Here is a 60,948-nt window from a genome sequence, read left to right on the forward strand (position 1 = left end):
CATGATAAACATGTTATTTTATTTTAGGATTCTTTAGAAAATAACACCACAAAAAAATCATAATTTGAATTATAACACCACAAAAAAAAAAAAAACTTTTATTGTAACACCACAAAAAAAAAAAATTTCTCCACGGATTCTTAGATGAAATCCGTTAAGTGGGGTCTACATTGCCACATCTCATATATTATTGGTTTTAAAAAAAAGAAATAAAAATCCCAAATTTAACTTCAGCCACCCCATCCTCAACACCGGTTCAACCCCTTCCCCACCGGAACTTCATTATTTCCGATTCTGACACACCCACAACCCTCGGAATCGAAAATTATGGATCGATTTAGGGTTGAATTTGATCACCCACGCACTACACCGACAAATTTCAAACGTTATTGGCCGTTTTGGTGGTGGTTAGGGTTTTGTGAGTTGTGGAATGTAGAGATCTAAATGGCGCGGCTGGTGGATCGAATTCATCGGGGCTGATTATGGAGGCTGGTGCACGGTCAAATTTGGTGGTTCAAATGGGCTAGGTGCGATTTGATTGTGTGTGGAGTGGTGGAGGTGGTTGTGTGGGCTAGTTTGGTGTTGTTATTTTGTTGGAGATGTGACTTTGTGAGGCTGGTAGTTTTTGGGGAGAGGAGATTATGGAGTCGTTGGTACTGGCTTTTTTGGCGGGAGATCAGATGGTTCCGGCGGGAGGTAAGGGGTTTTAATTTTAATTAATTTTTTTTAAAAACAAATCGCTGAGTGACATGTGTTTACAGTGAGCCCCACTAACGGATTCCATCCAAGAATTTGTTAGATGGTGGTGAAATCAATTTTTGATTTTTTTTGTGGTGTTATAATTAAAGTTTGAGATTTTGTAGTGTTATAATCCATTTGTTGTGAAATTTGTGGTGTTATTTTCTAATTTTTCCTTTATTTGGTTTAAGGATCCTTTTAATTGAACTTGGGCTTTTCGATATTGGGCCTAAAGCGATCATCTCACCTCACCTACCTCCTACCCTGCCCAACTACGGGCCCGTGTGAGCATCATGCCCAGATAATTGAAATAAACCATAACACCAAAGCAGCTTGTAGGCTGAATATGTCATAATTGTGAGGAGTGTTAAAGCTACTGTACGACCATGAGATAGACAAACTCTCGAGCAGTATTATGATGGAATTAGTAAATCAAACACAAAACTTCTATGCTACTCTAAAAATCCATCTTCAGCATAAAAATGCCAAATATAACTACAATTGATAATTTGGTATTAAATAAATAAATCTACAAGTATAAACATGTCAAAGTGTTGGGTTTGTGTCCCTAATTTCTTAAACCCATTTCGTAATGTTGGTGCTTCTTAGGCCCTTTCTTTTGGATCGAAGTGAACTGATTTAAAAGTAATCGCAAATTACTCTTTTTATTTTTTTAAGTGTCCTATTCAGTTTTTTGGCACTATTCATATTTTGATAGATGTTTGTGAACCATACATAAGAAAAAAATATATATAGTTTTGTGGATACTTGGAATGTTCACAATGAATAAATTATTAATATCAATTGTAAAAAAAATTATAATTATTGATAATTAAAGATATTATTGCTCAAAATTTTGCACGCGTCGTTATAAAGCAAAGGGAGTATGTTGGCAAATTGACGCGAGCCTGCGTCACGCATCTTGTTGGGTTGCATGCACACTCTACTTCACATTAGTTTTTTAGCATCTTCCAAAAAATCTCATACTAATAGAAATGTGCTTCTACTTATAACAATTTCTTCACTTTAAGGGCATGTTCTGATTTACTGAACTGATTGGTAGTAAACTGAACTGAACTGGACTGAATATTTTATAAAAGAAGAAAATTAGAAATTGAAATGAACTGAACTGAAATTAAGTTGACAGACCCTTATTCTTTTCAGGTGTGCCGGGATAGGGTTGCATATCCCAATAAATAAAACGTAATGATTTTGGGGAAATTAAGAATACAGTATAAGTGGATCACGTGGTATTGTATAGAATGATAGAATAGAGTCGTCAACTGAATAGAGCAAAACTAAGAAACAAACCAATTGCTATTATTTTTGCAAGGCATTTGTATTTTGTAATTTTGAATAAAATAGTGTGTATGTAGTTATGTACTAACCGTGTTGGGGTGGCATAAAGTAGTGCCTTAGCACTCTTTTTGCACACAAATATACAAACCCAATTATTATTATTAGAAAAGTAGACTTTGTAACATATCCAACAACATATTACATAATTATACAAAGTATATGACAATGTCGATTTAGAAAGAGGTGTCAAAAAATTGATCTGAATAACCAAAATAAAATAAAATATATATAAAGGGGAGTTTTTTTTCGAGTTTTTAGGAAGTCACGTGGGATCAAATTTTCTTAATGCGCCATATAGGATTATAACTTTAGTTATAAGCAATCAAAAATGATATTTGTAAATTCTTTTAGAATTAAATAATTCATATGCCACATAAATAAATTTGTTTAGAAAAACCTTTTAAACTGACCAATCTGTTCAGAAAAACCTTTTAAATTTTTTTTTGGCCCGGAGAAACCAATGTTTAAATTTTTTTTTGTTCAAGACAGCCAAGTCCCACTTTCCGACATTGACTAATGTTTTTTGGCATTGACCACCTGTTTTCCTACATGTGCATGTCACTGATTTCTAATTTTCTAATTACACCCCCCTTTTCTTCTTAAATCAACTCTCTTTTCCCTCCAATTAAACCTCCTATTAACCACTCTCTGTCCTAATCTCTCTCTCCTTCTCTTAAAGAAACGTGTCAACTAAAAAACGGAGGAAATATTAGATAAATACAAAAAATAAAAATTTATTTTAAAAAATAAAAATAAATCGTGCATCACACGATTTCATCTACTTTTTTACAAAATTGAAACAATATTGATATGAATAGAGTATTATCCAAAATCAATCTGTAGAAGAAATTTTGAGTGTTTAAGTTATATTCATCTAGAACCATCTTCACCAAAGCTATATGCTCTTTTAAACAAAAAAAAATGTAATGAAGTGGAGTACTAATACCACTAAACTCAAAATTAAGTTGCACGCGGATCGCCTTGTCAAAGATATGAAGCAATTTACGATAGAACTGGTCTGCCACCAACTCCCAAGATTCATTTCAAATCTCTCTCGAAAATTCCTTCAATGTCACTCACCAAACTAGGTGGATATTTTTGTAAAGATTTGCCTTTACTTTCTCACTTTGATTTGTTACTTAGTTTGATAACTTAACTCCACTTTAACATCCCACAAAATGGACAACTCAATGGACAACAAGTAAAAACTAAAAAGCTTCTTTTATACCAATAAAAAGTGAATATAAGCTGATATTCCACTATCATCTTATTTCCACTTATTAATGTAGTATATAACAAGTGTATTTAATTCGAACAAATTATTAAAATTAACACGTGAATTGACATTAATTATAGTTAAAAAAACATGAAAATGGAATAATCATTGTAATAGCAGAGCTACCATAGATTTCATTTGAAAAGGAGAGGGACTACAAAATGAAGCTATACGTACTTAAAATAACAAGATCCCAACAAGATGGCCAATGATATGAATTTAGCATATAACAAGAGCTACCATAGATTTCATTTGATGATCCAAGTCTATTTTTTTTTTTAAAACCTTAGGTGATACATATAATAACAACAACATTTCATTTCATTTCATATCTCCAAAAACATTATAAATCCCTAATGTTTATACCAAATTCATGCATGACCAAAAATACCTCAAACTCGGAGCAAATAAACACTCAACTCAGGACCCCCATTTCCATCAGGGTTCATCATATAGAATGCCTCAGAATCCTTAGACCCAACAATCCTCTCAAACTTAGCCCTCATATACATAAGCTCCCCTTCCGCCTTTGCACGGCCGTGTTGACCACCTCCTCCTCCACTACCATCACTACTATCCCCATCATCCTCGCTACCGCCTTCCCTAGGCAAAACACCAGCCCCCATCGTTATCGGCCCAACGGACCTCAACACGCGCCACTCGTGCGGTCCACACTCCCTCCTCATAGCATAACCACACTTTTTCCCATTACAATAAGCCCTCCAAAGTGGCTCCTCTAACAACTTCACCCCTTTTTTATCAACCTTCTTGTCACATTCCAATGCTACCCTCACCAACCCTGAAGCCATCTCCCTCACTAGAACGCTAGTCGGAGTCGAAAGCTCGATGAGAAAAGCCGGTGTCGTCTTCGGATCTTCTTGAAACGCAATGTGAACATGACCACGTCTAAACCCAAACAACGTACCAACAACCTTCGACCCAAGAGTCGTGGCAGAACGATGATTACTATTACTATTACTATTACTATTACTATTATCTCCGGACTTATTACTACTTAACGTCCTAGTAAAAAAAGACGTAAACTTAGAAACGAAAATCTTGTTCTTGTTCTTAGTCTTCTTAGGGACTAAGACACAAGACTTAATCGTCGTCTCAACCTCGTTATCATTTGTATCACTCGATAACATGTTTAAAGTAGCACCTTCAGAAGGAAGACTCGAAAAAGAACGAAGAATTCCTTCTTCATCATTACAATCTTCTTCATTAAGAAGATCTTCGGGCTTCTTCCGCCAATTGAAGTATCTTCTAGAGAAGGAGAAGGATGCTTCTCCAGGAGCTTTCGACGACATAATCGTCCTCATCTTTGTAAATTTCCTTAGATTTGAATAACAAGACGAAAATATTACACTATTATGAGAAAATACAATGGAAGTGGAGAATTTGTAGGTGTTACTTAGGTAGTTTATAAGGAAAATAAAAATGTAAGTGAAAAAAAAGGAGTGAATGAAGGTGAGCAACCACCACCTAACAGAAGAGAGAAGAGCAGACAATTAGAAAAAAGAGGACATTTTTTTAGAAAAACAGTGGACTTTTATAGAAGAGAGAGAAAACGAATAAAAAGAAAGAAAAGAGTTGAAATTCAGGAAATAGTAAGATTGAAGGAGACAAAGGAAGTGTCGCATTTGGGTTATGATTTCGGTTAAAGGGACCCAACAAAGGAAAAAAGTCTAATGTTTCTACTACACTACTGTTGTATACTTGGTATCATAGTATTAGCTGTTATATGTAGCTTTTTTTAAAAAAATATATATATATTGATAGATCTAACAAAAATAAAAGTCGTAAAAAGAAACATGTTTAAGCTTTTGTCTATGAGAAGATCTATTATGTCAGTCTGACTAGGTATTGAAGAAATGAAAAATGTTTAGTGGTTTATTTTGTTTTTATCTAAAATGTCAGTATGATTCTTTTTATTTCGGGATTTTTTTTTTTTTTTTTTTTTGTTGGGATTGGGTAAGGAGAAGGGTCTATTAGGCTTTAGGCATAATCTGTAACATGTCGTGGTTAGTGGACTAGATATTTTGAGTGTGGGGAAGAAAAGGTTAGGGGAATTTTCATCCTAAATTATCTCTAATGGGGTTTGATCTAACTAGAACAACTTAAGATAGATACTTGTGAAGGCAATCATACACACCAAAACTTATTATAGAGTATTCGTATGCCTTTAGCATTGTTTATTAGAACTTATTTTCAATTAGTACGAAATAGTTTACCGTATGAGAAATATGTTACACTTTAACACAAGGGAAATTATTTTCAATTAGCACGAAAAAGTCTTGTTTATTTATTTTTTTCAAAAAAAAAATAGTCTTGTTTTTTTAGAAAAGTAACGTATCATGTAATGGCGTCGAGTTAAATCAATTGAACTAATTAACATTTCGATTCAAGTTCAAGCTAGGGTAATTTCATTCGAATTCAATATAGAGTTCAAGCAACTTACAAGTTGTAGAATATTTTATATACACCCAGGTATACAGTACACCCAACTAATACAAGGTTAATTTTTACTCTTCATTTGATAGTTAAAAGAAAAATAATCATCAGAGAACAAAATACTCATGGGTGTACTGTGTATAACAATCTCTCGACAAGTTGATTTTTATTTGCCTCACTTCACCATCACTCCCACAATCCTACTCAATCAAGTTTGAAAAATTAGCACCCTATGCCAGCCACAACTCACAAGCAAAATTTTGATGAAGAAAAAGATAATAAAAGACAGAAAAATAAAATTGACTAAAGATACTTGACTTACATTGGAAAGGGCTAAAACCTACAAAAAGAGCAGGTAAAAACACACCAAAACCATACCCACCATCAATAACAGAACCCAAAGACTAGCTACTTAGCTAGCTTAGGACTCCCGAATTTTGATCATCCCAAAATTAATCCCAACATTAATTATTAATTAGCAGTAATATTACAGTATAATTAACCTCTAATAATACCCAAAAAAAAAGGTCCACAAACAAGAAACATGAAGCACTAATGCACGTATATCAATAATGACTAACCCACTTAATTGTTGTCTCCTCTTTTCCTTGTTTTCCTCTATCTTTTTTCTTCTTGTGTTATTATTAACTTGATGCAACTTAATCATGCACTAGGAGTATATGCTATTCTTTGAGCCACAAGCTATGTCTTTTTCTCTCTCCTAGGTCGGCGTTTCATGAAGCTTTTTACTAAAGGATCATAGCTTTTCGAACACCAAATCAGAATTTACCCATTTTATAATTATACATTTTGGAACTTTATCAATAAATTTATCATTCATCTTCAACATGTTTTCACTATTTGAAAATAGATTTAAGTCATTACTGTACTTTTCATTAAGGATAATTTTTTTTATTGTTACAATGTACTTCTTCCAATTTATTTTAAATAAAAAATAATAATAAATAAATAAATAAACTTTAACACTTGAGCTAAAAAATTGAGAGCTTTTTGATTTAAGTGTAGCAATATTTTGAAATAAAGAAAATATACAATGGTGAGAGGTATATCAGAAACTTCCTGTATATCCTAAAACAATACTTCGTATAATGTAGAAAATTGGACAAATCCATGCATCAATCAGTATTATTAATTAATACTTAATAAATCTTCATTTTCTTATTAAGCTTCTTATATTTTGTACTCCGTATATAAATAACCCTATCATCATCAAACATTTATTACGCAAGATCAACCAAAAGTCGCTCATTAGACTCTCCCATGACAAATTATAACAAAAACTTGCATAGCCAAGATTAATAACACCTAATTTGGCAAACTTATAATACACTGGTAAATCAAATGGTCCAGTAGAGAGTTTACTAAACGAAATTTACAAAATACATTATGCACATTTTGAAAGGAGTTTTATACAAAAACACTAACAAAAAGAATACTATAAATGAGTAAAAAAAAAGTTGTTTACCCACAAACAATTGAATAAAGTAAGCTCTTAATAAAACATGAAATATATATAATAAATTACGAATGAAGGATCCAAGGTGATCATATGGCGGTGACGACCATCAAATGCACCCCACATGTGCTAGATACACATACGTAACAACGGTCAATTTTCGTTGATTTTAATGGTCATAATAATAATATTATAATTGTGAATAGTTTGATGACCATATAATACAATAAACTAACACTAAAAACAAGTACAAAATTTTTAAAAAATTGAAAATGAGAAACTAAGAAAACAGCGGTCATGCGTAAGATACACAAAATTATGGGGCCAGAACAAGTTCACAGATGACCAAACTGTAGATCAAAAGAACCAACCACCATAAGAGCAGTTACTTCTAAGCACTTCTGGGTGAACCCACTTACCGTTGAGCATACATGACCATACCAAACCAAGTTGTACCGTAAAATTAGTTAAAATATTTGATGACATAACATGAATGAACCAACAAAGGTTTAACTACATTCATAATTTCATATCATACACAACAGGTAAAATGGGATATCCTACTTTGGGTAGAATTGACGATGGATCGGAACTTACTCAGAAAAATTGCATCACTTGATAATTGATGGATCTGTTCTGTCGGTCTCAGTGATGACAATGATGACTACATCTATCTAAGATGAATTAAATCACTTTTGCAGACCACTTGATTCCTTCTTCCATCTAACTAAGCTACCATAACTAAGCAGGATATGTGAGAATGAGGTCAGATACTACCGTAGTTATAATGCAGAAAAGGCCTCGGTGCATCACCTGGACTCTCATAACGTGGGCCTCCAGGAACTGAGAGACCTCTCGGGCTGAATGGTTCTCTAGGAAAATAATGATGTGGATTATGAGGTAGTGGTGGACTTAATCCGAGACCAAAGTGAGAATATGGGGGCTCTATGTGATTCCGCAGCCCTGCCTGCCCATACCCACCACGGAAAACCCCATTATTCAGAGAATCTCGAGCACGATTCCATCTGTTGTTTGATTGGTTCCAGGCATGCTCAGGTGCTGGAATTACAGGTGCTGCCCACTTCATTTGATCTGCATTCTCTGGTATAACGGCATTAATACCAGGAAAATCTACAATAAATTTCTTTTGGGATTTTCCAACATCTAATTGAAGGTCATTTTTCCCATCAAGATTCTGCGTTTCTTCATCACCAAAGATTGAAATTCCTGAAGGCTGGTCCTCTTCATCTTCATCTGATGAAAAATAGTTGCAAAAGGATCTTTAAAATAAAATTAAATACAGTAGTCTTCGGGTGAATTGGCATGGACCAAGTTTGATATAATCTTTTACTTTATTTAATCTGAGTGGTCATTAAGTCGCATGTAGAAAGTTAAACATCCCATAAATTTGCTATTCCTAAGGAGTTTCGCTTCCTAAGAAGTGAGCAATATAAATTGCTAGACAGTTAAAATTCCCATGAAAAGTTCTATGTACCTTTGGCCTGTGGGACTAGGTAAACTACATCCACAATTAAGTGGGAGATGGAACTTCCTATACTCATGCTAACTAAAAAAAACTCCTCGAACTTTTACTTCCTAGGAAGATGTTCTTCCCAAGTATTTGGATGTCAACCAAACAAACACAAACATAAAAAGTATATAATCTAATCCTAGCATATGGAAATCAATAAAAATATCTAATTCAAATAGGCATAAATAACTGTTTACCTATGTACCCTGGCGGATATCCAATTTCACGCATCCTATTAAGCCATGGAGGTGGATCAAGCTCCTGTAACACATCAAAAAATTACAGAGTAGCTTATTGACCTGAAGCATACTTAATCAGCAAAAGAATATCGCAAAAGGCCTTATACAAACATTCCATAGTTCAGTAATAGAAAGAGTGAGCTCTCACCCCTAAACCCAGCAACTTCTTTGTTTCAGCTGAAAGAGCACCTGGTTTAAGCCCCTCAAACTTGCCACCAGCAGATTCCTGGTAATACCGAGTTTGGACACGGGGACGACCATTCTGGTTCTTTTTGCTTAAAAATTGCTTGCGGGCACTGTTTACAGCAGCATTATCACGAGGCTTTTTACACTCAGTGAGAGGATGATTATATGAACCACAATTGAAGCAGCGAGGAGCTTCACGCATATCTACGATGCTGAAACCACAGGGACAAACATTATTTTCCTTATTTAAATCATATATATCACAAGCCATAGCCATCAAATAATATTCTAAAATATGTGTAGCTTTTCACTAACACACATTGAGTACTGCAATGAGTCCAATCTGCTAAACAAACTGGTTTCCTAGTCAGATATTACAAGTCAAACAATCTTAATCATACATTTTATTTCCCAAACTTGTGAAAAGGAATGCTGTCAACAGTAAGCACAATATTCAGCTGTTTTGCCTCCAGAGGTTCACAGAAGACGACTGAATAAATAGTCTAAACTCAACAACGCAATCCAATGTACTACGTATCACGTCACTAAGAGTACATACCAATAGCCACCTTTAAATAGGATATGACTTCAGATATAAAAAAATTCTATCATAACATATATACTTCATGACTTCATGTATTCAAGGGTTGCCAACAGCAGGCTTGTTAAGCACCAAGCTTGTCTACAGAACTATTTTCACATTCAATTTTAGCTCAAATCTTTAGTCCTTAATTCCCTTCGCTTACCACACTAGACACAGGAAAAAAGTAGAGCATTTATCATAAGATCCTAGTTCAGACACACATAACATATAATCCAAGGGTATGCCATACTTCAGCAGCAACACCAAGCATAAAGCATATCTATAGAACCAAATCCAAATCGAATTTTTAGATCAATTTTTTTTCTCACTTTTCTACTCACAAAAAGCAAGAATAAGTAAAGTATTTGTCATAACATCCTACTTTGGACATAAAGGCCTCACTGAATTCTTACCTATCTTCAACATTCCCCCCATCAGATGCCAAACCAACAGCATATCCTCGATCATACAATGGCGAGCAATCATTATTCACAGATAATGACTCTTTCCGTTGCCTTTTCTGGACCTGGCCATCCATCGTAAATGACTAGCATCCAAAAGAAAATATGTGTTAGGTGAAACCTTATATAAACAGTAAATTTTAGTGAGTGGGGATGCCACTAATTCCTGTGTAAGATTGGATTTGTAAGTGTCTGCCTAATAAAGGCTGAAACTCCAGCAAGACGCTTTTACAGAACATAAAGTTCTTTGAACATACATGACATGGAAGTTTCTAGATTACATACAAAGTAATTGATTTAAATGTCATATTGATAATGAATAAGTTTACCAATGGTTGTCACTCAATCTTTAACTAGCAAGTAATAATCACCAGAAAAACAGCCAAAAAGACAATCCACTAAGACCTCTTCACCTTTACATAAATTGGGGGGGGGGGGGGGGGGGGGGGTCATCATATGCATCCAGCTAAATGATTGTTCAAGCATTTTATAGTAACTGAAATAAGAAATAAGTCTTTTCCTTAAACGTAAATGGCAAGACTTTAGAAGTCCTACACCAAAGCACCTAGGTTTAAGGTTTTAAACTACTTGGATGAGAGAAAGAGAACATACCAATGCCAAAGGCTTCTCCGAACCAACACGTAATGCAGGAAAGTAAGTTTCCTCACCAGACTCTACACAGTAAGCTGGATCCTGAAATGGTCATACATTCAAGAGCCTGGTGTCAGATCTCAGATGACAAGTGAAAGTAAACCCCCAAGTAAATAAATTAGTTTGATTTCATCATACAGGTCTGATAGTTTGAAGAAAAAAGCTCACCTCAGCTGACATTAAATGTTGAGTGTGCCACTCAGACCACTGATGTAAGAATTCCTCAAGCTTTCTTTTGCTGTGGCTGCAAGATAATAGATCAAAGTTTAAAGGAAAAAGTATATCAGAAGTAAGAAATATTGTTCCAACAAAATCATAGGCATTTATACCAACCTTGGTAAGGAACTATAAACTACACGAACTGAGGACTCTTTGTTATTGCATTCATCTTCAGGTGTTTTAGAACCTATTAATGGTGACAAACCCGCATTAAAGAAATATTATGATATAAGACTACTTTAAAACAATATAAGTCATACTAATGAATATCATGGGTCAACAGCAAAATAATATACTACAAAATAACAAAGATTTCACATAATCTAAAAACCATTAATAAAGAAAATTGGTCAAAACACATTGCCAAGCATGAACCTCTTACTTTGATTTAATGTGCTGAAAATATGAAGCAATGTAATAAGAAATAATGATTACAAAAAAAAAAAAGAGCAAAGATTTCATATAATCAAAAAACCATTAATAAAGAAATGTCAAAACACATTGCCGAGCATGAACCTAAGATTTATACAAGCTGACTTTGATTTAATGTGCTGAAAATATGAAGCAATGTAATAAGAAATAATGATTGCCAAAAAAATATGAAGCAATGTGAAAAATAAAAATGATTACCAAAAAATGGATTTTTTTTACTAAGAACAACTTGGTGAAAAAAAAATGCAAAAAGAACATAGACCCAACATTCACGTGAGAATCTACGAATATCATATCAGCTTCCCTCAATAATGTCTCAGCAACAGCCAGAAATCAATAACACCTAAGGGTCATGGCTTGATATATTAACAGTAAAACAAAGTGAGATTAATCCAGGAGGCAAGAAGACCTTGCTGTATCATAACATTTCAAACAGATCCAATTGTTTCAAGCTATAATACTGGATGTTCTAAATGTACTTACCATTGATTTTGTCAGTTCCAAGTTCCTCATTCTGACCAACTAAGGAACCAATTCCACCATTATTGCTGGGTTGAATAACATTCACCTTTGAAAACTGACCAACTGACAATGTTTCAACCACTTCAGACCTCTTTATTGGTGGCTGCAAAGTTCGATCTTTGTTGAAGCCTTCAGCCATGGTTTGAGTGCCCTGAATTTCTTCCTTTGCCAGTCCTAAATCGTCAATGCTAAAGACGCCGTTTTCAACATTATTGACAGTTGTCGGAGATCCATCAGCATTATTTTTGATGATGGAAATAGAATCCAAACTTTTCATATCATCTGATTCACTTGAGGTACAGCGTCGTAGGACGTCCTCCCCAACCATGCTTTGTGGACCAACCCTTGTTCTCAGAATGTAGCTATATTTCAGAGCTTTAGCGAAAGCAGTAATTACTTAAACTAATCTGCACATACATCACCTCTATGAGTGCTATCAGTGAGCATTTAAAGCCCATGAATTGTCAATTGACGACGATAAAAATAATTTATTAAAAAAAAAAAAAAACACCATTCATCAGGAACAGTGTACGATATGAACTACTCCCTTTGCCCCAAATAAAAGAAACACCTAGCTTTTTTGTACATTTCAAAATGCTTGAAACAAATTCTTCCAAATTTTGTGTACGTTCATTCATCGGGTATTCATACTCCGTAATACTTCATTCCCTTCCCCTGTATAAGGATGCCTAGTCAAAGTGTTTTAGCTCATTTGGGACAAAGGGAGTGATATTATTCTACTCAAGGACCTAATAATTTATACAATAAGTTGAATATCTCTACATAAGTTTAATATTGGAACCCTCATAAAATCAGTTTCTCTTGAATTTTTAAACTAAACTAGGAAGTGATGCCATGACTGTCATCCACTTAGTATAGTTTTGCAAATTAAACAAGAGGGAATGACCTATTGCAGTCTATCATCTACTTCAGTTTAAAAAGGTAAAAATAAAAGATTTGAACTGGATCAATTACAGGGTGCCTTATAGTTGGATTCCTGATTCCAGGAAACGAGGCACGTGAAGAGACAAATCGTCTAGCTAGACCCAATATTTTACAGAATGTACACCATCCTGGGTAAAAAAATCTTGTCACAAACTAAGATAATTTTCCTTCTTATACTAAAATTCACATTATCAAGCTTACAGGTAAACAAATAATTTACTGTACAAGTATTGCGTTAAACCATAAGAAACCTTGAACAAATATAAAGTATATACCTTCGCCCCGTAATTCTATATTTCAGCTTGATAGTATTTATATCCTTACTTTCTACACAAATTTCAAGCTTTTCAAGTCCAACACTTCCATCACACAAGGGTCCTAGCAAATACAACCCTAAAATCAAGTCTTCTACTTCTACTCCTTATAAACACCGACATTCAACACTACTAATATAAACACCGCACCCTACATAACCCTCTTTCCATATACTCAAAACATAGATCTGCTCCTAAACACCATAAAGTTTATTTTTCACTATCAACTGGAACCCCTAAATGCAGATTAATTGGTACCCTCCGCCGTCTTCCGGGACATACCACATGCATCAATTTAAACTACCCTATATTAACAAAACCCTAGTCATCAATTGTTCTTCTGGTATTGATCTTCAATTCCCTATTGCATAACATCAATACTTAATAAAACAAATCAACCAAAAAAAAAAAATTGCGGGTTAAGCCCTAATTGATCAACTTCAGGCCTAAATTTTCACTTACTAAAGCATTGCCCTTTTTCCTAAATTCTAAAACCCAATGGCACAAAGACAATATTCCTTACTTCACCACATAATTCTTCAAAAATTGCAATCAATTTTCTCGAAAATTAGAAAATTAGAGCAATATACGCGCAAAACCTCTCAATTGATCTGATAAAAATCATTAACAACATACAAAAAAATAAATGCAAGACAAAGCATATCGAAGCATAAATTTTCAAAAAAAAAAACAACAACAAATTCGGTGAAATTAATCCTTTTTAATGGAGATAAATAAAATTAAAATTAAGAAAAATTAGAAGCAATTGAAACCAGAAGCATTGAAAGGAAGAGAGAGTAAGTAAAAAATTAACCTGAGAGTGAAGGGAGTTGAGTAGCAGAGGAGGAGAGAGAAAGTGGTGCAAAGGTTCGGCTTCGCCCGCCTTTAATAAATTTTCAGAAATCTGTTTTTGAGGAAGACGAACTGATTCGATATTTTTATGGGTAGACTTGGGGTCATGTCACGTGCTCCTTATGCTTCTGATACGGATTAGAATCCCATTATTTCCAAATTTACCATCTCTCTTTATGTCCTTTTTTTTTTTTTTTTTGAAGGGGGGAGATTAAAGTTCATTAATAATAAGTCATACGGCACTTACATAAGAAATCGTAATCGAACAATACAAAGACAAAAGAACCAATTACAAGTTCGAAATAAAGGAAACTACAATTGCACGCGCAAAATGACTTTCTGAAATACCCTTGGCTCATATAACGCCGTCCTATGCCGCCTCTTGCAAGGGGGTCGGACAATATGTTGTAGTTTCTGACGAGAACCTTCATTGGCTCAGAATCCTGTACTCCTCGACCTGAAATCAAAATTGGTGTCGTACACTTCACCATTAACAAGACAATCTCCGATTTAAACACGGATATCGGCATGGAAGCATAACCCTTTAGCCCAAACCAACAGAAGATCAAACCAAAGCCCCATAGCCAACAAACCCGGCTCAAATCCTGCACCAGAAGATCGGTACACCGATCTGCACACCTCATAGCACACCAACACACCACACAAAAAGAAAAAATAACAAACCCAAATAGCACACAAAGACTGAAACAGGATACCCAAACACTACACACACCACTAATAGAAAAAACAGGAAGAAACTTAAAAACAAGAACTACGAACAGAACCCTAACAACCCACCCCGCCGCCACTCCGAGCACAACCACCAAAGCTCCGAGGTTCACCAACCCAACCCACATGTCGCCTGACAGTAAAACCCGGACCGCCAATACCCGCCCGAGAAACCCAAACCCCCACACACCCCTGAACCGCGACAACGACGGCTGGAGACACCAGATTAAGAACGGCCCTACGCGAGGGACTCAGAGGGAGATAACTCACCCTTCTCGTTCTCGAACACAACGTCGCGACGACGGACAAAACGGAGGGGCCTAGACACGGCGGGGAAGCGGAGACGAAAACCGGCGGCAAGCCGCCAGCAAGGCCGGTGAGGAACTGACACGGCCGAAGAGGGGAGGCGGTGCACGTTGCAAGGCTGAAAATACAAAAAACCAAAACCGATCATTTAAATTAGGATATCACTAAGCTAAAAACCGATCATTTTCTCTTTATTTTTTTTCTCTCTAAAATTCTTCAAAAAAAAAAGTGTTTCATAGATAGGAAATAATCAAATTTCTCCGGAAATTTGGCTATTTCTGAACATTTTCCTTTAGTTTATTTATGCTTTTGTTATTGAATTCAATAAATTTACATTCTTTAAAGGTAGTATGTTGTACCCCTATCGAGGGTTTGAGTGTAATAAATGTCTCTATGGTGGGTTTTGTTCTAGTTTTTTGAGTTTAGTATAGTACAAGTTGTTTCATGGGTAAAGATTTGTGCGGGATCGAGAAAAGGGGTTAATCCTTCAATTACAATATGTTAAATATAACTTGTAGATATTTTTGTAATATATATCTTATAGTCAAAAGCTAGCAATTAGTTCCTTGTAATTAGGCTACTGTTATGCCTAATTGAAGGCCTTAGCTTATATATATTCTGACTTTGCATATTGTTAATATTCAAGAAAAATAATCTCTCATGGCCTCATCTATCATGGTATCAGACGCTTAGGGTTTAATTCTCGTTTCCGCCTGCCCTTTGCTTTCGCTTTCTGCCCACTGTTTCTCTGTTCTTTTCTCTGTTATTTTTTTGCTGCAAACCATGTCATATAACAAATCATCGTTTCACCCTGCGTTTATCGTCACCAACATCAAAAACAGTGTTCCCATTGTTCTTGAGATGGAGAACGTCTCTTATTCTTCGTGGGCAGAGCTATTTAAAATTCACGCAAAATCTCACAAGGTCCTGGATCATATAATCCCTCCTAAAACCAAGGCTCATCCTCCTTCTACTGATGAAGAGAAAGGACTTTGGTCAACCTTGGACGCCATGGTTATATCATGGATTTATTCTACAATCTCTCGTGACTTATTGCAGACCATAATCGAGCCCGATGCCACGGCCATGGAAGCTTGGGATAGATTGCATGATATATTCCAAGACAACCAACATTCCCGTGTTGTTGCTCTAGAACATGAATTCTCTTCTACTGCTATGGAGGATTTTCCAAATGCTTTGGCATATTGCCAACGTATCAAGTCCCTTGCGGATTAATTAAAAAAAACGTTGGGGCTCCAGTTACTGACAATCGTATGGTATTGCAAATGGTTGGGGGACTCACCAAGCCTTACCGAGGAGTAGGCACGTTAATTTGGCAGAGTAATCCTCTTACTCCTTTTTATAAGGCTCGGTCGATGTTGACTCAAGAGGAGGCTTTGACGACTTTAGGGATAGTCTCAGTGTTCGTAGACCTCCCGCTTCGATTGAGAGGGTGTGTTAAATATATATCTTGTAGATATTTTTGTAATGTATATCTTATACTCAAAGGCTATCAATTAGTTCCTTGTAATTAGGCTACTATTACGCCTTATTAAAGGCCTTAGCTTGTATATATTCTGAGCATTTTGTTAATATTCAAGAAAAATATTCCCTCATCTATATCACAATCAGATGAAGAATTAGACGAAAATTTTCTTTACGGCTACAAACAAATTGATAGACCTCCTCGTCAAAGAAGGTTGTAAATCACAACGATATGAAAGAGGTAGGGTATGAAGAATGTACAATTTGAAAAAAACAATCGTAACTCTGTTGAAAGGATGTGCTTATTTGATTCAATTGTCATGTATTTATTATATTTAGGATTTTTTGATAATTACCTTCTATAATTGTTGTTGTTTTAGAAATTACTACCTACAATTTTTTTTTTAATTGAAATTTACCACATACATTTTATGAAAACACTAAAACTTCCCACCATTTTAACCAACACCTCAAAGATGATGCCATCCTTGCTATTTCCCTCCGTTTTCTTTCTTCTTCACTCGATTCTCAGTTCCCTCTTCTTCCACTTTCATCTAAGGCATAACTTGAAATCAAATTGCTAGAAACCCTAACTTTATATTTGAAGCAAGAAAAATGAATTTTGAAACCCTAATTTTTTTAATTTAGCAATTTAATTTTAGTATTTGTGCAAAATTAGAATGGAGATGAAGAAGAAAGATAGAGTAACGAAAGAGGAAGGAAAGAAATGTAGGGAAAATGAGGGGAAGACCGGGTTTGTAGGCCCCACCTGACGTCATCTTTCAAATGGTGGGAAGTTTTATCATTTTCATAAAATGTAGATGGTGAATTTCAATGAAAAAAAAACGTGCGGTAATTCCTAAAACAACAACAACTGTAGGTGGTAATTGTCAAAAAATCCTTATATTTAAAGGGTAATGATATATGTAGCATTTAGGGCTTAAGGGCTACATATAAGCATTTAATACACTTCCTAAAAATGGAATTAAGTTGGGAATTCATTACAAAATCACGCGTAGATCGGTGTAATTAATGTTATTTTTTCCTCAATATTTCCCTTTTTAGCTTCTTAAACATAGCCTATGATTATCATTTTGCAAAATCACTTTATTGATGTCGTATGATTTTTTATTTATGAATCAATCCTTTTTCAAAAAAAAAAAACACTATAAATTTTGTCTTTTGTGTTAAACATATGATTATCAATAAGTCTTTTGTGATGCGAGTGTACATTAACTTTATTGTAAGACGGTTGCTTGAGGGTAACTTTAACCCATTTAAGGATAAATTTTAATTTTTTGTTGGTTTTAATCACTATTAGAAAACAGGGAAATAGCGACGGACTGCTTCCGACGGACCCATTATTCCATCAGAAATGTCAAAATTTCCGATGGATTTTTATTTCGTCGGATATTCCGATGAATTCAACAATTCCGTCGGAAAAATCCGACGGAAAATAAATGTATTCTGACGAAAAATTACATATATTCCGACGGATTTATGAATATTATTTTTTTAAAATAAAAGCTTTTAAAAAACCCTTATACCTTGCCTTTTTTTTCCGCCTCTTCTTTTTCTCTTTCCCCCTTCTCTTTCTCTTTTTACTTCTTTTTATCTTTGTGCGTTTATCTTCTCCTTCTCTCTCCTCTTCTCTTTCCTCCTCTTCTTCTCATTCTCCTTCAATCTCCTCCTCTTTTTCCTCATTTTCTTCTTCTCGTTCTCCTTCAATCTCCTTCTTCTCGCCTTTCTCTCCTATCATCTTTCTTAATTATCTACTTTTCCCCCTCTTTCTATTTACCACCGCCATCCACTACCACTGCCAACACTAACCACCCGCTGCCACAACACTGACGTGAACAACAACACCAAAACAGACATCAACGTCAACATCAACGGTGCTAAACGAAGGTTTTATGGTCAAATTCGACCATGAAAACTCTAGATTTAGAGTTTTCATGGTCGAATTTGGCCTAATAGACTTAATTTCGAGGTTTTGTGTGGTCAAATTCAGGTATGTATCTTTTTTTTTTTCTGAATTTTTTTATTTTAGTTGTCCTTTTTTGGTTTTTTTTTTTTTAAATCTATGGTGGTGACTGTTGAAGTTTAGATTTTAGGGTTTTTTTTTTGATAATTTATGGGGACTTTTTTTTTTGATTTTTTTTTTAGAAATTTGTGGTTTTTGGTTAGGGTTCGGTCAAGTTTTGGTTTATTTGGGTTAGCTAGCTAGGTGGGTGGATTTGGGTTAGGTTGGTAAATCTGGGTTGGGGTTTGGGTTAGGTGGGTGGATCTGGATTGGTTATGGGTTGTGGTGGTGGGTCTTTGTAAGTAAGGGGTTGTGGGGAATTGTGGTGGTTGGTGGTGTAAATTACGGTGGTGTATCGGTGGTGGGTGGGGTGAATTGCGGTGGTGTTAAGGTGATTTTAGAAGGTGGCTTAAGAGGGAAGGGGATACAGGTGGTGGCGGGGCAGGTTTTTTTTTTTATTATTTATTTTCCGATTGAATTTCCGTCGAAAATATCCGGCGGAATTTTCGACGGACTTTTCCGGGCCTGAAAATCACTTCAGATGGACTGATTTTCGTCAAAAATTACGTTAAAAGAGTGTTTCCGATGGAAATCCCATCGAAAAAGGCCGTTTTTCCTACAAAAGGTTTTCCGACGACCGATTTCGACGGAAAACAGGGTGTTTCCTTTCCGACGAAAAAAATTCCGTAGTTATTTGCCTGTTTTCTAGTCGTGAATTTTATTTTAATGTGTAATTTATTATAGATTCATGATTACATACTCCCTTTGTTTTTAAATATTTGCTCCATTTCTCCATACGTAGTGGGGTAGGTGGAAGAATAAAAAATAGTAAAAAAAAAAACAAAAGTAGTGGAGAGAATTAGAAGAAAGAGAATATGAAAATAATAAAATATATTGTAAAATAAAGGGAATAAGAGAAGAATTGAGGAGAGAATAAATATGTGTATCTTATTCCATATGATAAGGTGTATATATACATACAATATATTAGGGTTTGATTGGATAACCCTAGATCTAGATTATTTCGGAATGATACAAAGGAGGATAATGGATATGCACAAATATTTCATAACACTCCCCCTTGGATGTCCATTATCGAAAATTGTGCCTCATTAAAACCTTACTAAGAAAAACCCTGTGGGATAAAAACATAGTGAAGGAAAAAGAGTACATCATTCTTCGTAATACGCTCGAGATGCCGCCTCATTAAAAACCTTACCAGGAAAACCCAATTTGGGACAAAACCATGGTCAAGGGAAAAAGAGTGCAGCGCGTATTTTCTCCCCCTGTTGAATACATAACTGTACTTGATATCTTCTAGTACCGCAACGATGAATCCAATATGTTTGGATATCTTCTAATATGTAGTAAGTAAAGTATCATCCGTTGATCTTCGACTCTCCTAAGTTGAAGTTGCATCTTCAATTCTTCGGGTCTTCACGTGAACATGTGAAGTGTCTTCATTTCACCATACTTGTGTTTATCTCTAAAAATTAAACTTATGCAGTTATGACTTCTTCTGGAAGTCGTTAATAATAGAAATTGATAATTATTATTTGATCAAACATTCATTAATAGACAAAACTTGACATTATTAATGTCGTTCTTCAATCTCATATGAATTATAATACAACATATGCAATTATATACATTAATCATGGTTCTTCTAGACCATAAGAAACAGTCTCACGCATAAGTATCCCGTTTCTTTAGAAGTTTCATAATTAACTACACGATAATTTTTCTACGTATAGAAATAGTAAATCTCACTAACTCTTATATACCCAAACTTCAGGTTGAGATGTCAATGATGTAGTCACATAAATTTTTCAAGAGTTTGATAATTGTAATATTCAAAAATTTGTAGGGCTGATTATTTAAAAACGTCGTATATAAGTTCTTCAAGAACTCTTCTTACATGATTCACAACATGTTATTAAATCGACGTTTTCAATATTTTCATCACAAGTATAAGCCCATAGTAACATAAGTATTTCTTTCTAATTTTCCATCAAAGTTGTAAATATGCCTTACTATACTTTGAATGAACGTTGACATACACCATAATTATTATATAGAAAATAAAGCATGCAATATGATATATAAAAATATGATAAACAACTTATACAATGAGTAATGCATTTACAACTTCGAACATATGCATTGAATAATCCAAAAACCTAAGACTCACACATGCATATGAACATAAATAAGACTCGAAATAATGCAAGACACTGTACAGTGTGGATTTTAACAATCCATATTTCTTTGGACTTCTAGTCCATGATAAACTTTTATTATTATCATCATGTCAACATTAAAATGGACATATATTCCAGATCCCTTATTCACTAGTCCATTATATCATGCATATGCATTATTTATCGGTTCCATCATATACCGGTATCATCATATAATTCCTCAAGGTACAATTTTAATTTGCATGCTATTTTGACAATGATATCTGAATACATTTTTCATTGGTACCATCATAATTTTTCTTACATCATAGGCCATCTATAATAATAATTCAGATATCTATACCACTTTTAGGGTATTTCATTCACTTTGGTATTTATATACTATTACACTATTAGTGTTAACTGCACTATCTTGCCAAATATCATATCTATTAAACATATCTTTATTTTGGAACCGATCATATACAACCTACACTTCAGGTGTAGTGATTCAAGTACAATTGACAAGATTTTATCTCAATGTATACACATAATTAATATGACCAAAATGTATCTTCAACGCTATGCAACATGAGTCATAACTGAATACAAAATCAAATCATAAATGTGCAACATATCTTGATAGCATATGGACGAAAGTTGGCTAGAAAATATTTCAAATTACCATTATTTATATAGGGATCATTAGTTTAATTAATTTTTGCCAACTTACTCCAATTCTCCCCCTAAGTTGGTAAAATATCTCATATATAGGGGCATCACAGTTCTTCACCAACTTAGTATACAAATTTACAATAAAATTCATTTCATGGGAGGATCATAATCAACAAAATTTATCTCTCAGAATAATTATATTAAAACAATCTTTTATCTCTTCTAGAGAGTAATTTTAAATTATTTCTTCATTAACTATACATTGCATAATACGTATGTATTTATCATTAAATCTTTCACAATTTGTTCTCTTCAGGAGATCAATAATTCAACATCAATGGGGAGACATATGTTGTGCAGTTGAATTTCCTTCTTTTCTATTTCTTATGTGCTGACATACAATAGCCCCAATCAAGAGAATTGTTATACAAATATAAACCTTTTTTTTTTTTTGTAATTTCACTAGGTGGTGATCTTCGGGATCAGTAGAAACATTGATAGTAACACTAGTTACTTAAAATTTTCACATATAATTTGTACGTGGTGAGCTTTTGGTCACCTAATATTTGTCAACATATAAATTATTCTAGTGAACTTCTGGTCACCAATTATTCAGATTGACCAATATATTATCTCTTGAACTTTTCTTTTTACACAAACTATTAAAAATTACAATCTAAATATAGCTCAATCTCAATGTTATGTCTTGCCATTCAATTTATTTCATATATTTAACATGAGAGAGCGTCAGCACATTATTTCTTTCATATCAAATGAAACTTTAGGTTTTCATAACGGGAATTTATTAAACCCCGGATGGCCTAATTATTAATTATCACATCCAATCACTTTTGCATTAATATTTAAATTATGATCAGTTTTATAATATTGGTGATTGCCTTATTAGAGATACTTTATGCATGGCCATGAAAATGATGTGATATAAGTACACCAGTGTGTTTCTTTCTACAATTGGCAAGACAATTAACTAATACTCATACTCCACCGGAGCATTGATTGTAATCTTGATACATGTTAACCTTGTTGGACAACATTTTATACTCTTCTAGAGTACTTTATATAATCATATCACATTTTAATGTATTAAAAATGATCTCTTCAGGATATACATAAAATGTGTCACTTAGCTTTCTCAAATTTGTCATTGTCAATTAGTGCTTCTTTCCTGTTCCAAGGATTCTTATCGTTGTACCCTTTTTCATTACCACACTTCAGGTGTGCTAGTTCAATAGCAACTGATCTTGTCCACCTAGGACATCAACTTAATATGTACATTTATAGCTATTATATAGGTAATGACATTTATTCATATCCATCTCCAGGATGGTATCATGCTAAATATTTGATTATCATGTGGCCACCTCTATTAAATAAATTATTAATGTTTAGGCTAGTGTATGTACCAAACTGACCATTAACATATTTAATTATTCATGTGCAAGGATTACATAAAAACAGTGGAATAAACACTATCTTCCCCTACTCCTTGCATATGGGGGTATAAAACTAGTCCAACAATCTTTAAATCCATCTTCTTCTCAAGCCATAAATTCTTTTAGCAATGCATGTATCAAACAAAGCAAAGTTATTATTTTTCTCTAGCCCAATTATATTAATCATATTAATCTCTTATAAGTGTGGGCATAATTAATATACTTTTAAATAAGTTGCTCACAAGTAATGTCGTGGATTAATTTCTTGAACTCATAACACTATTTCTTGCTCAAATAGCTAATATGTAATCGTTTTGGTAATTCTCATGAATTTCCAATGAATTATATCAAAATAACATCATGCAAACATGCTTATATTATTATTATTATTATTATTGTTTCAATCTTGAGATTGCTCATTCACTTCTGGGAATGAGCTAATAGTCTAGTTGGGATCAAGGATCTCCACTTTTAACCCAAAGTTGGAATCAAGGATATCCACTCAAAGACCATATAATAATATATCGATTGTTCAAAGTATTTATTTATGTATTTATTTTCACTTTACATACATTGGTTTTGCTTACGGAGGATAATATAGCCAACAACATACCATAGAAACTATTGTTGGACATTTCTAAGTCATCATGTACATGTATGTTTTCATATTATACTTAAGAAAATAAAATTACTAGTAATACACTCCTTGTCTTATTATCCACTTCAAAGTAAATCATAAGTATCTCATATAATAGCGGTGTCATGGTTATTAACCATTATAATTAATTATCATATAAAAGAATCTGATGTCATATATAAAAAACATCATATAATAACTTAATCATGCTTATAAAACCATCTATTCCGCAAACAATATACTTGCTCGGTTTTATTTATCTAATTTTTTTTTTCAATCATTTCTCTCTCTCCAATCACATAATCATGAATGAAAGTAATAGGTTTAATAGAGTACTATAAGTATAATGCTACTTCATACATGGTAGAATTATAAACAAATCGAATAATTAACCACATCAGGTACATAAGATCATGAGAGCAATGCTAAGTAGCCATAAGTAGCCATCACGAGTCATTAGACATAGAATAAAATTGACACATAATGACATCCATAAAGGATTAATAATTGCAACAGTGTTGGGATATAGTTCATGATACATGTGTGTGAATTAAAGAATAATCAAGTACGAGCAACATAGGATACAAGTGTAGAGAATGTTTTATTGATGATTTCCTTCATAAAGCTTGAGAATATAAGTCAACGTCAATCTAGGGAGTAATGGTAGCATCAATATATGTACATCTAGTTTATAGGAGATAATTAAGGAGGATAATAAAAAGATATTATCACTAAGATTATGTCAATCCTATCATCAAAATCATGACATGATTTGAAAGATACCAAACAAATACAGTAAATAAATATTGTCTAATATGAGGCTAAAGGCAAGCGACACGGACTAATATATATATATAAACTATTTAATCTTAAACATGGATCCAATTAGATATAGTAGATGAAATTTGTGCTTAACTATATAATATACTCTGGCAAAACGAAACAACAAACATACATAGATTATGAGGAGGCGTAATGGTCATTATTATTAATTATGCAATTTGAATGGATGAAAACCATTGTCAGCATATAATATTGCCCAAATTAAATCTGATCCAAAATTTTATCTTCAAGGATACTATCACTCAAGAAATTATTATCAATCAAGAAATTATTCAGAAAAAATTAATTGATAAAATAATAAATCATATGTGGACCTTTGACTATCAGATCTAATACTCTAGGTAAACCATTCAATCGATTAATCATCAATAATCTAATTCTAAATTCTAATTGTGGCTTTGTAGACACCCATTTGTGTCTCCCCAAAACCAAACCCAGTGATGAGTGCCTTTCACGCCGAATCATAATCAAATGAAACGAAAGTGTGGAAAGGTCTAGTGTTGCGGAGAGTTTTATTTCTTTTCTTTTCTCTTCTCTCTGTTTTTGAAAACTTTATTTTAAGAAAACAACCAATCCAGTTTGGTTGGTCCATGATATGGGTCCAATAGTGGTATAGTTAGATGGGGCTTGCAAAGACCTTTCCAACGATATATTATAAGCCCAATTCCGATGAATATTGAGGAATTTATGGCCAATTTACTAAACTGGGCCCGGTTTGAGTTTTAAGTACAGCCCAATGATCTAAGGGAGGGCCTAATATGATTTATCATTCCTAATGTAATTAGGAATGGTTTTGGTCTTCTAGAACATTCTATAAGGTTCTTATCATTCTTAATTCAATTAGGATTCTTTAGAGTTTTCATTAGATCAAATAGGATTTTCGACTGAAATTATATTATTTTATCTTCCAGTACGGTAAAATTATCATATTTTCGAAAACGTGTTAAAAGCCGGTTTGGCGTCCAACCCCAGGCCTTGGCGCCTGGAACCAGGATTGGCGCCAGACGCCAGCCATTGGAGCCTGGCGCTAGCCACTGGTCCTGGCGCCAATGAGCCAGGGCTGGCGCCAAGTTGTTTTTGCGATCTTCAGACTCTGTTTTGATAAATTATCTTTTTTGGCTGATTTTCTCTATAAATATCGTATCAAAAACTCCGTTTTGAGGGATGGATTATCATTTATCATTCACCACTTCTTTTATTCTTAAGTTTTAATAAATTTCGTTTTCATTCATCATCTACAATCTTCAATCGTCAACAAATTAGTTTATGAATCATTAATCTTTCATTCATTCTTTCTAAACTTTATTCTTTAACACAAAATTCCGCATTCACAAGATCTTGATACAACTAGCCATATTCGAAGTTGTCTTCGCCCTAGACGTGAAAGGTTTTAATTTCTGAGGGTTTGGTCCCAAATCTCTATTTCAATTATTTAATTTAATTGCTTTGTTTATTACTTTCCTTAAAGTTACTAACGTGTGTATTTTGTAATTAGAAAGAGGTACGAGGCATCCAAGTAAGTACTTAATTGATTTTATGATGTAGACATCATGTTTATATTGTTATTATGATATTCTTAGTATCATGTCTAGGGTGTTTTTAATATTAAGCGTGATTAAAAATATGATGCTTCCTATGTTCTTTCTAACATTTATGATTATGATTGATGATGATTATTTATTATGATGCTTGATATATATTATATATTGTTATTGCTTGATCACCTTTTATTGCAGGTTAAAGGGAATTGGTTTTTGCAATCACGCTTAATAAGATATTAATAATCTTGTTAGGTTAATTGTGATTTAAATTCAAGTGATCGCCAATAATAGATTTATTTGTGTATTAAATTCAACCAACATAGATTAAACAGGTTTAGGTTTAATCCTATTGATTGCATGTTAGTCAGAAAGCGCACATGAATACGAGCAGAATAAAGTAGAGGCATATTATTAGGGCAGGTTCAATCTCTTTTAGGTTGGATTTGTACCTTCATCCCCGAACCCTTATTTGGTTCATGACCTTATGGAGTTGACGATCTCTTGGATCGTTAAGGGGTGTAACCTTCACCTCGTGAACGGTTTACAAGTTCCTTAAAAACTTGTTGGCGACTCTTTTGCTCTATCTTCTTCCCTTTTGGACGCCACCGTACTTTAGTGTATGATCACAGTGGGATTCAAGCTAGTGGGATTTTTAAGGCTTGAAATTATTCCCTACAGGCTTACATACAAAAGGTGTATAACTACTAGAGTATGATCTTAGCATGTCGTCAAAAACAGAAATAAGCGTACCTTTGGCAGCATTAATATTTGCGGTTAATCAATCAAACGAGTCCATCGTATTGAATTTTACGGTTACTTTGATTGCTAATATCGAGATTAACAATCTAAGACTTCCCTTGATATAATGCTCATTTGGTTAGATTTGGTGCTGATAACGTATTGTAAAATAAAGGGAACAAGAGAAGAATTGAGGAGAGAATAAATCTGTGTATCTTATTCCATATGATAAGGTGTATATATACATACAATATATTAGGGTTTGATTGGATAACCCTAGATCTAGATTGTTCCGTAATGATACAAAAGAGGATAATGGATATCCACAAATATTTCATAACAAAATATTATTTATGTTGAGTTCACTAGTTGAGAGAAAATGAATTAAATATTGCAAAAGCTTTACCAATAAGGAAATAGATAAAGTATTTAAAAACGGCCGAAAATAAAAAGTGGAGCAAGTATTTAAAAACGGAGAGAGTACTATAAAGGCTAATATGATTAATCTAATACATTATAAATTTTTGTAAGTTAAAAGATATCATTAGAAAAATAATAACTTTTGTAATATAAAGAGTAACTTTAAATACTTTAAGATAATTTTAACCCGTCTTACAATAAATTAACGTATACCCGCCTTTTTGGACAATTTGTTTATGATAAACATAATTGTGTATGGCGTTGTTAGAGTTATCACAGCGTATGTTTTTTTTTAAATACGGAGTATATTTTATATTTTTTTTTATTGTAGATCATAGTTTTGCACTTTGCGTTGACAAGTGTGCTGTTTAAATTGACTTTTAGAGATGTTCAAAAACCGATTTGGATAGGGAAAATGGACGCACTAGACCAAAGAAACTAGTCCGATAATCTCCAGGGCGAGTAATTTAAGAAAACCGGTCTTTGGTCCGGTATAAGTTCTGATGATGTCACACCACTCATGTCCTCCAATAAAATAATATGAAGATCCTTCCAGATCTCCTCAAAGATTGTAAGCTTTTGTTCTTAAAAAGCAACCCCAAATTAAAGTCAGCAAACTAATTTGTCGTGCAATTCATTTCTCATTAACAATGAGTAACATAAACAGTAACCTCATGTTATTTTAGGGTTCTTGCTATTTCGTTTAAATTCTTTTGTTCTTTTATGGTTCATGTTATTTTGTTTTAACCTTTATATTCATTGGTCTTGTTTGGTAATTAGTTGATAGCCAATTGTATTAACGAACTAATTTGAGTAGCTAGTTATATTAGTTGGTTTGATTAGCAGGTTGTGTAAAAAGTTAGGTAAATAATTGCTAATTAATAATTGTTTCAGTGTATATAATAACCAAATAACTAATTTCAAAAGTCTCTTATTATTATAAGTTTTTTCAATGATATATATGCTTTAATTAATCTTTGTTTTACTTGATTTGGACCTTTTCTTTTATGATGTTTTTTTTTTTTGACCGGTAAACTACGGAGAGGGGCCCCATCCTATCTCAAGAGTGGGGCTGTGAGGAGTCGAAACCCCCATCACATGGGGGGGAGATGGAGGGACCAACCATCCCTCCATCCCCTCACTCCTCAATTGATATCATGGTTTTGAAATATAATGGCTACTCAACTATTGTAGTTGGGTTCTTTTATGATGATACTAAGTGAACTATCAATGCATTTACAAGTATTAAGTACATATTAACTCAAGGAGTAATAAATACATGTCCATATTCAATAGTTATACCATCAAAAAGGAGGTGTCTACATAATAAATCATCAAAACTAACAACCTTGACAAGAAATGAAGAAATTGATTTCATAATAGATTAAGATAAATGACACAATAGAAAATTAGTATAGTACAAAAGCACTAGTAAAGTAATGCCAAAGCAATAACATCAAAACATAACCCACATATATGTGCATAACTGCATACATTGTTACCCGAACATGCCACAAAGAGTATTATTCAATCTAATTTAACCATACTTTCATCAATTTTGAATATAAGTTTAGAATGATGAAAACTGATTGATACCCATGTCAAACACGAACACCACTCGTGAGTCCAATTCAAATCGCTAGCTCTTACAAAGTACGTTGTGTATAAGATCATCGCTACACTAGGCAGGGAAGGGGTTGAACCCGCTATTAACCATTTTCTCAAGAGGCCAAAAGAGTGTTTGAGGAAGATTGTCCCAATCATACCAATCCCAACCATCACATTTCTCGGGCTCTAGATTTTGTGGAACTTGATCTGTATTTGTTAGGGACGAACGGAGGAAGATGGTGACATAATGTAAAGGCTTAGGCCCTTCAACAAAGAGGTTGTTGGTCACGGTTAGTAACTCTGTTGCTCCTATTTCTAACCCTATTTCTTCCTTCACTTCTCTTGCTGCACATTCCTCAAAGTTTTCTCCTGAAATTATCACATTAAAATTTCACTTTGATGAAGATAATTTGTTGCTCAATTTAAATACTACGTAGATAGCAATTTGAGCTACTTTATTTTAATTTGATGATCATGTATGATGTATTAAGAGATATTAGGTACAAATTTTACAATGAAAGGCATATTATGAGTACATTTTCTTTTGAGTAATCAGATTCACACAAAAGTAAGACCAAATTAATGAGACATCTTAAGTAGAAATATGGATTAATATAAGTAAGATGAAATAAGTAATTGTTGTAAGGAAATTTTGTCAATGATTATCAATTAAAGCACGTGTTTTGAAAATAGGTAGGCACGAGTATTAAAATTAATTTTTTTAAAAAATTTCACAAAGTTGTAAAAAGTTTATTTAGTACTACCACTAACAATTTCGGCTAGAATGTTCGGCATGTAAGTTTCACTTTTTACCTTTATACTATAAAATCACCATCTTAATTGATTAAATTATTCTTCATAAAAGTAAAAAGTGAGACTCAGATACCGGAGAATCTAGCCGAAATTGTTAGAGTGGTAGTGTTTATTAAAATTTTTACAACTTTATAATAGTTCTTTTAAAAAAAATAAAAAATTAAATAGGTATAGAGTAACTGTTTTTAAAACACGTGATTTAATTGGTAGTTGTTGATAAAATTTTGGAAAAATTGACAAAAATAATCCCAATTTTTGCCGATTCGCTCAAAATAATCCCAATTTTGGATTATCAATTAACCTATACTAAAAGCGAACCTAAGATGACATTGTCACGATAACATTAATAATTTTCCCTCCTTTTTTCACTTTCCTTTTTTTTTTTTTTTTTTTTTACCAAATTTTAATGACTTCCATTTTATAAGCTACAATAATACTTATTTCTATTTTGACAACATATCTAATCCAATCATACTCAATTAATATTTTTTTTTTAACATATATTCTATACTATTAATCTTTTAGTTACAAGTATACAAACATAGATTAAAAATAAGGTATTAAATATATCATTGTCCAAGATTATTATAATATTAAGGAGTATCGGTTTTTTCCTCCAAGCTCCAACATTAATCATTTGACATTAATCGTTATGCAATGTGATTATTAAAATTAAAATAAAAACCGCTACTACTCACTATACATACATTTTGAAAAAGTTGATTATGGAATACTAATTATCCTAAAGTAATATAAATCAACTAAATTTTCATTTAATGCCGATCAAAGTGTGTCAACAAAAATATAAAGACAAATGTATATTAGTTCGTATACGGGTACTAACCTTTTATTTTTTTTCCCTTTTTTTTTTTGAAGACATATATGGGTACTAACCTAAGCTTAGATTTTCGTTTTCTTATATAAAACTTAATAGCTTCTAAATTTCTATTAATAAATTATTTTTTTTAAAATTCAAAACAATAACCTTTACGCATTTGGTATAAATTAAATTCAAGTTATTTTGTCACAAATATTTTTTTTGGATAAATTGTTAAATTAACAACCATTCTTTATTTCCCTCAAAAATAAAAATAATAAATAAATAAATAAAAACCATTCTTTATAATTTTTGTTGTAAAGTTTAATTATAACCGTGCATGGCACGGGACTTATCCTAGTTTTTAAATAATCCCAACTTTAGGGGTTATACGCTTTAAACGATCCCAAGTGGCCGGTAACTTGATAAAGAGGTAATTTTATTTTATTTTTTGTTTAAGTGACATGTGGCACCACAGGTTGGTTGATATTTTTTTATTCATTTTTTCTTTAAAAAAAAATTGAAAACCACCGCCATCAACGGCCAGATACCGGCAGGCGGCAACCTTCTCCCACCGCCCAGCCATACCCCAGCCCTAACCGTCGCGCCAGACCGCCTCAACCCCGTGATGGCGCCGGCACTTCCCCCTTCCCTAACCCCTGAACCACCTAAACCACCACCGCAAAGCCACCTTACCAAAACCGCGAAAACACTTTAAATAACCCAGCCCCACCGATAAAAACCCCAAATCGGCCCTCCCCTAACCTCGGAACCCTAGCGCCGAGGGTTTTGAGGGTGGGGGAGGGTCGATTGGGGTGTTTTTGCTGTGGGGCTGGGTTATTTTAAGGGTTTAGGGGAGGAGGAGGAGGGAGGTTTTGGGAACCGACGCCGGCGTGACAGAGGTTGGCGGCAGTGGTTTGGGGCTTCGGAAGCAGCCGGCGGTGGTTTGGGGCTTCGGAAGCAGCCGGCGGTGGTGATTGGAAGGCGGTCGTGGGTGGGATGTTTTTTTTTTTAAAAAAAAAAATAGTTTTTTTTTTTATTTAAAATTTTCAACCTATCATGTGGTGTCACGTGTCTATGTAACCTGATATAACATGTTAGGTGAATAACTCCTTAAGTTGAGATTATTTAAAAATAATCTAAAGCTGAGATTATTTAAAAATAATCTAAAGTTGGGATTATTTTGAGCGAATCAACGAGATTATTTTTATCAATTTTTTCTAAAATTTTCTTATTGTGCCTATTATACTTGTGTTCTTTAATCAAATAATTTTTCAATGTAATCCCAAAAATTTATAGTCTCTCATAAATTTTTGCAACATTTCACTCCAAACTCATAAATTTCAATCTTAATATTGTAATTAATTTGAAATGGATTGAATACATATAATCCTACAATAATCACATCAATTGAAAATTAAAATGACAAGCATACTCTTTATTACATTAAATTAACAATTGACATGATTTCTCCACACTTGAAAATTTGAAATTTCTAATGACAATAAAATCACATAGTATAATGAATCAATTCTGGTAGCACAACATTGACGAACAACAACTATATAATAAAATATAAAAAGTGAAAAACAAAAAAGCAGAAATGCAATATATAAGAGAGAAGAAGACGGAGAAATAGAGACAGACCGAACTCAAGATTACCGCCGGGAAGAGCAAAGGTGGAGTTGCCAACGGCAGAGCGACGGCGTCCCAGCAGCACCTTCTTTCCATTTAGTAAGAATACAACCACCGCCACTTTTGGTTTCGCCGCCTCTTTATCGGTTGTTGCTACGCTGCTACTCGCTTTGCTCATTTATTTTCCGATGATCTTTCACGGTCAGTGTTGGTTTTTGGAGTGTAAATTTGGGCAAAGATGTTCTGTGTTGTTGATGAGTACAGAGTACTTGTATTTGTAAACTTGAAACTTCCTTTTTTTTTTTTTTTTTTTTTTTTTTTTTTTTTTTTTTAAGTACTTGTTTGACAAGGCATTAATGGTTTGACCTTGTACTAGTAATTTTTTTACTTCGAACTAACTAAAGTGAGAAATAATGATAGCTTATTTTAATCGTCCAAACTACTTGTTTAATACAGAGAAGGTTAATTTGTGAACAACTACTTGTTAAATTTTTTTTTTTTTAAAAAACTAGCTCCTAAATTAAAAAAAGTTTGGGTAGCAATTCTATTGTTCATTGAATAAATTTTGGTGAGTGGGGTCCATTTGTTATTTTGATGCTTTTTTTTCAAATTATCAAATGAAAAGTAAAAACTATCCTTAGGTTAGTTGAGTGTGTGGTACACTCGAATGTATATAACAAATTCCACCAAAAAAAATCATCACCCTAGTATATATATTAACCAACCTCATCTTCTTTGCAAAAACTCAACCCAAGGGTGGGGATGTTTTTTTTTTTAGGAAAAAAAAAATAAAAATGGATCCCACTCACTGGAATAATTTGTCGGAAATGAAAAGAGCAGTGCTACTCAAAATTTTTAGATATGAATGGTAGTTTTTTTTTATATATATAAAACTTTTTAATGAATAGTTGTTTACAAATTGACAGGTTAAGCGAGTAGTTTCGGACAATTTTACCCAAAATGGAATCGGATTGGACTTAACTTTTCAAAACTAAATAAAAATTATCAAACTTTAATATGTAGCTAGCCACACCGTATGACCAGACATTTTTTTTTTTGGAAGAAATGGTCGGGCTTACTTGGTCAAGGGTTATTCAATCGGTCAATCAAGGGTTATTCACTCGGTCAATCAAGGATACTTGGTTAGGGTTTACTCACTTAGTCAGTTGAGGGTTACTTAGTAAGGGGTTGCTCAATCCATCAAGGGTTACTCGGTCAGGATTGCTCAATCCATCAGAGGTTACTCGGTTAGGGGTTACCCGATCAGTGAAAGGTTATTTGATCAGGAGTTACTCGTATGTTAGCTGACCACACACAAAAATGGCTGATAAAAACTTGAATCAAATTTCATTTAATCATATTTCAAACCGAACATTGAATAGATACCCTTATTATATGGCATTAATATCTTAGTACGTACTTTGGTTCTAATAATCTTCCAAAAATCTAGAGATGTTTGGCAAAAAAAAGAGCCCCTACTAGACGACAAGGGTGTGAAACTTAGGGTTGTGCACAATAGGTTAACCGTACCGTTTAGCCTTAACGGTACGGTTAACCGTTATGTCGGTTACTTAAAATTTCGAACCGTAACCGTACCGTTAAGGAACGGTTAACCGCTGCGGTTAACCGTTCCTTAACGGTACGGTTACAGGTTAACCATTAACCGTTTAATAAATTTTAAACCCTGCATTACTTCCAATAGTTCCAAACATCCAACTCTAATACAAACTTAAAAATAAAGTAATAAACAATAAAATTCATGTTCTAATTAAGATTACAAATCCATAAACCAAATACATTACAAAGTTTTAATTCGTACTAAGTTTTTTTAATTCGTACCCAATTTCCCCAAATTGATTTGTACACTAATTCAAAAAAAATATATATTTATTTATTTTAACGGTTAACCGAAAACTTGTAACCGTAACCGTTAACCGCTATATTTAGCGGTACGGTTAACCGTAACCGTTTAATTTAAACGGTTCGGTAAATTAACCGTTTAAATGAGCCGGTTACACCGGTTAACGATTACGGTAAACGGTTACGGTTTTTTTGCACACCCCTAGTGAAACTTGATTGATTGTGAATTTGCGGTTCATCGGGCAGGGACAACAATCAAGAGACTTGTGGGACTGAAGTAGGGACTAAGGGAAACATTTAATGGCCATGGTGGCTACCAAAAAGGAGAAGGAGAAGGAGAAGGAAAAGGAGTTCTTAAACCTTTTCTCTCATTTTTTAAATTTAATGTTACTTGTGAATTTTGTCTATCATGAATATGATTTAAGTAATACGTTGTATATATTCAAAAAATTCAAATAGTTTTGGTCTTGCAACATCATAAAATGTAGGAATGCCATATAAAATCCTAAATAGTTTTGCCATCAAAATGGCTAATTAATCAACTTTCATATTTATAAACATCCAAAATAACATAACTCAAACATACATACATTTATACATATCATGCATTCTAAAATTTAATATCATTTCCCAATCACATAAACATCCACAATTAAAAGGACAAATAATATACATCGATACATACTAGGTACATATCATACATTATATGATCCCTAATTTTAATACAGCTCCACAGTCCCCAATCACGTCTCAACAATGACACGCCTCATCATGTCACAAATTAACTTAGTCCCATGCCATCTTTTTCAAAACCTGGATTCCATTTGATTAGAAACAATGTCACTCCTCATTATGTCTTAAATTGACTCGGTCTAATGTCATCTTTACCTGAACCTTACAACGGATTCCAAATAGATTCCGTTATTTCGTGGCATTAATAGCCTAACCGTACTTATTTTGTTTTAATATAATCTTCCAAAAATCTTGAGATGTTTGGCAAAAAAAAAGTGCCCCGACTAGACAACAAGAGTGTGGAACTTGATTGGTCGTATCGCCTAGGTACGATAATTAAGAGACCTGCGATGTTGAGGCATGAGGCAAGGACTTAGGGAAACATCTAATGGTCGTGGTGGCTACTAAAAAGGGGAAGGAAAAGGAGTTCTTAAAGCTTCTCGCACATTTTTGCTTAAAATTTAATGATATTTACTCCCTCAATTCCTAAATTACATTCCTACTTCTAGTATTTATTCCTCACATAATAGAAAGAATTAAAAATGCAATTTAGGGATGGAGGGAGTATAATTTAAGACTTTAAGTAATATGAATTGATAAATTTCAAATAATTTTAGAGCTTGTTCTTTTTGAATGAACTCAGCTGAACTGAACTGAGTTGAGCTGAGCTGAACTGAACTGAAATGAATTGAACTGAACTAAAATGAATATTTTATAAGAGAAGGAAATTAGGAACTGAACTGAACTGAAATGAGCTAAACTGAACTGAACTGAATTTCAACATAAGAGAACAGACCTTTAGTCTTGCAACATAACAAAATTATGAGGATTATAGCTTTCTAGGGATGCCATATAAAAACCTCAATAAATTCTGCAACCTTCATGGATGTAAACATCCAAATAATATGACTCAAGCATGTCATTTTATTTTGGGTTTGGTTTGTTCTATGGTTAACAAAGGACAAATGTGGTACATTGATACATATAGGCCTTGTTTGGCAGTTGGCTGTTGATTGTCAGCTGGTTTGACTGGCTGTGTGTATTAGCTTTTTTGTTGGCTATTTGATTTTTTATTAGTCTAAAAACATGTTTGGTAAAATTGACTACTGGATGTTATTAGTAACTTAAGTAGCCAAAAGCTATTTCAAGTAACTTTTTTATTTTGGCTTAAACGCCAGCTTTATAGCTGGCTAAAATATCCATTTACCAAACACTAATTTTAAATATTTGACCAAATGAAAAAGCCAAAAGCCAATGAAAAACCATTTACCAAACAAGCCGATTATGTGTTCTAAAATTTTAATACCACTCTACAATCATGTCTCATAAATCATAACCCAACACACACAATGACATTATGACACTCCTCACCGTGTCCTAAATTAATACGGTTCAATGCCATCTTTACCCTACCCCACAACAGATTCCACTTGATTAGAAAAGCATATTCATGAATATACCAAAAAACTTCAATTTCCAAGTAAATCCAAAAAGTTAAGTTAAAGTTTTACACCAATGGCAAAAACACACATAACACATGCACCCCTTTCCTTCCTCCTCCTCCTTTAACACAAACACAGAAATAATAAGTGATCCTCCTTTTATTTCTCCCTGCCTTTTGACTCTTTCTCTCTCCTCCTCTTTTCACTCCTCACTCTCCACTCTCTCCTTCTTCTCCTTCTTCAACCCGTGAATTCTCATCTTCTCTCTCCTCCATTTTCATCTTCTCTCTTTTTCTCTCTGTTTTTTGTTTGATTGATTGTCGAAAATGGATACTACTGATGACATAGCTGAAGATATTTCGTTTCAGAGCTTTGAAGATGATTGCAGAATTCTTCGTAGTCTTTTCAGCGATGTTCTTCTTCGAGAAGTTGGTCCTGATTTTGTTCATAAACTTGAACGTGTTCGTGTTCTTGCTGAGGTGAGATTTTTTTGAGTTTTGTATTTTTTTGCGTTAATTTTGATTTTGTTCATAAACTTGAACGTGTTCGTGTTCTTGCTGAGGTTCGATTTTACTCAGTTTTTGAATTTTTTTTATTTTATTATTTTTTTTGGCGTTAATTTTGATTTTTGTTCTTGAATTAATGTTTGTATTATTTCAAGAATTCAGAAAATAAGCTGATTCTGGTTATTATTACCAGAAAAATGATTTATAGAAGTTTGATAAATGATGAATTTGGAAAATTTATGGTAATTTGAAGTTGTCATGCATTTAATATTGTATAATTTTAATTTCCTGTTTATTTGATATGTGAACATCTTGATTTTTAATGGAAACTCAGTGCTGAACATGATCGGATTTCGGAATCTAGAATTTATGATACTCAGTCAAATTGTTGATGATTGTCGATTTTTTTGTTTTTCTCATTTGGAATCTTGGATTCTTGGTACCATTCGAAAGAATCTTCTAAATTACTCTCAATATATAAACCATAACATATTCTCATACTCTCATGTCATTAAATCTTATTTAATTCATCTCAATGAGTACTTAATTAATATCCAACACGTATATTATTATTTCTATATTAATCTTGGATTCAAAGCATTTCGATATTTATGATCAAAGTTAGTAAACGTGCACAATCAAAATGGGAAGAACATTTAGAGGATGCCCCAATTTCTAATGGTGAAAAATACATGGCATCAACAACTTTATTTAATTGTGTAGCCCACAATAATGAAAAAGTTGATTTATTCACGAAAATACTACCATGATAAACAAATAAACAGAGAATTTCCCGAACATTTAGGATTGGAGGGAGTAAATAATTTCGTATTATCCAAGATTATACGAAGATTAAAGGCTAATGTGCGTTGTTAATTTGTTACTATTGTTTGGATGCATGTCTCATGTCTAGACAATTTATTAGATCCTTCATCAATGGGACCACCAAGGGCATGTACATGCTGAAAATTTTGGACTATAATAGTGATTATATGGACCATATGGTGTTTATAATTAGATACTGTCACTTTTTAAGGAATCTGTAGTGTTGTGGCCTTGTGGGGAACTCGAATAAAACCAAAACACATAAAAAACAAGAAAAGAGAATAACATAGAAAGGAGTATACAATATGGTGCCTGTATAAGGTTTGTATAACATGAGGATACCTAAGATAGCTACCCTTGTTGAGCTGTTATCGCGCAATCTATTTTAATACAGGCACCATATTGTATACTCTTCTAAACTGTCTATTTGATTGTTTAGTGTGGTTTTTGTGTGTTCTTATGTTGTGTTTTTGATTGGTTGTAGAGTGCATGTAATATGAGAAGTACGGGGATTGAAGACACAGCTGAGTTGCTTGAGAAGCAGCTTATATCAGAGTTGTCCGAAATGGATTTAGAGGAAGCTTTGATGCTTGGTCGAGCATTCAGTCATTATCTGAATTTGATGGGCATTGCTGAAACTCATCACAGGTATGAAATGCTTCTGCAGATTGACTTGGAATCCTTGTGGTTGTAGACTAAATGCCATGAAATTTATTATAGTTAGAGCAGATGTTCTTGTTGTCTTGATAATGTTGATAATTTTCGGCCCTTTTGGCTATTTAAAGACATGCATCTTTTGAAAGGTTACAAGTATTTACCCTGTTTTATGATATGATTTAAAATTTAGTTTGAGCAGTTGCCGATAAATGATTATATTAAACTTTATGTTATTAGCTTCGTGGGCAATCTTATAACAATCCAGATTTACATAAGTTTATCCAATGTAGGTTGCGTAAACAGAGAAATGTTCCACAACTTTCAAAATCATGTGATGATATCTTTGGTCAGCTGATTCAGGAAGGAGTATCCCCAGAAGACCTTTACAACCATGTTTCTCAGCAGGTCAACAAATTATACATGCAGTATTTGGAAGTTTGATTACCTTTGCAAAATTAGCTCTTCTAATATGTGAGTTCTTGACAAATTTCATTGGTGCCATTGTTTGTAGGAGGTAGAAATTGTTTTAACGGCGCATCCCACCCAGATAAATAGGCGCACCTTACAATATAAGCATATTAGAATCGCTGTAAGCTCTGCAAATGATCTGATATATTGGCTGAAATTTTGGATGTTGGCTGTCTTTGAGTAGCTAATACATGTACAACTCTGAATGTTCCTTGCAGCATCTTCTAGAGTATAATGATAGACCTGACCTTGGTCATGAAGATAGAGAGATGCTGATTGAAGATCTGGTACTGCACTGCATAGTGACCCTTTCACAATTTCATTTTCGATACTGATTAATTGATTTGTATAATGATCCTTTTTTTAGGTAAGAGAGATAACTTCCGTTTGGCAAACAGATGAGCTTAGAAGGCACAAACCTACTCCAGTAGATGAAGCCAGGGCTGGTAATCTTGCTTGACCTTTTGATACATGTAACTGATGTAAGCACACATTTAAGAATTACCTTTTCTCAAGAGTTGTTTATTCTGCAGGTTTACATATTGTTGAGCAATCGCTTTGGAGAGCTATTCCTCACTATCTGCGCCGTGTTAGTAATGCCTTAAAGAAGGTCAGTTTCCATGTAAATTGTCTCTACCTTTTTCCGTATAGAAGATGTCTAACTGTTTGTTACGTTTGTGGTTTTATATGTAATGCTTCTGTAGCACACTGGTAAGGCACTTCCCTTGACATGTACGCCCCTAAAGTTTGGTTCATGGATGGGAGGTGATCGAGATGGTAATCCTAATGTGACTGCCAAGGTAAGGTTACATTATCTAGACAGTAATACTAACACTAATGTGTTCAGTTGTATGAAGAACTGTCATCAGCTCTAGAATATTATTTGTCTTTCCAGTCGGTTATGTGCTTTTGATATGGTTTCATATGTGTGTCAATTACCATATAGTGGCAAAAAGGATTAATGTATATCTGCAGCACAATTTCAACTTTGAAGTTTGTAAATAGATTAGAGCTACTTATTGATATTTTCTACTGCAGAACATGCAAAGTTCCCAGTCAATTAACTTCCATTTGCTGCTAGCCCGCTTTTACCCTCTAAATTGCTCTATGGCCTATGTTTATATAGTATTATCTACATATTCAAATGAAACTATATCAAACTGTGCTCTTGATCTGGTCTGATCGATACTTAATGAAAACATTATTGCAGAGTTTGTGTAGGTTCTTTGGTTGTAAACTTGTTATGGTATATGCACTAATTGAAATGGTTTCTGTTATCTCAGGTCACAAGAGATGTATCTTTGTTGTCCAGATGGATGGCTGTGGACCTTTACATCCGTGAAGTTGATAATCTTAGATTTGAGCTTTCCATGAATCGCTGCAGTGACGCATTACTAAAACTTACGCATGACATTCTAGAAAAAGGTCTGGCTTTCCATACTTCATAATTTTGTTTATACAGGCATTTGGGCTGATGCAAACTTTATATTCATGTAACTATGAATGACAATGTTAAACATATCATCACTGATTGCTCTACTGCATTGCAATGTAATATTTGGAAGCTTTAGGTTTATAAGCCATCTGAAAAGTTAGGTTGGTGGCTCTGTTGTAACACAAAAATTATGAAACTTTCATAAGTTGCTTACGCATAACACCTAAGGTTGATACTGTTTCAATTTTAAATGCTAGTTCTGCTAGTGATATATCTTCTTGGTTTTGCCATAATCGGAGACTGTGTTTGCTGCTTTAATTTCATCACAGAAAATGCAGAAAAGGATAAGTATGACAGCTGGAATCAACCTTTGCAGAGGAGTCAGTCAAAATTCCAGTCGAAACTTCCCAGTAGAGTTAATCTTCCTTCCACAGGTAGAATCAGATTTATAATTTGATTCACCAATTTTAACTGACTATTATTATGAGTTTTCTTCTGCAATACTACATAGCTTTTGTATATATGTTCTTTTTGGTAACGGGGATGTAATCAGCATCAGCAACTATAATGTGAATACTTCAATGAAGTACAACAAAGTAGATTAGTTGGTTAAATTGAAAACTGTATGCATACTGGAAAAACGCAGTAAGAAAGGCATTCAGGATAGACAGGAAGTTTTGATCTCAGGTAGCCATTCAAATTTTAGAAAGAGTAAGCATGAAAGAATTGTAGTTGTTGGATACGGTTTTGTTTATACTCTATACATTGTATATACATCATTATCAAAGTCATTCTTTTGGTAGTCAAATTGGAACTTGAGAGAGATAGTTTTTGGTTTCTGAGGACTTTTTTCCCTGCACACTTCTGTCTGTCTGTTCCAAATTTATCAGCTGAGGGTGGTTTTGCATTCAAAAAAGTAGAAATCATGTGGCAACCTTTTCTGTTCTATTTTGTATTGGTTAATCTATTTCTATTAGCAGTGAAATGTAGGAAGCAAATTTTGTTTTCTTTATTACAGTATTATTTTTGGATGATTTTCTCCATCTGCTTTTTTCAGCACATTTGTTTCCTACCCCCCATTCTTGAATACAAAGTGAAAAAAAAAGGATCTGCTGCTCATTTGTTTTTTATTTTTAAAATTTTATTTTAATATAAATATTTGGCTTAAAATGTAGATTGCAGTAATGGTGATTCTCAGCATCCCAAACTGGAACTTCCTGGTACTGATTACATGCCACTGAATCGCCAGGTATTTGATTTGATATGTGAAATGCAGTTTTCAAAATTGTTTCAAAAGGCAAAGCTCTAGATACCTTCTAATGTCAAGATATTGCATATATCTTCTCCCAATGTTTCCCATCATAGAGTTTTAAACTTATAGTAAAAAAAATCTTCAGGACAGTGCAAGAAAGGCCCAGAAGCCTTCTGTGGAGGAAAATGGATCTGCAAGTGCTCATTCATCACCAAAATCTCGTAATACTTCAAGTCAGCTGCTAGCTCAGAGAAAGTTATTTGCAGAGTCTACTGTAGGAAGAGCAAGTTTCCAGAAACTTCTGGAGCCTAGTCCGCCACAACAACCTGGAAATTCTCCCTATAGGATTGTTCTGGGAAATGTGAAGGACAAGGTAATAGCAATGCTTTCTGGTAAACAACTAATAGAAATTGTAGATATTAAAAGTATCAATGCGAGAAATATATGTAACTCCCATATCAATGGTTGTGCACTAATTGTTCCTGCTGGATCTTTCTGGCTGTCACTGAGAAAGCTTATCAATCATCTATTCATCTTTGATGATTTGAGCCTTGCTTTGAATGTTGTATGCTTAGAAAATGAAATAAAAAGCTCTATATCCTCAATAAAAAGTCTCAGTTTTGCTGGATGGCCACGACGCCATCTAATGTTGGTTATAGAATCACCATCATGGAATATAAAAGGTAATAGCTAATAAATTAGATGGAGATCACGAGCTGAAGATAGGATTAGGATGCGTGGACTTATTCTGCTTTAAGCTGGAATGGAACACTATAATATTGACCATAGTGATGTGTTTTTCTATTTGAAGTTTCAACTTTCTTGTCCATTATATATACTTGGCTTATAAAGGTTGCATGTGTATTGTTATTGTAATCCAGCTTATGAAGACCCAGAAGCATTTGGAGCATCTTTTGGAAGAGCTTCCTTGTGATGCAGATCCTTCTGATTACTATGAAACATGTCAACAACTTTTGGAACCCTTGCTTTTATGCTATGATTCTCTGGTAAAGTATAGCTTAGTCCACCCTTCCTCTTTGGTTTGTTATGATAATTTTCCCACTTACTGGTTATTTTATATGCTTCTCTAGTTTTTTTAATGTCACTTTTGCAGCAATCATGTGGATCTGGAGTGCTTGCTGATGGTCGGCTAGCTGACTTGATACGAAGAGTCAGTACATTTGGCATGGTGCTTATGAAACTAGATCTACGACAGGTAAATTTAAGCAGCTTCAACTTTATAATTTAGCTATCTTACGTTAACTAGTGTATATTTCTCATGAATACTTTCTAGGAATCTAGCCGACATTCTGATGCACTGGATGCAGTCACAAATTTCTTGGACATGGGTACATACAGTGAGTGGGATGAAGAGAAAAAACTGGAATTCCTAACAAAAGAGCTGAAAGGAAAGAGGCCTCTGGTTCCATCAAGTATTGAGGTGCTGTAATTGTATCTTGTTGCAGTGCTATGTGAATTTAAGCTAATTGGTTGAAAACATTTTGGTAGATATCTTTCAACAAGAGAAAAGACTAGCTCTAGTTAATTACTTGATACTGTCCACCTAATGCAAGTTTATCGTTCCTGATAACAGAGTATGTTATGAGAAGAAAATCATAATGTAGAAAACTATGTCAATTTTAATTGATGGTTAAATGCTGTGTTTTCTTGGTCCTAAATATTTATGATGTACTAGCTATTAAATTGTTAATACTTTGATTCTCCAGTTGGGTTATCATGTCTTTGCTATTGTCATGTTGTCAGGTTGCTCCTGACGTGAAAGAGGTCTTAGACACATTCCGTGTTGCAGCTGAACTAGGGAGTGATTCACTCGGAGCTTATGTTATTTCAATGGCATCCAATGTATGTCTGGCCCTGAAAAATTATGATTATTTTGCTAGATTTATCTCAGTTATTTAGATGTTAACTCCTCCTGTGTATTGTTTACATAAATTGCTAACAAGAGTTTGCCGTTGTTATATTTTAGGCAAGTGATGTACTTGCTGTTGAGCTTCTACAGAAAGATGCCCGACTAACTCATAGTGGGGAGCAAGGCAAGCTATGCATTGGTGGAACGTAAGTTTTGCATGCATATTTCGTTCTCTTGCTTAACCTGCTACAAATTGGGATAATCTCTTTATAGTTTTAAAATTCCGATAATAATTTAGGTGAAAGCTGGATGGGATTTGTCATCATTAAGTATGTATCTTAAAACTTAAAATGCCTTAATTGTTGGAATAGGTTGCGGGTGGTTCCCTTATTTGAGACTGTACAGGATTTGAGAGGAGCTGGATCAGTTATCCGGAAGTTATTATCTATTGACTGGTATCGGGAGCATGTCATAAAGAATCACAATGGACACCAGGAGGTAAAAGTATTGTCAAATATTATGTAATTTCTATTGGAGTCTGACTATATATCCAGAGCTTAATATATTTCATGACCAGGTCATGGTTGGATACTCTGACTCTGGCAAGGATGCTGGACGTTTTACAGCTGCATGGGAGCTTTATAAAGCCCAAGAGGATGTTGTGGCTGCATGCAAGGAATATAATATTAAAGTTACTCTCTTCCATGGCCGTGGAGGGAGTATTGGTAGGGGTGGTGGTCCAACGTATCTTGCCATACAGTCACAGCCTCCCGGTTCTGTCATGGTATGTATTTTTTCAATGGATTTACATTCAGCTTCCTGTTCTCTTTCCATATGAAAATCTTGCTACATCACTTATAGTAAACATACCCAGGTACATTTTACTTTTTCAGGGTGGTTTTTAGTAGAATTCCTTGCCAAAAAAAAAAAAAAAAAAAAAAAAAAAGAAAAAGTAGGTAGAATACCAGTGGCTAACTTTTCAAATCCATGTCGGTTTATCTGAGTCTTTGTAATTAGGCTTTCTAATAGTATTTGCGCACTTAGGGTTAGCGGTGTACATGTAGCTGGACTTTCCTACATTGTCTTTAAAGCTTAAACCTAAACTGAGCTCTTCTTGGATTAGTTTATCCATTGAGTTGGCGGATATGCAGTATTTCAATGACATATTTTATCTGCGTAAACTTCTGTAACATATTTTCATCCTAGCTTTCAGCTTTTAGTATCCCATAAATTTCAATGTTTGTATCTGCAGTGCTTTGCATAAGTTTTATGCTGTTTGTTGGAATGCTAGAAAGTCCCAAAATCTAATGTATTTATGTACCTAGTAATACTCCTAAAATGGCCGGTTACCTGGCAGAAAGAATGCATCATTTAAGTGAACCTATTTTCATTAAGCTGCTAATCGAGTGGCTGACATTGTTTTTGGAACTTGCAGGGTACTCTCAGGTCCACTGAGCAAGGAGAAATGGTGCAAGCGAAATTTGGACGTCCACAAATTGCAGTTCGGCAACTGGAAATCTATACCACTGCTGTACTACTTGCAACTGTGCGTCCTCCTCTCCCACCCAGAGAAGAAAAATGGCGTAACCTTATGGAGGAGATATCAAAGGTTAGTTGCGATAATTATCGTAACACAGTATATGAAAACCCTGAATTCTTGGCTTATTTCCATGAAGCTACTCCCCAAGCTGAGCTCGGACACCTTAACATTGGAAGCCGGCCAACTAGAAGAAAGAGCTCGACTGCAATTGGGCACCTTCGTGCAATTCCTTGGGTTTTTGCATGGACACAGACTAGATTTGTCCTTCCTGCCTGGCTTGGTGTAGGAGCAGGCTTGAAAAGTTCCTGCGAAAATGGGCATGCAGATGATTTACGGGCAATGTATCGAGAATGGCCATTTTTCCAGAGCACCATAGATCTTATAGAAATGGTTCTGGGGAAGGCTGATATTCCCATTGCCAAGCTTTATAACGATGTGCTAGTATCTGAGTGTAGGAGAGAGCTTGGTGGGCAGTTAAGAAATGAGTTAATGACTACTGAGACTTATGTGCTGGTTGTCAGTGGGCATGAGAAACCGTTGGAGGGAAATCGAACACTGAGGAGGCTCATCGATAGCAGACTTCCTTATCTTAATCCGATAAATATGCTACAGGTGGAGGTACTAAAGAGGCTGAGGCGTGATCAGGATAACCATAAACTCAGAGATGCGTTGCTCATTACCATAAATGGAATTGCTGCTGGGATGAGGAACACTGGCTAATGCTATCAACATCTCTGATGAACTAGATGAAACTCGGTAATTTGCTATGTTTGACACACTATGACCAGCTTTGTTAAGTACTCGTAAACTCATAAGGTATCTCTGTGACTCTGGCTTAACTCTCGAGGACAGAATACTGCATAAATCAATAGATAATGTAGGTTTTGTAAAAATCAAATCTTTATCTTAGCATAAGGCTGCATGAGATCTCAGTTCAGTTTTACTGTGATGAGACATCATGCGTAAGAAATAATTTTAGTAATTTCATGCCCTTTTCATAGTTTTTAAGTTGGCTTTGGATGACCATCAACTCATCAAGTTTACTTGGACCAACATTTACAAGCTCAAAGAAAATAAATTTTGTTATGTTTAAGTACGTATACATGTGTTTAATGTTTACGTATTCCATAGTTTGTTATTGCATCATACTTATTATGATGTCTAGTAAAATTGTGAGACAATTATGATTACATTTCCTGCTTTTCTACAATAATAATGATAATATTGCATGCCATGATCTCTAAGGTACAAACTGATAGTTTTCAACGAATTCAATCAGTTTCATCCAAGGCTAATCCTTACTTTCGTTTTATGAACACACATGCTCCAAAGAGCCTATAAGTCATCACTCCCGCGTTGCTAGGGATCCTCTATCTCATCTTCGATCACATTATCTCTTGTTATGGCACACCATCAACATATACCAATAGCATATTAAGGGATTGAATTTAAGCTGGTGACATTTCCCATTCACGAAGAGGTGGGACAGAAGACGTGACATAGATCGAAACAGATGATGATGGGAATTCAAAATCTCACAGTTTAACATCTAAAAGGTATGCCGTGAACCATCAACTTCAAGTTAAATCCTGACATTTATGCTAATGACATTGCATCATCATTGAATCTACCAAATTTGAAATTCAGTAGCATATGAGAAACAAAGATGGAATTATCATTTGCAATCAGCAGTAAACTACTGCGAAATCATAATATATCAGAATATAACATGATATAAAGAACGACCTGCATTGTTTAACTATAAAGAAAGACCTGCATTGTTTAACTAAAACCAAAAGGATAGCAGGCATATTCTAAACAATTTTCAGCATAGCAAAAAATATCCTGGTGATAGCAAAAAAACATAGAGTTTGAAACAACATAAGTAGCCAACCGCGAAAACCAACTGACAAAAGATATTCGCCTTCTACTGCATCATCACATTCATTGCTTGATTGAGAATAAGCTTTGAACATAGTTGAACATCCAAAGTTCTGTTCCATCAAGGCCAAGTTTCTTACACGAATCAGTAGCAGGATCAATCAACACAAGCTCCTTAACTCCATCTACCCTACTCGGTTTTTCAAACATGATCTCACCATCCTTCAATACTCCAATAGGTCTATCAACCATACAAGGCAGATCAACACTCAATGTCCTGCTCCATGATCCACCATCTCCCATAACCCAAACCTCACTGCGCGAACCCTCCTCTTTCCTATCATCGTCGTAACTCAAGATTATCTCCAAAACCCCGCGATTAGCCACAGCAATCGTGTCATCTCCACGAGCTAATTCCACAGGCAATTTGATCACTTCGAAAACCTCGTTACAAAAATCAAAAGCAATAACAGCAGGACTAAAACTACCATTCTCCATCTTCTCACCACATTTCTTAACAAACCAATAGAACTTCCCATCATTCATAAACCCATCACCAGTAACAACCCCATTAATGAACGGGAAGTCGAAAACGGCCCCTCTCCAAGCATTATTCCTCACAGAATACAGCTGAAACAACACCTTATTCTTACAATTCCCATCATTTATCAAAGCAGAAGTAAAATGAGCAATCAAAAACTTGTAATCTTGCTCAATTGGATCAAACCCAAATGCACAAATTTGATCATTAAGAAAAACATCATAATTAATCCCAGAATCTTCAAGTAAATCAAAAACCCAATCCTTTTTAGGAGCATTAAACCTCTTAAATTCCCTAGTATAAGGATTCCAAACAACAACAAATGAATTCCAACCCAAACAAACAATCCCATCAACAACCCCAAATTTCTTAAAATCAAGATTATCAACAACACCCCCAGATGAAACAATCATAATATCAGAATCATCAAAAACAGAATCATCAAGAAATTGACTAAGATTAATTTCAATTGGAGGTGAAACGCTGTTAAAAGGAGGACAGAGGATTTGGAGAGTGGGTTCAAGGGATGAAAAGCTCTTACGCCATATAATGAGTTTTGAATTTGAGCGTTTTGCTTCTTCAAAGAGCTTTTTCTTGAATTCTTGGTTGTCGATCAGCGTTTTCCAGGGTTTGCACACGCTTCGAGAACGTAGAATGTCTTTCACAGGGAGTTTTGCGAAGATTTCTTCTTTCAATTCGGAAGGTAATAAACGTTCGCCATTTTTGAGCGTTTTGGAGCTTCCTGCAGAATTTTCCGCCATAACCTCTTTCTCTGGTTTCGAGGGTAGTTTTTTGTTTTGAGGAGAGAGTGGGGTAAAATGTTAACTGAGATTAATTATAATATGTGCACCGTTTAATCTCCTAATGATTTTTTTTTATTATTTTTTTTTTTAGGAAATTTTAACCTTGTCATTTAGGGTTTGTTCTCATACGTTGAAATTCAATTCAATTCAGTTTAGTTCACTTCAGTTCAGCTCAGTTCACTTCAGTTCAGCTCAGTTCAGTTCAGCTCCTAATTTCCTTCTCTTATAAAATATTCATTTAATTTCATTTCAGTTCAGTTCAGCTGAGTTCAGTCAATGAGAATAAACCCTTAATTAAGTTTATAATCAGGTTCCCTAAAAATAAAAAAAAAAAAAAAAAAATTATAATAGGGTTCCTTTAAAAAAAAAGTTTATAATAGGGTTTCTTCAATTAAAAAAAAGGTAAATTCTAAAAGGGTATTCCCTCAAAAAAAAAACAAAAAAAAAAATCTAAAAGGGTAAAAAAAAAACATAGGTTATGGGAGCGTGTTTCGCCCCTCAAAAAAAAAAAAAAAAATGGGAGTGTGTTTTGCAGTAGCCTTTGAGAGCTTTTAGGTAATTCCGAAACTTTTAGGCCCTATTATGTTCACCTTATTTTCACTTATTTCAGGAAAAATAAGTTCAGATCAAAGTTAATAAGTTTAAAAAATTTCAGATAAGATAAGGTCAGATAAGTTGTGATAAGGTTAATAGGGGCTGACCAATTTCAATTTATAACTAAAGTAAGGCCCTGTTTGATTCACCTTAATTTTGCTGAACTGAAATTATTTTTACCGAACGAACTTAATTTTACTGAACTGAAATTATTTTTACTGAACTTAAATTATTTTTACTGAATTTAAATTATTTTTACTGATTTTCTATTATAATTCTTCTTTAAGAAAACTGAATTTTACTGAACTGAACTTATTTTTACTGAACTGAAATTATTTTTACTGAACTGAAATTAATTTTACTGAACTGAACTTATTTTTACTGAACTGAAATTATTTTTACTTAATATTATTTTTTTAAGGTGAAGTGAACAGGGCCTAAGTTATAATAAGGGTTAATAAGTGATTAAGTTCAGATAAAATAAGATATATTCAAATAAATAAAAATCAGATGAATAAAACACGTCCTTAGTAGTTTGACTTATTCAACCATTCAGTGGAGTATGGTTCTTTGACAATGTAGCAGTGAGACTAGACTTTAGTGCGTGGTTGGAGTTTAGTGAAAAGGTTAATATAAATTTTATACTTAATTATTTATTTTCACATCTAACAACTAGTCGACAACTAACCGCTACATATACAATAAACAACTACTATCAATGCTAACAGCTACAACTACATTTTGCTGAACACGTACGCCCTATGTGAATTCTTCTCAATCAATCCACATATGTGAAATTGATCACAAGGAGTTCTTGCTTGTGTCCGTATACAAGGATTTCTTGCGATGCTTCAAATTCTAATTTTTGTTTAATTTAGTTGTCCGTTGTTTGCTTATTTTTTTTTTTTTTTGAAATACGTTGTTGGTTAGACGGATTTAAACCTACTAGGCTACTAAGCTTATAGCTCAATTAACAATAGATAGGATTGAATTCTTCATAATATTACTTATCAAACACATGTTTAAAACACTAGAATTAGCGAAAAATAATAAAAGCTTTGGGAATCATCTTTCGCTCCAAGATGTGTTGAGTTAGTATTAAGGTATAACAAGGTGCAAAAATAACTTCATTGATATGAGATTTTGAGAGTCATAAGCGTGTTATATAGACAAATGGCGGTGAGCCGATTGAGCTTTATGTTTGAATGTTATATAATTAGTGGCTTGGAAAAAAAAACCTAAATTAGGCCCTAATTCACACACGGAATCTTATAGAATATAAAGTTTAAAAAAAATTGGGTATGCAAAAAGAAAAAAAAAATTTATTATGATTTTTTTAACAGGATATTTATTATGATTAATAATCTCATATAAGTTTCGTTGAAACAAGTCAACCAGTCGAACCATTCAAGCAAAGTATTTCAAAATTGTTATTTTTAAATGAAAGTAATTATACAAATTAAGAAAAATTTAATTGAAATAAGAGAGCATGATGAATAAAGTAGGGTATGCAAAGAGGATCATATATATATATATATATATATATATATATATATATAATTAGAAAAATTCTCATTGAAAATTGAAGAGTAAAAAGAACATTTATCATATTTTTATATTCAATTAATCGTAAAAGAGAAGAAATTAATTTGATTGAAAATCCAAAAGAGATAAATTTTAGAAAATAAAATTATCCAAAGAAGAGGATACATTGAAATTGATGACGTTTTTTTTTGGGTAACAAAAGTTGAAAGTGAATAATTTTGGGCAAAAAATTAGAGAGGCAGTGAACGAAAATACTGTTTGATATTATGGAATTAGATAGTACTCCATACTGTTGCAGTGTTGTACAATACACACTTTTTTAATATATATATTTTGGGCCTTGTATTATATTGAAACTGAACTTTTTAAACAAGGGTACAGGGCAGCCACCCAGTTGCCCTGCCCTTGCTACGGGCCTGAATAACCTATGGTATCGAAGTATTGGAGAATATGTAGATGTATACATATTTCCAAATGATGCCTAATACCACCACTATTTATAGGTGATGTATGGAGGTGGAAGAGATGTGTGAAGAATTCTACATACATGCTCCTTAAATTCTCCATATAAATCTAGAAGCTTCATGAGCATTAACCAATTATATATCATTCCACAATTCCCCATCAATTATATTAGAGTTTTCTAGAAACCTTGAGATATAATGAGTTGTGCTACGAAATTTGGGTCACACTAACCCAACAATCTCAGCTCCATCTCGGAACAAATCCCATATGCATGTACTCGTCGCATGAACCCAAAAGGGTATGTAATAGGTCACTTGATAACACATTCAACATCTAGGGTGAAGAGGAATGTGACATGCTTGAACTCGTTTGATGAGGACGCCACGCCAATTGAGGTTGAATGACAAATCCCCCGTGTATGGCTTCACATACTCCATCAAGCGTCCAATTTGCTCCAATCAAGAACGACTTCATAAGAATCTTCCAAATGTTGAAACTAATCTTGTTATAGAACTTATCAATCTCGAACTTGGTAATTGAAGAATTGTCTGGAAACCTTAATGAGTTGGGCCATGGAATTTGGGCCGGACTAACCCAACAATTTTTACAAGCAAAATGGACACTTGATCCTAACACAATACATTATCTAAAATCTTAATAGAAAAAAAATACGTGAAATTAAATTCATATAATCAAACAATCAATCCATACAAAATTGAGCAAGCCAAATATAATAAACTAATTCAAGATTACTACAATAATACCAAGCTGATTACTTGTAATTGGATTTCTTTGCTAAAAAACTAGTTTATGGATACCAAATATCTTGTTAATTATTGTGAAATTATTTCACAATCCCTTTTTCTTAAACAAGAAACATAATACATCGTTATATATCCTTCAAAACCATCTTAATGACATAAAAACATGTCTTACAAAGGTTAGCTAATGAGATAAGTTCATCCTCAATGCAGCATAAGCCAAGAGCCTATAACCCACCAACATCATAGTTAAGGCAACAACATCAAACCACAAATTGTGTATACCAAGCTGCTTAATCGTTGGAAAATCAGCCACCTTACACCGCACCTCTAACCCACACTCGTAAACCTCGTACCCTGAGTATTGCACCCCAACAAGAAGCTTGTAACAATAATGACTAAAGGAAATATACTTCAACCATGCTATAAAAGGTGGTATGTGTTGGATGTAATACCCCCCGGCTAGTAAAAACACTAGCATTGTCACCGAGGCTAAGGTTGTGGCTTGCTTCACGTCCATTAACAACGCGCCTAGGGCTAGTCCAAGGCCTTGTGACACGAGCACGTTGTAGAGGACAACTAAAAGAGTGAGGAGAAAGGTGAAGGGGGACGGCTTAAGTCCACCCATGTAGTATGTAATGCTCACAAAAATGGAAGGGAGTACGAGTTCCATTGGTAAGTCTCCAACCATACGTGCTAGGTAGTATGCTGAGAGGTTGTACATGCCCGAGGCTCGTTCTCTTGAGAGCATTGGTCGTTCTTGTGGGAAGGCGAAAATGGCGTTGAATAAAGGGAAAAATCCCCAAAATATAGAGAAGAAGAAGAGTAGACCAACCTGCCAAATTGAAACATAATGGACTTAGTTCATCAAATTTAGATCGTTTTCTAACATCAAATGAAATACTTTGTCATCTGTTTTTTTTAGTTGACATATTTCTAATTTCACACTTGCCATGTTGCCAACACATGTTTTAACGCTTAATAACTTCAATTATTAACGTTATAAAATTATAAAAAGTGGATACTAATAAAATATACATATAGACAATTCAAATAAGAACCCATATGACTATATTTTATTATATCTATAAATCACAAAAGCGAGTCAAAGTGTAGTATGTGAATAGTGTAAAAGTCAAACAGTGTCAACTAAAAAAAACGGAGGAAGTATAAATTAAAACATGACGTATAAGTTTGATGTATTATACATTTATACTCCTTTTGTTTCTAAACAAAGGTCACATGTACTTTACTCCATCTCATTTTGAACAAATATAGCTAAAAATATTGACTTGATTTTACTTTATATGAAATTATACATACAAAATCAACCTATCTAATTTATTACCACTATCGTTATTTATTACTCAGTGTTCAGTAAAATTTACCAACTTTATACGGAGTATTACTGTATATTGAATATTAAACTTTAATTTAAAACTAGTATTTTAATTCGCATAATAAGAAAATTAATACTCCCTATGTTTCATAATGTTTGTCCCATATACAATTTCAAAAAAATCTACTCACATTGAATATATTTCATTTATAACTTGATTTTTTGGAATTAATTGATTGTGGATTGATGACATGACTCTAAGAGGATGCCTGGATTGCAAAGAATAATTAGGGGGGTAATTATTAAAACACTAACTATTCAAGGGGGAAGGGATGGGGTGGACAAAGTGTACAGGGGTAATTATTTGTCAGGTTTGGGAATGTTACCAGATTTATAATTTCCAGCCCATTTCCAAGAATATAACTTCGATTTGGGGCAATTTACAAAGAAGGAAGCAACTTCAAATCCAATTCTTCAAGGAAAGTATTCGAAGGAAAGGAGGAGAGGAGGAGATGAGGAGAGAGAAAGCTTCAGTCGGCCGCCATAGCTAGGGTTACTTCGTGCTTGAAGGTCAAGAGGTGAAAGAGAAATGAAAATTTCTGGTCTTTTTTTTCACCCGTAAAAAGTTAAGCTGGGGGGGGGGGGGAAGAGTAATCCTTTACCCCTATTTTGGGAGGAATGAATTACGAGCCAACATTACTACCCTCAATCCAGGTATGCCAAAAGGCCCATAATAATTAACCCATAACATTTTATGGGCTTTTACCCTCAATCCAGGCGGGCCCTAAGTGAAGAAATTTTACCTTAAATTATACAATTATGACTTGTGATTTCCAAATAAAAAATCAAAAAAGTTAAATAAGGTAAACTAATTATGAATTGTGGTTTAATTTAATGTTATATTCCAAATATATTTGTTTTCTTATTTTATGTGATTGATTCCAAATGAGACTAACATTATGAAACAGAGAGAGTAATATAATTACTAAATTTTCAGATGTTGCTATAAATCAAAATAAAAGTGACCAATTATCTTTCAAGACTATATTCTATAAAAAAAAAGAATAGATTATGTGAAGTAACCTGATCTTGTATATGAGTGATATCAGAGTGCCACCACAAAAGACCAGAAATGATTGAAACTGACAAAACTTGGAAGATTCTTAGACCAGAATAAGACTCATGTCTTCTCTCTTTCAACCCTCTTTCTAACAATATTTTGAATTGTTCCAACCATGTTGTGCTCCATTCCTTTTCTTCACTACCTGTATGTGTACATTAATTATTTTCCAAATTTAATTAAACTTTATACTATATCAAGGTACATAAGTCATTCAAATTATGTCGTCGGACCGCCTTAAATTTTTGTTATTAAAAGTCAACGGCAAGATTCCGATAAATGGTAGTTATTTACTACATTTTTTTAAAAAGAGGTAGTCATTTATAACATTTTTTTTTAAAAGGTAGTTTTTCACAAAAAGTTATATATAAAAGGTAGTTTTTCACAAAAAATTCTAAAAATAATTATGCATACTGATAGATATTATAGGATTATTATAATATTTGTCTAGGCTAAGGAGTTTTTCCGAAATCTAACACTTACTTTTATATGATGGTTTCAAATTGGAATGTGAATGATCTCCTGATCTTTGCTTATTTACAGCCTTCAATCCAGGATAAATGTTCTTCTTATATGCAGATGTTAGAAATTGTTTGGTTGCACTTGCATTGTCGTGATGCTCCAACCTATTATGGTGCTCGAGTTGATCATCATGCCTTGTGTCCGGGACTATACCTAAACATAGATGATACGGATCATATGAGTTGTGACATGACATTCGTTAATTGTTCTCACATTATTATTCGAGCCAATATAACTCGACTCAAATTCCTAATTTGAACAATAAATTATCAATCTATACACAAATTTGTTAATAATTTTTTTAATAAGTAAATATTTATAATTATGTAGGTCTATCTAAAACATAATAATAAAGAAAAATAGAATTACACATTTAGAAATAATATTCCAAGCAATTTCAATTGAGACTTTACAAGCATATAACTAAATTGTCATATATTCTTCTCACTAAAGTTGTGCTCTTTCATAAGAATAACATATAATTAATGTACAAAAAGGACTAATTATATTTAAAGTTGTAACTAGAATAATTAAGTCAAATCTTTGCTAATAATATTAATCTCAGATATAAACTTAGAAAGCTTAGGGGAATATTTGCATGCCTTATATATTTACGAAAATAATGTCTTCACTACAAATTCTTCATATAATAATGCAAAAAATGCATCTAATTATTATTTGGTATCAAATTTAGTCTTCTATATTATTGTCACGAATAAAACTACGTAAGGAGCTAGGTAAGATTTCATTATGCAAAGAATAGACATGATTCTCACTTTTTTCTAATTTATAATTCTCAATTTCAATCATAAAAGTAAAGAAGAGAATTTTAATCGATATAATGAAAATTCAACAAAAGACGTACAACTTTACTTAAAATAGCATATAGAATTTTAGCACGTATGTCTACTCTATTCATTCAATTCTTTTCCCACTTTCTCTTTAGTGACTTGGTCCTTAAAATTTATATATATATAGAATAAATTTTTTTCTATATACAAGTACTCTCCGTATTTATAACGGGATTAAATTTTCATTATATTTGGGGTAGAGATTTTCCTTATCTACTATCTGATTTTTCTTTAAGAGTTTGACCAACTTATAAAAGGTGAAATTTATGTGACCTATGCATCATCAAATTTCAATTAGGGCAGTCGATGATCTTGCCTATAGGTAAGAGAAATTGCTATAACATAACATAAAACTAGTATGTAACACACCCTAAAATATTGGGTGGATAATCGACAACTAACTTATTTGATTAAAGTATTGGGAGTGATAATCGTCAACTAACTCGCTCTACACTCTTGAAATAAAACTCGAAGGATATTTTGATCAGCAAAGGTAAATGTGAGAAGAAGCTGACAAAATTCAATAGGAAAAAGCTAGGCAATTCATGGAAAGTGACAAGGAGAACCAAATCATACTTTCAACTCTCAACAACTTTACAGTTGTGCATATTTTTCTATCACAAAATTAAGCTTATTAGCATATGTTGTATCAATTCTATTGGATCTTTTGCAATTTAGATAAATCAAAAAGAAGATTTTGAATTTTTTTTCAACTTTAAGCATTCTTCAACTCAAGGAAGACATGCATGCATATATAGTGCATTATTGATCAGTCTCTACCAACAACCCTAGTGATTATAAGGAATATCTTTCATGTTATTCATGTTGCATGTAAAGTTACTACATCAACTTAAATACCACAATAAAAGATTAAAATTAACAACACATAAATAAAGATGATAAAGTTGCAACAACCTACATTATCCTATTGTGCTTTTACATAAAATTGTAGCATTTCTTTACCACAAATCATGATAAGGCTACAATCTAAGTGGAATAATTAGAATCTCTAACAAATGAACAAATTTTCCATACCATAAAAATCTTTAAGGTATACATCAATTGGTTATCTTTAAGTCTTTTAAACTTTTTTATAGTGTGACTCTATTTAGTGGTCATATCACAAAAGTAATTTATCTCAATAAAAAATTATTAGACAGGACTACCCAATACCGAGTAATAAATAAAATAATTAAAAGTATACTTTTTATTCTCTAATATACAATTTTAATTTTGAATAATAAATAGAAAGTACTTCGTATGAAGTATATACACTCCGTAAATACGTAACACTGTTATGATAACAATAAATAGACTTAACAAATGTATCTTTTTATGTGGTAAGACAACTTGCTTGTTTGTACAATTTACTATGTACATAAGTAAATTGACACTTTATAACTGTAAATGATCACTTTTAGGCGTTTAAGCAATAATGTCATGGGTTAAATGGGAGCTAGTGAGGAAGAAATGTGTGTACTGTATAGATAGCTATATTATTCCACGTCTCCAACAACCATAACACAAATAACTTCACGAGTATCACTTCCACATATATAAACCACTTACTTACTGTATTAATTAAAGTAAAGTTTACAACTGTAGCACACCCGTGAGACTTTCTATAATTAATAAAGGACTTTTTACCTTCATGTAATGTTAACACTAATCAATTAGCTTGCAATGCCTCATTTTCATCATTATTGACCAAAAAGGTCATATTTATTTTATTATATACTTATTCTGTTCAGAATTAATTAGTTGTCATCATATGTATCATCATCTCGACCTCTCGTTAATTTATGCATATGTCTTTCTAAGTCGTGTACCATCAAAAACCAAGAAAATATGAGAGTAGTGGACTTATTGTTAATGTTGGTGGAAAAGGAAATTCTCCAATGCTAAAATTGAAATAGAGAAAATTTATGGGTATGAAGATCTCATGGGATTTAATGGAAAGTAGAGATCTTCAATGATAGACGAAAGAAGTATGTAAAATGTAAAAGCACATAACCATAGGGACATGTCATTTCTATTACTTTTTGTGACTATCCCATAATATTTTTTATTTTTTTTTGGATTTTTTAAAGAACTGTCTCATAATTTTCTAGAAAAATAAAATATAGATACCAGTGATAATTGTTCATTTTTCTACTCAAAAAAAAGATAATTGTTCATTTTGTTTATCGTCATTCCCCCTTCTTATTGATACAAATTTGGTTGCATGTTTCATAAAACTAGTTATATATAAAACGTATAATTTCAACCATCAAAAAGTCTCTCGATACTATCTATCTAGACCAATTATTATACTTTGTCATGTATTTTCAATATAGAGTAGCATACTAGGAGATCAAATAAAAACTCTTAACTTTTTTTCAAATCCGCACATCAATTTTCAATAATATATGTGATTGTTTACTTGACATGTCAAGAGATAAACATAATTATAAACCAAAAAGACTATTCATAAAAGAACAAAGCAAGCAAAGTGTACGTACCATTGGCAAGATCTAGCAGAAAATCAGCCGGATTAACAAAGTTGCACCCGGGCATTAGCCCAATTGAACAAAAATAGTCCATAACACGGCTAGCACTCCCATAATATATAGGGCACCCTTCGGATAACACAACCACCTTATCAAACATTTGGTATAGTCTACTTGATGGTTGATGGATCGTAGTCAAAACGGTCCGTCCTCCACGGGCTAGACTCTTAAGGGTGTCCATGATCCGTTGAGCCGTGGTTGAGTCCAACCCCGATGTGGGCTCATCCAATAATAATAAACTCGGGTTCACTAGCATCTCTTGACCTATACTAACCCTCTTTCTTTCCCCTCCTGAGACCCCCCGAAAAAGGGCCCCACCAATCATAGTGTTTCGACACCTGGTTAGACCTAATTCGTTAATAACCATCTCTACTTGGTCTATTTTGTCCTGTTTGGTCAATTTATTATGTAACCTTAAAAGGGCCGTGTACATTAATGTTTCTGCCACGGTCAAGTGTGGATAGAGCACATCATCTTGGGTTACAAACCCGATTTTACGTTTGATGGATCCTGAATACGGGTGCCCGTTGTAGGTAATTGACCCGCTAGAAATTTTGCCCGGGAGTCGGCCTCCTAGGGCCGTGAGGAGGGTTGTCTTGCCACTACCTGACGGTCCTAGCATTGCTAGGAGCTCGCCAGGGCGTACAATCCCCGTCACACCATTGAGTATAACTCGGGTCAGCTTCAGATCCGATGGCCCGAGACAATAAGGGGAGTCTTTTGCTGGTGGCAATGGAATATTATAAGTAACATCTTGGAACTGCAATATTGCAAACAATAGTCATTAGCCTAATTAGCACAAATATGGTTCAATTTACTACTAGGAAATGTGGTTAAAAAAAAAAAAAAAAGTTATATTACGGGTTCGTTTGGCATTGCTGTGGTTTTCTGTTTTTTGGTTGTTTTCTAAAGTATATGATATGTGTCCCATAATGAATCAAAAATTATATAAACTTATTAAAATTATAATAATTTTAAAAACTGATAACTAAAAAGTGGAAACACCTTTTTCTTGTTTCCTGTTTTTAGTTTTTGGTTTTCAAAAAAACAGAAAACTGAAAAACGAAATCTGATGTCAAACAAGCCCTACATTATTTGTTTTATTTAGATGGGAAACATGTTTAGACATAAGTAGTAAACTAGTAATAGTATGTTGATCTACTTTGTTCGAAAATTATAGTCACATATGAGCATACGTACTTTTATTTTCGTTTACCAAACAAATATTGTTACATTCTTGAAATAGTAATGGTTTGTAATATTTTTCCACAATTTTTTTGGTGTTTAGAGAGCCACAAGGGCGGGGGTGAGAATCGATCCCAGGATCTCCTGAAATCGGGAGGGAAGCTCTGACCACTTGAGCTATCCTTCACTCCATAGATATGTAAATAGCTTAAAATTTGAACTCCATAATTAAATCGTACGTCTATATTTTCTTTAAATATTGTGCAAATACTTGCTTGCTCCTAGCTATAAAAAATGACTTTTCGTAAATTTTTAGTGTACTAGGAATTTAGCATGTACACATTATTTTAGGTGTGTTTATTAATTACAATATAATGTATAATTATGACATATATAGATGAAGTTGAATCTTAATGACACTTTTCTCCTTAATTTTAAGATGAGCTCTCCTAAGATGTTCAACTCTAAGATAAATATGTAAATAAATTAAATTATGAAAAATAGTTGATTAAGCTTATACTAGTGTATGTAGCAATAAGCTAGATTAGATATTTATAAGTAATATAACGGCATAACTATTATAATTATAAGTATAAAGTATAAAATAGAGCATAAGTATGAAACCTTGAGTGTGATAGGTCGGAGGGATCCATGCAAAGTGGAAAAATGAGAAGGAACTGATGATTGTTGATGATTGAAGGATTCCAAGTCCTCTAAACAAGGACTAACAGCCCGGTTTGAGGCCGAGGGCTCGATATGAACCGAGAAATCCTCAGAAATATTCCAATTAGCAGCATGATGATGATTGTTAATGGTTGGACTACCCGTATTAGACGTTGGATCTTGCTCTATAGGCATCATTTGTAAGGACTTTTTTTTTTTTTTTTTTTTTTTTTGAAAACTTGTAAGGGCTTGTTTAGGCTGTAATAGCAAAACGTACGTAAAAAAGATAAGATCTAATTTTCTTAGAATTTTATTATATAAGAGAAAAAGATGAGGATGATGTATGAACAATTTAATGTAGAAAATGTGTCACATGCAAATATAGGAGAGAAAAAAATAAAAATAAAGGCGAAGAAGATGGGATATGATAGATTGAAGCTAAGAACAAGAAATGAAAGGTAGAGCTTGTTGTATGAGTTAGCATGATGTTGGCCTTTATATAATAAAGTGCGAGCTACCTCAGCGTCAGCCTAATGGAGTGTTGAAAATAACGAGAACCTAGCAACAGTTAGTTTATAGTGGGTGAAAGTCCATTAATAGTGTACCAATGTAACATAAAGTATTTTCGATTTTCATGTAAGTACTTTAAGTAGGTTCGAGTATTAAAAAATGATAAAAACACAGATAAAAATTAGACTATTTAATTAATTTTTGAGATTTATAACAACATAAGTAAATTTTTTTTATTGATTTTCAAGGAAGCATTGTAGTGTAGGACTGAGTGGCGAATAATGTTAAAACACTAAAAAGAATCAGACTTTCAAATTAATATAATTATTGAAGTGATTAATTGATTTTTTTGTAAAAGTATGTATATACTATAATTAAATGCTAATTTGATATTTTTCCTAAATTAAATATAAAGATGATTACCTAATATTATGTTTAAAATAAAAATCGAATCCTATAAGGCTAATTAGAAGTTCAACGATGTCATTATCAAAGTTTATGTCTTTGATTGAGGGTCAATGAGCCAATATCTTTAGCTTTTACCAATTTTGCATTTTATGTTGGTTCTTATGCCACATGGCACTCTACTAAAATGGCACAATAATATAACTTTTTCTTATGAAAGTGAAAGATATATTATGACTCGTATTCGAAACATATCGCCTAATTAATTATACTTAATTAATTAAGGGCCTCTTCTTATCAAATTATAATTATTCTATAAATAGTAAAGTTAAACCACACCAACAAACTGTATCATGCAATTACCCTACTTACTAAACATATATACAACCATGCAGATAATACAAGGGGATGTCGACTAACTTAAATTAATTAAATTAGCTCAATAATTGACTAGCTAATTATTATGGTGAATGTTGCTTTATTA

At 33.5% G+C, this 60,948-nt stretch overlaps 7 protein-coding genes across 7 annotated transcripts; 2 read left to right on the top strand and 5 right to left on the bottom strand.

The window, feature by feature from the left end:
* Positions 1 to 3,475: 3,475 nt before the first annotated feature.
* On the bottom strand, positions 3,476 to 5,052 carry LOC110720214 (protein MIZU-KUSSEI 1-like). Its single transcript, XM_021899224.1, has one exon. It carries the CDS (start codon positions 4,693 to 4,695, stop codon positions 3,766 to 3,768), a length of 930 nt encoding a protein of 309 aa, XP_021754916.1. The 5' UTR covers positions 4,696 to 5,052; the 3' UTR covers positions 3,476 to 3,765.
* Positions 5,053 to 7,323: 2,271 nt separating this feature from the next.
* LOC110720221 (zinc finger CCHC domain-containing protein 8-like) lies at positions 7,324 to 15,163 on the bottom strand. Its single transcript, XM_021899230.1, has 9 exons — positions 14,202 to 15,163; positions 12,090 to 12,535; positions 11,289 to 11,361; positions 11,124 to 11,199; positions 10,917 to 10,997; positions 10,257 to 10,390; positions 9,223 to 9,472; positions 9,033 to 9,096; positions 7,324 to 8,558 (listed from the first exon to the last, which is right to left on the bottom strand). Exons 2-9 carry the CDS (start codon positions 12,454 to 12,456, stop codon positions 8,071 to 8,073), a joined length of 1,533 nt encoding a protein of 510 aa, XP_021754922.1. The 5' UTR covers positions 12,457 to 12,535; positions 14,202 to 15,163; the 3' UTR covers positions 7,324 to 8,070.
* Positions 15,164 to 16,057: 894 nt separating this feature from the next.
* On the top strand, positions 16,058 to 16,510 carry LOC110735181. The gene has a single exon (XM_021915390.1). It carries the CDS (start codon positions 16,058 to 16,060, stop codon positions 16,508 to 16,510), a length of 453 nt encoding a protein of 150 aa, XP_021771082.1.
* Positions 16,511 to 28,108: 11,598 nt separating this feature from the next.
* Positions 28,109 to 32,749, bottom strand: LOC110720227 (nudix hydrolase 1-like). Its single transcript, XM_021899235.1, has 2 exons — positions 32,156 to 32,749; positions 28,109 to 29,247 (listed from the first exon to the last, which is right to left on the bottom strand). The coding sequence occupies exons 1-2, from the start codon at positions 32,319 to 32,321 to the stop codon at positions 28,952 to 28,954; spliced, it is 462 nt and encodes a 153-aa protein (XP_021754927.1). The 5' UTR covers positions 32,322 to 32,749; the 3' UTR covers positions 28,109 to 28,951.
* A 3,515-nt stretch (positions 32,750 to 36,264) lies between these two features.
* On the top strand, positions 36,265 to 45,920 carry LOC110720234 (phosphoenolpyruvate carboxylase 4-like). The gene is made up of 20 exons (XM_021899241.1): positions 36,265 to 36,656; positions 37,993 to 38,156; positions 38,456 to 38,570; positions 38,677 to 38,754; positions 38,852 to 38,920; positions 39,001 to 39,079; positions 39,167 to 39,243; positions 39,338 to 39,433; positions 39,917 to 40,058; positions 40,398 to 40,502; positions 41,244 to 41,317; positions 41,466 to 41,693; positions 42,202 to 42,327; positions 42,435 to 42,536; positions 42,615 to 42,761; positions 43,085 to 43,183; positions 43,308 to 43,396; positions 43,562 to 43,688; positions 43,768 to 43,974; positions 44,626 to 45,920. The coding sequence occupies exons 1-20, from the start codon at positions 36,504 to 36,506 to the stop codon at positions 45,448 to 45,450; spliced, it is 3,102 nt and encodes a 1,033-aa protein (XP_021754933.1). The 5' UTR covers positions 36,265 to 36,503; the 3' UTR covers positions 45,451 to 45,920.
* A 754-nt stretch (positions 45,921 to 46,674) lies between these two features.
* LOC110735271 (F-box/kelch-repeat protein At3g23880-like) lies at positions 46,675 to 47,913 on the bottom strand. Its single transcript, XM_021915478.1, has one exon. It carries the CDS (start codon positions 47,911 to 47,913, stop codon positions 46,675 to 46,677), a length of 1,239 nt encoding a protein of 412 aa, XP_021771170.1.
* Positions 47,914 to 51,238: 3,325 nt separating this feature from the next.
* Positions 51,239 to 60,099, bottom strand: LOC110720243 (ABC transporter G family member 21-like). Its single transcript, XM_021899246.1, has 5 exons — positions 59,511 to 60,099; positions 57,654 to 58,461; positions 54,263 to 54,454; positions 53,743 to 53,924; positions 51,239 to 52,155 (listed from the first exon to the last, which is right to left on the bottom strand). Exons 1-5 carry the CDS (start codon positions 59,745 to 59,747, stop codon positions 51,505 to 51,507), a joined length of 2,070 nt encoding a protein of 689 aa, XP_021754938.1. The 5' UTR covers positions 59,748 to 60,099; the 3' UTR covers positions 51,239 to 51,504.
* Between the last annotated feature and the right edge of the window lie 849 nt (positions 60,100 to 60,948).

Source organism: Chenopodium quinoa, unplaced genomic scaffold, assembly GCF_001683475.1.
Source record: "Chenopodium quinoa cultivar QQ74 unplaced genomic scaffold, ASM168347v1, whole genome shotgun sequence".
NCBI lineage: Eukaryota > Viridiplantae > Streptophyta > Magnoliopsida > Caryophyllales > Amaranthaceae > Chenopodium > Chenopodium quinoa.

Excerpts from the sequence above, each read along its gene's own strand:
- LOC110720214 (XM_021899224.1), bottom strand. The coding sequence starts at position 4,695 with ATGAGGACGATTATGTCGTCGAAAGCTCCTGGAGAAGCATCCTTCTCC.
- LOC110720221 (XM_021899230.1), bottom strand. The coding sequence starts at position 12,456 with ATGGTTGGGGAGGACGTCCTACGACGCTGTACCTCAAGTGAATCAGAT. Across the intron at positions 11,362-12,089 it reads TGGAACTGACAAAATCAATG|GTTCTAAAACACCTGAAGAT; the intron begins GTAAGTACATTT and ends CACCATTAATAG. Across the intron at positions 10,391-10,916 it reads CGGAGAAGCCTTTGGCATTG|TCATTTACGATGGATGGCCA; the intron begins GTATGTTCTCTT and ends TTTGGATGCTAG.
- LOC110735181 (XM_021915390.1), top strand. The coding sequence starts at position 16,058 with ATGTCATATAACAAATCATCGTTTCACCCTGCGTTTATCGTCACCAAC.
- LOC110735271 (XM_021915478.1), bottom strand. The coding sequence starts at position 47,913 with ATGGCGGAAAATTCTGCAGGAAGCTCCAAAACGCTCAAAAATGGCGAA.
- LOC110720234 (XM_021899241.1), top strand. The coding sequence starts at position 36,504 with ATGGATACTACTGATGACATAGCTGAAGATATTTCGTTTCAGAGCTTT. Across the intron at positions 41,694-42,201 it reads TGGGAAATGTGAAGGACAAG|CTTATGAAGACCCAGAAGCA; the intron begins GTAATAGCAATG and ends ATTGTAATCCAG. Across the intron at positions 43,975-44,625 it reads AGCCTCCCGGTTCTGTCATG|GGTACTCTCAGGTCCACTGA; the intron begins GTATGTATTTTT and ends TGGAACTTGCAG.
- LOC110720227 (XM_021899235.1), bottom strand. The coding sequence starts at position 32,321 with ATGAGCAAAGCGAGTAGCAGCGTAGCAACAACCGATAAAGAGGCGGCG. Across the intron at positions 29,248-32,155 it reads CGGCGGTAATCTTGAGTTCG|GAGAAAACTTTGAGGAATGT; the intron begins GTCTGTCTCTAT and ends TGATAATTTCAG.
- LOC110720243 (XM_021899246.1), bottom strand. The coding sequence starts at position 59,747 with ATGATGCCTATAGAGCAAGATCCAACGTCTAATACGGGTAGTCCAACC. Across the intron at positions 54,455-57,653 it reads TCTGCTAGATCTTGCCAATG|GTATAGTCCCGGACACAAGG; the intron begins GTACGTACACTT and ends ATCTATGTTTAG. Across the intron at positions 52,156-53,742 it reads TCACTCATATACAAGATCAG|GTTGGTCTACTCTTCTTCTT; the intron begins GTTACTTCACAT and ends TCAATTTGGCAG.